The sequence below is a fragment of the Dunckerocampus dactyliophorus genome, chromosome 15 (genome assembly GCF_027744805.1).
Source record: "Dunckerocampus dactyliophorus isolate RoL2022-P2 chromosome 15, RoL_Ddac_1.1, whole genome shotgun sequence".
NCBI lineage: Eukaryota > Metazoa > Chordata > Actinopteri > Syngnathiformes > Syngnathidae > Dunckerocampus > Dunckerocampus dactyliophorus.
Window position 1 is genome coordinate 22,255,860 of NC_072833.1, and position 72,089 is coordinate 22,327,948.

Here is a 72,089-nt window from a genome sequence, read left to right on the forward strand (position 1 = left end):
GCGTACTGGCTTGTTTGTGTTGATGGGCTCACCTTGGTCATTATTAATATTCCCACACGGGAATTTCTACTACCTTGCATTGCACCCCACGAGGCTCCACTCTTTTGCTGTGTGTATGGTGGCGGCCCCGCCCCTGACTTACAAGAGGTCTCACTCTGTCTCACAATATCCCAAACCGTTCTATGAAGCGTGCAGCTGCTTAACCAATGCACAGAGTGAACCCTCGTTCTAACTGTTTGGGGGCAAGAGACGAGGAAAACAGACACACATGCACATGCCAATGTATGGATGCCGACAAAATTGCCTCGTTCATTTATGGTGTGATTAATTAATTAACTTAATTAACAGTTTCTCGAGATTTCTCAACCTGATCAAGTAACAAAGTGCATTGCTTGTTCGGGACAGGTGTGCTATTACTTTTCCAAAGGAAGATCAGTCCAAATTATGTGTTATGGCTAGAGGTGTAACGATACGTGTACCTGTATCGTACCGTTCAATACACATGTGTACCGAACCGTGACCCCTGTATCAATAATACGCAGTTTCATATTTATTTGATCAACTTCTGACGGCGCTCCGTGCTGAAAGCTCAGTGTATCTGCGATCAACTACTCTGGCTTAGGTTGCATTTTTTTCTGGAAAAGTCTGCCCTGGAATGTTCTGAACTCCTGTTTTCATGCCAGTGTCAAGCATATGTAGGTCTCTGGGAGTTAGCATTGAGACAGCGAAGCTTTTGCGCTTCTAATTGAATCACCAGCGCCTCTGCTGGTGGCAGCCAAGTATTGCACTTTTTGTTTTTTCTTTGGAAGTGACTTGTTTTATTATTCATATGATATTTCAGCCAATACATGAATTCTTTTTATTTGTTGCTCTTCACAGATCTGGTTGGAATGACAGTGTGGGCCTAGAACAAGTCACTACTGTAGTGTTTGTTTACAAAGCCAACAAGATAGCATACATTAGCATTCAGTTATCTGTATATAGATGGGTTTGTTTTGTTTTGTTTCAACGAGAACCAAAACTGGCTCTGCTTAAATGTGCAAGTTGTGCTGTTCTATAACAATAAAAAAGTTCTCGTCTAGTTTGGAAAGAAATGAAGCAGGTTCTCATGAGAATTTAGTACGATTTTTGTTTTGTTTTGGGTGGTGGAGGATCACTTGAATTAAGTCATTAAGTAGATATTAAATAAATAAATAAAAATAATCACCAATTAACCTGGCGTGCATGTTTTTTGGAATGTTGGAGGAAGCCGGAGTATGCGGTGAAAGCCCACAACTCTACACCAGGGGTGTCCAAAGTGCGGCCCGGGGACCATTTGCCGCCTTCAGCTGTTTTTTTTTTTTTTATTAGCCCGAAGCAAATTCAAAAAATTTTAACAAAAACAACAACAACAGAAAAAACAGAAAAATGCGCAGTAATTTTACAAGAATAGAGGCAAAATATTAAGAGAAAAAAGTTGTAATCTAACATGAAAAAGTTGTAATTTTACGAGAATAAAATTGTAATATTGTGAGGAAAAATAACGTCAGTTTAGTAGCGTAAAGTTGAAATATTAAAGGCATTTAAAAAGCTGTGCTATTGTGACAAACCAAATTAGGTTGCGCAAGAAGTTATCCTGTAACGAGCATAAAGTCAAAATATTATGATAATAAGGTCAACATTTACAAGAAGAAAGTTAAAATAGTCGGGGGAAAAACTCCCAACAAGACCAGAAATGGAAAAAACTGCTGGAATTCTATGAGAATAAAGTCAAAATAATAAGAGAAAAAAGACCATCCATCCATTTTCCTCTGCTTAGCCGAGTCCGGGTCGCGGGGGCAGCAGTCTCAGGAGGGAAGCCCAGACTTCCCGGTCCCTGGCAACCTGTGAGACATAATCCCTCCAGCGTGTCCTCGGTCTGCCCCGGGGCCCTCTCCCGGCTGAAACACCTCACCAGGGAGGCTTCCAGGAGGCATCCGTACTAGATGCCCGAGCCACCTCAACTGGCTCCTCTCGATGTGAAGGAGCAGCGGCTCTACTCTGAGTTCCTCCCGGACGACCGAGCTCCTCACCCTATCTCTTAGAGTCCAGCTACCCTACGGAGGAAACTCATTTCAGCCGCTTGTATCAGCGATCTCGTTCTTTCGGTCACGACCCAAACCTCATGACCATAGGTGAGGGTGGGAACATAGATCGACCGGTAAATTGAAAGCTTTGCCTTCCGGCTCACCACGACGGTCCGGTACAGCGACCGCATTACAGCAGACGCTGTGCCGATCCGCCTGTCGACCTCACGCTCCAACCTTCCCTCACTCGTGAACAAGACCCCGAGATACTTGAACTCCTCCACCTGGGACAGGACCTCATTCCCAACCAGGAGGGAGCAATCCACCCTTTTCCGACTGAGAACCATGGCCTCAGATTTGGAGGTGCTGAGTCTCATCCCAGAAGCTTCACACTCAGATGGAAACGCTGAAGGTCACAGCCCGATTAGGCCATCAGGACCACATCGTCTGCATATAGCAGAGACGACATCCTAAGGCCCCCGAACTGGACTCACTTGACGCCTTGGCTGCGCCTAGAAACTCTATGAACAGAATCGGTGACAAAATCACTGCTCTACAGTGAGATGACCGAACAGCAGCTGGCACTCTCCATCTCCTGACTGTGAGGACAGAACGCTCACTGAAAAACGAGCTACAATTTTTGAATTTTGTTTTACAATTAATATACCTTTTAAAATTTGTTGGATTTAGTGAACAAAATGTGCTATTTTTGAGGTTTAATTTAATTCAATAATTCATTATAGAATACATTTTTAATTATAGTGTTTCTTTGGTTTAATTTGATATTGAATTTACGGGTAGCATTAATTATTTAAAAAAAAACATTTAGGTATTATTTTGTTTTACTGTCAATACGGCAAAAAACTGAATTTTAGTATTATTTTTAAAATGTAATTTTAATATTAAAAATATTCCTGCTTTGAATTTCAAAGGTCACTGACATGACTTATCAACTTTGCTTAAATGTTATTTATTGTTTGTAATTATGTTCTACATTGTTTTTTGAAAACGAACAGTGAATTATCAAAAATTACATTTCTAGTTCATGGCACCATGCATGACGAACTTGTCGCAGCAAAGTGTCATTTTCCGGACGTGACATCAGTGGAGTAACACCTCTCAGCTAAAGCAGAGTAAACAAACGCTTCTCAAGGTAGCTCGTCGACTTTGTTCGGTATATTTTTCATCAAAATAGTAGTCATACCAAAATGTTGTGTTGCTGCTGGACGTTTACAGTATCTGAGTGCTACTGTAAGTTTGTTTTCTTTTCCAAAAGAGGAAGGTTTAAGACCAAAATGGACACAGCAAGTACAGAGAACTAGAGACAGATGGAAGCCCACCTGGAGTAATTTTTTTTTTTGTTGCAGTGTTCATTTCACTGATGACTGCTTTGAAGGAACACCTTTACAGGAAGCATGTGGCTTGAAAGTACAATTTAAATGCATTTTGAAAAGAGATGCTATTCCGCCGGTGGAATAGTACCGGCTGGTGCACCGGAAAAAAACGGACAAGAGCGAACACTACAGTACGCTAAAGTTGCCACAGAATGGAGTAAGACATGTTTTGTTTACATACTGTATTGTATACTAAACACTATTTTACCATAACGACAAGGCTGCAAAGCATTATACATGTTATATAAACATCTTTTCAATATGTTGGTGAAAATATGAAATAAATCAGGCTATACCGACCCCTTTATGCTCATTTATAAGCTGATTTAAAGCAATAATTAAAGGATAAGCAGTAATCTACACTTACCATTTTGTGTTTTGACCAATCATCTTAAGGCTTAAGTCCATGTTCTGCAAGTTCTCTTTTTCATCTCCAAATGTATCTCCCTTCTTTTCTCCTCGAAAACGACTGACGCATCACTCAAAATCGTCGCTATAATCACTGTAAACATCATCTGTCTCCTACGCCGCTGTTTGTGAAGCTGAGAGGCGTTACTCCGACGACGTCACTTCCGGAAATGACGAGTTTGTCATGGGCGGCACCATGAACTATAAATGTCATTTATCCGAATTTACCGTAACGAACAATATAAAACATGATTACGAAAAAGTACATAACATATTTAAGTGAAGTGACTCTTTAAGGCAAAACATGTGATTTTTTCCCCACTAAATTCTCATGAGAACCACATGACGTTTTCTTTTTTAGATGAATAATTGTCATGAAAGTTCACAGTGTTTAATGACTTGAGCCTTCCTCCGTTGTTGTCATGCAACCCGCTGCAAAAAGCCGACTCTTTGTCGCTTTGGCACAGTACAAGTAGATAGAATACAAGCAGTGCATTATATGATATTATTCATATACTGTAGGACATTGTTCCTGTCAAATAAAGTTGTAAAAAAAAGGAGGAAAGGAAGCACTTAAGTGGCCATAAATGTCAGAAAGTAATGGGAGCTGCTATTGCTGACGCTAGGTGCTTCTTTTGGCACTTTTTTTTTTTAGCCACCAGTCTTTTAAAACTGCGATGTTTCAGTGAACGATATGGCGTCGGTCTTGTCCACGGCGAAGCCCCCGTTGACGTACGACTTCTTCTCGCACTCGTCCTCGTCCTCGTCCAGCGTGGCCTCCAGGGCGAAAGGGTTGGTGACGTCCGACGTCAGGTCCATCTTCTCCAGTTCCCTCTTGGACAGCTTCTGGACGATGCCGGCGCCGTACGCGTCGCCCAGAACGTTGATCATCGTGCGGAAGCGATCCCTGCGACGAAACCGCCAAAGTGTGAACGGTCAGCTTGTTTTTACACTTGACAAAAAAAAAAGTCAGACATCGTCAGCACACACGTCATTCATTGTTTTTAAGGAAAAAGAATGTTAATGTTAGCTTCTTTTTGCACTTGCACGACAATGATGAACATTTTTTTTTTAGAAATAACGTTAATTAATAACTTCTTTTTACACTTGAAAAATGTAAAAAGTGAGATCTTGTCACCAATACGCCTATTGCCGGGGGGGGGGGAGGGGTTCCAGTATAAAGGTTGCCGTCCACTAAAACCGTTGGGTCAGCGGGGGTGAAACGTGCGTGCGCAAGCTTTCGCCGAAAAATTCTGTGCGAAAAAGCTTTTCAGATGCGGGTATCAGCGAGGCCCGATGGTGACACGCCAAACACAGCTCATGCTCACATAAGAAAGAACATAAGATGAACTACAGTCATGGAAAAAATAGCTAGAGCACCCTTGTTTCTTCAGTTTATTGGTCCATTGTAACGCCTGGTACAAGTAAAGGTACTTTTGTTTGGACAAATATGATGACGATAACAAGTACAGCTCATAAGAGTTGAATTTAGCAACTTCCATGCTTTTATTGCTAATAACCAAAATCACTTAAGTTCTAACATGAATAGCAATAGCATTGTACTGCCAAACAATGTAACTCTTATGAGCTATTTTTGTTGTCATTGTGATATTTGTCCAAACAAAGGTACCTTTAGTTGTATCAGGCATTAAAATGAACAAGGAATTGAAGAAACAAGGGTGGTCTGATCATTTTTTCCATGACTGTATAAAGAGGGTGTCCAAAGTGCGGCCCGGGGGCCATTTGCGGCCCACGGCAGTTTTTTTTTTTTATTGGCCCGCGACAAATTCAAAAATATAATTTAAGACGGAAACCAAAAGATAATGAATCATCTCTGTTTTGTGCTATAAGTGACAAAGCCTATTGGTTTTTTTCCCCCATTTTTGTTGTTTTTTTTTTTTTTAATTCTAATAAATGTTTTTCTTGTAAAATTGTGACTTTATTCCCATAATATTAGAACTCTTTCCCCAACCTAATTTTCCAAACATGAGAACATTATTTTGTTGTATATACCGACTTTTAAAAAATAGCGAACCTTTCCTGATAACATTCCGAGTTTATTCTCGTTTCTTTTTATATTTTCACTGAGTTCTCGTGAAATTACACCTGCTTTTTTCAATTTCTGCTCTTGTTTTTGTTTTTTCCAACTACAACAATTTTATTCCCATAATATTATGACTTGATAGTCAGAATATTTTCCCGTAACATTTTTTGTTTTGTTTGTTTTCTTTTTCTTTGACATTTCAACTTTATGCGACTAAAATGGCATTGTTTTTCCTCATAATATTACGACATTATTCACATACTTTTTCTCGTTGAGGTAACAACTTTCTTGTCCTAATTGCTGCTGATTTTTTCATTTTTGCCGCTGTTTGGGTCTGCTGTCCAATGAGCACGCAGAGCACCCTTGCAATGCGCGTTGTGCGCACTGATTTCTGCCGTGGGGCCAAGCTGACGGACGAGTGCGGGATGTTTCCGGGATGCCGAGGACACAGAAGACAGGGTCGGTTGCATCTGCGGCTCAGAGGGCCGCGGATGCAGCCGGAGGGGCCCAGCAGGGGCGGGCTGCGGAAAATGATGAGAGGAGGGGCAAAGAATAGTCAGGTGGTGCTGCTGGAGGTGCGCTGCCACTGGAAGATGTTCTTGCAGCATCAGCATCTTCAGGCGGCAGCAGCAGGGACTTCTGGAGAACCTCAGAAGGTCGGAAAAGCTCACGTTTTTCGCACTTGCACCCACATGCGAGTGGGTAAGGACCCCGCACGTGAGCAGCACGTGTAAGTACGGCCTCCGTACGTACGATAAAGTGGCAATCGCACGGAGATCGTACCTTCCAAGCACATGTAAGCACGTACAACTCACCACATGTGCAACGTACGACTATGGCTTGGCGTGACGCGCGGGCCACGTCCTTACAGAGTATGATGGGTTTTCGAGGCTCACGGTGCGGCAACATTCGCACGGCTGAGCAAAGGCGAAGCAAATAACCTGAAAAAAAAATCGCTGGACCAGATAAGCAGCCTTTCTCAGCGGGAGAAGACAGCGGGTTCCGTCGACTGCTCTCTCACTTCGAGCCCCGCTAAGTGATCTTCATCAGACAACGTACTCTCACATCCAAAGTCTCCTGAAAGAAGGCGTCTCATCGGCTGTAAGTTTTCCAAGTGATGCGTGCGCTCTTGAAAACCTCGGTTAGCATCCGCCCAGGTTAGCGTGTTTTTTGGTTAACGGCGAAAACAATTTTGTCTCATTTTGCGTACAGCGCTGTACGTTAGCGTCTTGTCATGTTATGATTCCACTGTATATTTATCAGCAAACCTCCTTCTTTGTTAGCATCCTATTAGCTAGCGAAACAAAACAGCAGCCGGAAGTTATGTCATCTAAAAAGAACTCCGGTTAGCGCCCTCATTTAAACCTATGGGAAGACATAGAAGACAAGCACTTACAACAGCCAATCAACAGCGACAATGAGTGTGACATCACTGGCGGGTAATCCGACGGCGGTCAAGACGATCACCATGGTAACCAGCCCAGCGTTGGGGACTCCTGCAGCTCCGATGCTCGCCACTGTTGCTGTAATGCTAAAAAAAACAAAGTGGCGACGTAAATGTTTGGGGGGGAAAAAACAAACAAAAAAACGTATCGAAAGTTGTGCGAAACTCAGATGCAGGGGTGGCCCCAACCAGCTGCCCCCGCGCCAACCAAGGGCCACCACAGCCAGCAGCACCCATATACAGTATATTCATGTATAATTATGTTAGCATACTAAACAAGTAACAGAACAAAAAAGAAAGCCATCTGAAAGCTAAATTCGGTAGAAAAAATGTGTGGGCTGTCTGGGCTGAAGGGCTGTTAGCCGAAGAGGTTAGGTTCTTTTTACGCTTTCGCAGTCGTGAAAAGCGAGCACACACGTTGTCGCTGTATTGTAACTATTGACTACTGTTTACCATGAATAATGTTAGTGGTTAGCTTATTAATACACTTGCGTGACAATGAAAAACATGGTGTCGCTTATTGTTATGGTTGCGGTACCGTGTTTTATTGTTGTTAGTATTTACAGAGGTTGACTTCTCTTTACCCTTTCACGTTAATGAAAAACATGAACGTTAGCTTCTTTTTACACTTGTGTGACAGTGAATTATGTTAAATGAGTGAAATATTGTCCACATGCATGGTTAAACCTGTGGTAGCGTGTTTTAATCCACAGGGGTGAGCTTCTTTTTACACTTGTGTCAAAGAACGTTGTTGGTTAGCTTCTTTGTGACAAGAAAAACATTTTAAACCTTGAAATATTGTAACTGTATATGTTAGAATTATTGTTAAAATGGAAGTTTTTGCAGTGTTTTATTGTTGCTATTGAATGTGGAAGAGAATTATCACCAGCTTATATGTCAGAGGTGTCCAAAGCAACAAATTCTAAAAATATCATTTAACAATAAGACTAAAAAAAAAAAAGCAATAAAAATTGTCACGGTGGGAGGTTGCTGCTGTCAGAAGCTTGACCCCCGGTATGCAGAGAAGCGGCGGCGAAGTGCAAAAATAAAAGTAATTTTATTGCACAAGACAACAATAACAAAACCAAAGGTGACAGAGGAAAAGCTCTGGATGAAAAATGGTACAAAAATAATACAAGTAAGTCTAGGTGACAGTACTGGTAAGGCAACACGGTTCGTCAACGATGAGAATGACAACAATGAACCAGCGCCGCGCATCGACGGCGCTGGTCTTTTAACTGTCACTGATTAGTATTGACCGCAGCTGTGTGGCCACCAGGCGTGGAGCGGCAGTTCCTTCCGCCACACCGGAAGCACCGCTTGCCAGAATAATGCCGCAGGACAGGAAGTACACGCTCCAGTCCTGCGAAGCGTGACAGTACGTCCCCACAACGGAAAGGATGCCAGACGTTCTATGAGTCCATGATTTCTAGGGTGGGTGGAGGGAGGACTGGCGGAGGGTCACCGGGCTGTCAGAGGTGAGGAGGAGCCTCGGCGGGCGACGGCTTGCTCTCGTTTGTCGGAGGTGAGGGAGGAGCCTCGGCGGGCGACGGCTTGCTCTCGGCTGTCGGAGGTGATCCAACCTCGGCCCCGCGGGACAGGATTGCGAGCGCCAGAGGTGACCTGACCTCAACCTGGCGAAACCTCGTCCCTGCGATCCGCTCCGGAAGCAGCTGTGCAGCTGAGCGCACACAACCGACCCTAGGCGATGGCTTGCTCTCTGTTGTCGGAAGTGAGGGAGGAGCCTCGGCGGGCGACGGCTTGCTCTCGGCTGTCGGAGGTGATCCAACCCCGGCCCCGTGGGACAGGATTGTGGGCACCAGAGGTGACCTGACCTCAGCCTGGCGAAACGTCGTCCCCGTGGTCCGCTCCGCGAGCAGCTGTGCGACTGAGCGCGCACAGCCGACCATAGCCCCCCCCCTCAAGGGACGGATTCCAGACGTCACCGAGAGGGCCAGAAGGGTGGAGAGGGGGCTGGAGGTGAGCCTTGCATCCGACTACCTGGCTGCGTTGATCGCTGCGGGTTCTCACCTCCCGCAGGCGCTCCATGATCCCACCGAGTGTCCTGTGCTCCCGCAGCAAACGCTCGAAAAAGGCGTCCATCTCCGCAAAGCTGCAGGGAGCTGTCTCTGCGGGGGTCGTTGCTGGCTGGTTCATTCTGTCAGGGTTCGTTGGAGCTGTCGGAAGGTTGACCCCCAGGGTGCAGAGAGAAGGCTTTTAGTAATCTCAAAGCATTATTTACTGTCGCACCGGTTATCATTCACCCTGATCCTAAATTGCAGTTTTTCGTAGAGGCCGACGCATCAGATACGGGAGTGGGAGCTGTCCTGTCCCAGCGATCCCCAGGCGACCGGAGGCTGCACCCCTGCGCCTTCTTCTCGCGTCGCCTCGCACAGGCTGAGAGGAACTACGATGTTGGGAACAGGGAGCTGCTGGCCATCGTTCTTGCGCTGTCAGAGTGGCGTCATTGGCTGGAGGGTGCAGTACTTCCATTTGTAGTTGTCACTGACCATAAGAACCTGTCCTACATTCGCTCCGCCCAAAGACTCAATGCTCGACAAGCCCGAATCTAAGGTCAGAAGTACTACAGTGGGGTCACAGGTCTAAGGTGACCTGCCACCCAGGAATTAGACGGACATTAATGGTACTGGCACAAAGATTCTGGTGGCCTTCCATGGCAGCGGATGTCAAGGAGTTCGTCGCGACCTGCTCTGTCTGTGCTAGGAATAAATCTTCTCATCGTCCCCCGGCCGGCTTGCTTCAACCACTACCCATTCCCGCCCGACCCTGGTCACACATATCAATGGACTTCAGCACTGGACTACCTGCCTCTAGGAGGAACACGACCATCTTAAATATTGTAGACCGGTTTTCCAAAATGGCACACGTCATTGCACTACCTGGACTACCTACATCCCTGGACACAGCACGCCTGCTGGTTAGACACGTTTTCTGCATTCATGGTATACCTCACAACATCGTGTCAGACAGAGGGCCTCAGTTCACCTCCAGAGTATGGAAGGCTTTCTGCAGGATGCTTGGAGCTTCGGTCAGTCTCTCTTCCGGTCATCATCCCCAGACCAATGGCCAGACAGAGCGGGCCAACCAGGACCTGGAGGCAGCCCTACGTTGCGTCTGTCACCGGCACTCATCCTCCTGGGCCCCCCATCTCCCCTGGGTGGAGTACGCACAGAACACGCTCGTCAGCTCAGCCACAGGTATGTCCCCTTTTAAGGTCGCTAACGGATATCAGCCTCCAGTGTTCCCTTCGCAGGAGGCGGAGGTTGCTGTGCCATCTGTGCAAGTGCATCTACGCCGATCCAGGAGGATATGGAGAGAGACAGTTGCCGCTCTTAATCACACAGCAGCATGGAATCGACGGTTGGCTGACCGTCACAGAGTCCCAGCTCCTGCTTACAAGGTTGGCGACGAGGTTTGGTTGTCGTCAAAGGACTTACCGTTAGCGGGGACTAATAGGAAGTTGGCACCCAGATTTGTGGGTCCTTACATCGTGGACTCCATCATCAGCTCCTCCTCCGTGAGACTCAAACTGCCATCCACTCTCCAAGTACATTCAGTGTTTCACGTTTCCTGTCTCAAGCCTGTATCAGCCAGTCACCTGTGCCCGCCGGTCGAGGCACCGCCCCCGGCGCGCTTGATCGATGGTCACCCAGCATACACGGTGAAGGCCATCTTGGACTCGCGAAGGAGGGCCAGGGGGTTCCAGTATCTTGTCGACTGGGAAGGTTATGGTGCTGAGGAGCGTTCCTGGATCTCCCGCTCCCTTATCTTGGATCCGTCCCTCATTAGCGACTTCCACCGTCTCCATCCTGACAAGCCAGGTAAGCCGCCAGGCGGCGCCTTATAAGGGGGGGGCATACTGTCATGTTCTGTGTTCTGCTCTGCTGCCCTCTGCCGTTCATGTGTTGCAGCACATCCCTGAAACCTGACCTGGACTTAATTGAACACACCTGTGGCTCATTACTGCGGGCTTTCTTAAGCAGCTGCCTGACAATCTACCAGTGCCAGATTGTACTACCTGATGACCTGCTTCTTGCTACCTCCTTGTTCGGCTCCCTGCTCCTTACCCTGCTGTCTGGCCTCCTGTTTACCTGTACCTACCTGCCTCATATTTCTGATCTGTTCCTGTAAGGTTTGCCTTCAGTGTTTTTGTTATCTCCTAGTATTTTTCCTAACAGCCTTTTGCTGTTAGTGTTTTTTTGTTGTTGATACCATTGTTGGATTTTCCTTAGTTGTACTTTGTATTTTTGTGGACTCTTTTAGTATATTAAATTTTCCTTTTTTGTACTCGCTCAACTCTCATTTGTCTGCTTTGGGATCCGACACCTCGCCGTGTCCCACGGCAACTCGTGACAAAAAATAATAAAAAATCAATAGTAATTTTCCAAGAATAAAGTCAAAATATTTGAGAAAAAAGGTGTAATCTAATGAGAAAAAATTTTAATTTTATGAGAATACCATCATAATATTATGAGGAACAACAAAACAAAAAAAACACAGAAAATGGAAAAAAAATGGCTGTAATTTTACGAGAATAAAGTTAAAAAAAAAAAAGAAGACTAAAAAGTTGTCTCATGAAACAAAAATTTGCAATTTTACGAGAATAAACTCCTAATTATGAGGAAAAATAATAACATTTTAGTAGCATAGAAATATTTAAAAAAAGGAAATTCTTTTGGGAATGAAGTCAAATTATTACGGGAATAAAGCCGTGATATTATTCATCCTTCATCCATGCATTCATCATTTTCTATGCCGCTTGTCCTCACTAATAATAATCATTTTTTTTAAAAGGTTAGTTCTTTTTATACTTACGTGAAATAAATGCTGTTAAAGTTGGATTTCGTTGCAAAATACATCGTCGCTCATGATTACAATTATGAAATAATGTCAGTATGTCGTTTTGCACTTACCTTAAACAAATAATGTTTAAAAGGTTAGATTTTGTCACAATACTCGTCATCGCTAATGGGAAAAATCATGCCATATGTCAGTGCTTAGCTTCTTTTGACACTTGCGCAATACCTGATGGTAACGATCTGCCCCACGTCCAACGCGTAGTCGTTGAGCTGTGCGATAAAGATGGCGGCGACGGCCTCGTAGAGCGCCGTGCCGTCCATGTTGATGGTGGCGCCCACCGGCAGCACGAAGCGCGTGATGCGCTTGTCCACGCGGTTGTTCTCCTCGGCGCAGCGGAATGTGACAGGCAAGGTGGCGGAGCTGGAACAACATTAAATGAAATTACTTTTCCCCCCCCACCCCAATTGTTATTGGCATGCGATAAAGAAGCTAACCTGGAGGAGATCATGAGCGCGGTGACCAGCGCCTGAGCCATGCCCAAGGTGAAGGTGTACGGGTTCTTCCTCACGATGACGAAGAAGATGAGTGGCAGGCAGACGAGAGCATGGATGGCAAGGCTACGGAAAAAAACAGATACAATTTTATATATGATTATTGAACACATCGTTAATAAGCTGCTATACAATGCAATATAATACAAGATTTAAAGAGACGATAAACAATATTGGAATGAGCATTACTTTTAAGAAAACTACAATGACAACAATGACTGGAAAAAACAGACTTTTTTTTATTTAACTGAACAATGCAGGTACATTTTGAAATGTTCTATAACTAAGCATAAGAAACGAAGCGAAGAAACAAAAACCAAAAGCGATAAAAGTTCCAATAATGAGCTGCTGCTACTCATCATTTATGTTGGTGTGCAGTGGTGGGCGGTGCATGTGCTACCTGGGCCTTCAGTGGGGACTTGACCGGTCAGAATTTTTCTTGGCAGGCACTGTGAGGGCCAGTATTGTAAAAAGAAATAATGATAATAATAATAAGAAGAATATATATTGTCATACGCTGCCGTTTACCCTGACTAGGATTCAAACCACAGTCCCATGTGCCAAGTGCCAACATCATGACCCACGATAAGGCAGTCACTTTAAAAAAGGAAATTTTACATGATCACATACTACATGAAGCGCAGGTAGTAAATGTAAGTTCCTTATTGGCTGAAGTGTAGCATTAATCCAGTTTGTAGTTAACAACGCCGGCTTACTGTTTTTTGTACTTGCCTTTGTCTATTTACGTCACAGCTTTGATATTATATCTATTTAGCTATATATATATATATATATATATATATATATATATATATATATATATATATATATATATCCATCCATCCAGCCATCCATTTTCTATACCGCTTCTTCCTCATTGGCTCATGCTGGAGCCAATCCCAGCTGACTTCGGGCGACAGGCGGGGTATATATATATATCTATATATATATATATATACAGTATAATGGTGATAACAAATACAGCTCATAAGAGTTGAATTTAAGAGCTGATATCTAGCAACTTCCATGCTTTTCTAAAATCACTTAAGTTCTTGCATGAATAGCTATAGCACTGTACTGCCAAAAAATGTAACTCTCGTGAGCTATTTTTGCTGTCATTGTTATATTTGTCCAAACAAAGGTACCTTTACACTAAGTCCCCTACTAACGAACATCTGACATGCGAACATTCGGAGATACGAACACAAGCCGACTGGTCTATTTTTTCATGTGTTTTGCCTTAGAAGTCCATATTTGTACTGCTACATGCTTGACCAGCAGAGGGCACTGTGACACTGCTAATGGGACCAACAGGTAGCGGAAGAGGAGAGACTAAGGCTAAGAGTTTATGAAGAGTTAATAGGCCTGCTTAATTCTACACCACCCACAGAACACTACCTCTTTTAGAAGAGTCTAACGACGACGACCATTTGTCCTTTTTTTCAATAACTTCACCTCCTCCTCCACCACAACGACGTATGCTCGACCACTCCTCTTCAAAGTAAATAACATTTATCATTACGTATTATTATATCATTTTTATTATTGTTTTTTTCATTCATTATACTGGTTTAATATTACTACTGCATCCAAACTCATATTTACATACATACACATATACTGTATATGTATACACCTACATGTAGTACCTATATCTTTGGTAATATTACCTTTTCCCCTACTTAAGAACAATTCCACTTAAGAACGGTCGTCTGGAACCAATTGTGTTCCTTAGTTGAGGACTTAGTGTAGTTGTATCAGGCAATAAAATGAACAAGAAACTAAAGAAACCAGGGTGGTCTAATCATTTTTTCCATGACTTTATATATACATATTAATATTTTAAAAAATGTATACATAAGTTTAAAGACAAATCTTTGTGTTTTTATTAGGGTTGTCAATCGATTAAAACATTTAATCACGATTAATTGCATTTTGTCCATAGTTAACTCATAATTACCCTTTTCGTTTCTTTTCTTTGTCCATTTCTGCTCAATATTTGCTCCCGCTTGTAGCTCCACAGTCACCGCTGCGTTTCCTCAAATTACGGTGTATAAAAAAAAAATAGTGCCGCTAAAGGAAACTTTCGTTAATGCGTTAACTTTGACAGCCTTAGTTTTTATTCATGATTTTTCTGGGTATATGTTTATTTTATTTCCGCAGTGAGCCACGATCCATAGATGGCCCCCGGGCCACACTTTGTACACCCATGCATGTTTCGCCAGGAAGGCGAGGTGCTGCCAGGTGACGGAGGAGTGTGTCTTTGGTCAGAATTTGGGTTGCATTGTGGAAGGGTTTATGCAGCTTTCAGACCAGCATTGCACGGTGGTACTTCTGCTCAATTGGAGGTGGAGTTCCACTGCGGCTTGCTTGCGCCGGATACTTCACCTTGGTTGACTGCTTGTATTTAATTACCGAATAAATGCATGATACAATAAACACTTCCAGTCTTTCACTTTTAATGCGCACTCCTACTCGCTCAATATAGTGACCATGTCGCTAAACTCAACACAGATCTCTTCTACGTGTGACGTGTGTTATGAAGCGGAGTTGGTCGCCACAGGACCATTATTAAGGAAGCAAGACACCCACTTAACCCTTTATCTTCCAGTACATCACCAATACGCCTGCCTTTCATTTCTGCTACTGACTTGGAGCATGAGTAACTAACTCCCACTGGTGATCGCGGTGCTTGTAAAGTTGGAGCTCAGCCAAATGTAAACGAGCGTAAATAGAACCGCTGAGTGATGAAGGGTGCAAACAAGTCCGAACATCTACGTGTCTTCGGTAACTGATGAAATGTAGAATGTTCAACTCTGATGGAAAAAAAGCCACACGTCACTCCACGCTAGTGCTGGGAACACCAAGGTTGGTTGGATAGCAAGGTTTATAGCAGTTAATGTGCGGTTCCAATCCTGCCTTGCGCACTGCCACTTGCATATTACTGTATTATCATTCGCAGCTGCGATGTCATAGTTCACAGTCTGATTGGTTTCTGGCTGCCCTGTTCCCGCGATACAGCTTTACACTAAATGAGAAATATCATCACCCCTGCTATTTGCAAGCAATGTTGTGATGTCGCTGAAAAGATAAAACACTTATAAAGTTATGTTTTATTACCTTTTTAACGTTAACGCTGCAAGAACAAAGGCATACTGTTATGAGAAAATAGCCATGATGTTACGAGAACAAACTAAAAGTATGCGAAAGTAACTTTATTGCGCAGCAGTACGTCTATTCTTATATGTTACCATTTCATTCTTTTTCTGTGCAGAATACTTGTTGAGTCACTTTTTTTTTATTACATTGTAAAAAAAGTACACTACGCATCATTGTGTGCATAGGAAAAGAACTTTTTTTGCATAAGGCTACGGCATCACTGAAAAGACCTTGTTTTTTTGCGCAGTTGCACAATTTAATTCTCCAAAGCCCACAGCACATTCTACAAATATAATTTAACAGGAAAACTAAGAAAAAAAAAAGGGCAAAAAATGGAAAAAACAGCAGTAATTTTACAATAATAAAGTCAACATCTTAAGAGAAAAAAATTGTAATCTAACAAGAAGAAAATCTTAATTTTACGAGGATAACGCTGTAATATTATGAGGAAAAATAATGTCATTTCAATAGCAGAATTTTTTTTTTCAGTTGTAATATTATGAGAAACCAACAAAACAAATAAATTCGAATAAAGTTAATTCTTGGGATATTATGTTGGGGGAAAAAGTTATAATGTTCAGAGAATAAAGTGAAAATAGTGTGGGAATAAAGTCAGAATTATTAAATTTTTTGCAAAAGGGAGGTTGAAATATTTGGGGGGGAAAAACTACAGCAGAAACTAAAAAAATGCTGTAATTTTACTAGAATAAAGTCAAAATATTAAAAGATAATATTATGGGAATAAAGTCATAATATGAGAATAAAATTATCAAGATTATGTAAGAAGAAAGTTGAAAAAAAAAAAAAAAAACAAGAGCAAAAATGGGGGGAAAAAGCAAAGAGTGAAGTTGATACAAATAATAGGCTTTTTCAACTATTTGACAAAGCTGAGATGCAGTTTTTTTTCTTGAAATATATTTAAAGGCTCTGTCACACCTTGACGATTTAGGCAGCGCATGCCTGACGTGATCATTTTGATGGCATACGTTGAACTGACAACGTTTTTTTCAATTTTGGGCGTATACATAGCATATTCATAACGAGTTCGACGTATACATGAAGTATTTGTAATTAATATATAGAACATTTCTATAACTTATACACAACTTATACCAACGAATGCATAGCGTATTGCCGCCGTTCAGAACTTATGCCCAACGCCCGACGCCAGTCTAACTTATGCAAACCGCGTGGCAGCGTATGGCCGACGATCACGTGCCGTAGCCTATAAAAAGGCTGCCACTTGATGACTCAAATCATAACCTCACTAGACATCGCAGTGTCAACATCACCATCATGCCGAAGAAAATTTCGAAGACCGCTGCCAAGAACGCAGGGATCCGTCACCACAGCCTCCCCTCCCACTGTCACTCTGATGGAGATGACGCAGGTTCTAACGCCTCTAAGGCATCGTCAATGGTATCGGAAGCTGCTTCCCCAGTGGCCTCCGTCTCCTCTCAGCCAACCCTCGCCAAGAGAGCCAAGAAGACACAGTTTTGTCTCAAGGTATGTTGACGTATTACAACTTGTGCGTAACTTACAAATAACATGTGTGAACAGGCGTCAACGATCGCATAAGTTATTGCCCGCGTATGCGGGACGTATGAATCATACATTGACATATTGTACGTCGAAAAGTTTTGTGCATGCACAAAATTTTTGGACGACGTAAGCCGGCATGCTTCAGCGTGCTCTTAACTTATACAAAACGTACCCATAAGTTATTCGACGTACGCCAGCGTATTGGCCAAATTTTTTCATACGTTGGCGTAAGCTGGCTAAATCGTCAAGGTGTGACAGGGCCTTAACAAAATAGCAAAGTGGCCCTAGCATCCTTTCTTTTTTCACTATGTGGCCCTCGCTGGAAAAAGTTTAGACACCCCTGTCCCAAAATGACAACTTTCACAGTGCAATGTCGCTGAAAGGACAAAACACCTATGTTATATTTTTTATTGCGTTTTAAAATTGCAAGAGCAAAAAACTTATTACCAGAAAATAGTCACGATGTTAGCCAAAAAATGTAAGTCAAAGTACTTTATTTCGAATGAAGTATGAAGGGTACTTTTTTCGCAGCGTTACAGCCTCCCTGAAAAGACATACAAGAGACTTTATTCTACATTTTTTTCGCAAAATACGACTTAATCCAGTCATTGCCATTTAACTCCCGCAAAATCGGAACTTTTTTTGTAGTTATTCTCCAACTTCTACCACTTTATTTGCGTGTGGCGTCGTCATCTTCCGTTCAAGCGACCCTTGACCTGTCCTGATCGCACACCTTCTGAGATTTACTGCTATGATGTTAGCCTCCATTATCACATTTGCAGCTTGAGCAGTTTTCTGCGGCCCTGCTAGTGCTTCACTGTGTTGCTGCAGGGGAGAATTGGACACATAAATAAATGTCCAACATAAATCCCGTCTTACCCGCTCAGCACCGTCACCATATAAAGACCCATCTTGCGGAAGATCTCCCAGTCTTCCACCTCAATGATCTTAGCGGCAATGAGGAACAGGATTCCTACAGGCATATAGCTGAAATACAAACAAACCATATGGTTAGTACCGTATTTTTATTTCACACTACTGCAAGTCTTTGGTTATTGTAATATACGACTTTATTATTTTACTTTACTGTTGCGATGGTGTTCTCGTAAAATTATGACCTTTTTCATGCACTAGTATGACCTTAACCTTGCCGCCGGATTCTCATAAAATCACATTTTTTCCCGACATTCCATCAGGTTTTTGTGTGTGTGTGTGTAATTTTTCAGCCTTTTTAACATTTAAAACAGAAATGAAATGACCCCCGCTGTCACGTAAAATTGAAAAATTGCAATTTTTTTTGCGCAAAATGAACGTTTTACAGCCGTTACAAATTGCTTATGAGAAAATACACGTCACAAACGGCAATTCCTCAATTTTGCAGAGTGGAAGATGACATATTAAAGGAAATATTGCATTATTATGATATATTATTATATTATCATGACAGTGGTTTATTTGCTCTCAAAAAATGGTGACAATAATATTGTTTAGTGTCAATTTGTGGGACAATAAACATTTCAAAACGCAGGTGCATTGTTTTGTGACTAGCCTACATAAAAACATTTGTTTGTCCAGTTATATTTTTTCATTGTCCTTTTCCTAAAATTAATGTTAAAATCTTGTCTTGTACTCGTGGACCCATTCCCGTGCACTCGGTAGGTGAAGCTAGTCACTTGCCGGCTAGCAGCTAGCCGGTATGGTGTGTTGAGGTGCCACTACGCCAGTAACGTAGTTCTTCGTCCTAACAATGTTAATCACACTAACAATGTCACTGTAGCTTGGTTAATATGCACGTCACATGATATGTAAATGGGTCGTTGTTGGCGCTTTTTTCCCATTGCATGCATCTCAGCTGCGTCTTTTTTTTAATATCTGTTTTTATATCTTTAGAATGCACAGAAAAAACATTTGTGTTCCTGTCTCATATAAGAATTGTGGATGATGGGCAAAATTCCAAAAAAAGTGCAGTTTTCCTTTAATATTGCAGGGAAATGGTTGTAATTTTACAAGAACAAAGTTGTCACTTTGGCAATAACATCAAAATATTTCAAGAATAAATGAAATGGCAAAGATTAGTGCTGTGATGAGACGAGATGATACACACACTCTAAAAAATAATTCAGCCTCTTAGTAAATATCACAGTTATTTAACAGTTAGATTAGCTCAATAAAGTCTTTGGATAATGCAAAAGTGATCTTTTTAAAGTTGAGAACAATAAATATAATGGCTGTAATTTTAACTGTTAATTTTGTCGTAGTTGATATAATTGACAAAATTCCCATGAATAAAAATCAACTAGTAAATAAAAAACAGATTAGGATTCTTACATCTGTTTAACAGTTGGTTAAACTGGTTGGGTAAAGCCCAGTACCCTCGCAAGGGTGTAGAGCTGGGCCAGTGTTCCGCAGCTGGGATGCGTTCCAAAGGGGTAAAGTACTCGTACAAACCAGCGCTGCTTTGTTGTTAAATTCTACCATATTTGACCTTTTGGTTACTTTGATTACGATAAAACAGGCGCAGCAATCACAAAACAAAACACACATGATAACATTACACCTGGATGTTTATTTTTAACAGTGGTTTTAGTGTACAGTGTTACCTCGCTACATCGGGGTTCACCTTTTGCGAATTTGCTGTGTCGAGGATTTTTTTAAGCGTAATTTTGCATTTTTTTAACAGCATATGAACGTGCATTGTGTTCTGCCTCCTTGTGGTGTATTAGAGCGGCCTGTTGGTCCTCTGTTGTGTGTCTGTTATTGTGTTTACTACTGCTACCAGTCGAGGGTGTTGTATACTCGTGAGAGTTAGGTGTCTTCCCCCACCTCATCAGCCTGCTAAATATATTGATATACTGATTGGCTAAGGGAGAACGCGCCCATTGTGTTATGCGTTCTCATTGGCTGTATACCATTGTCAATCAATCTCCGTGTTTCCTGTTTGCCAGCGATCATAGGGCGCCATTATGGAATACCGTAATTGAATCTTCGGTTCATGGAGGACTACGAGGCGGAGTAAAATACTACAACAGCAGCGCTGGTTTGTACGTGTACTTTACCCCTCAGAAACGCATTGTAAAAACCAATGCCTGGCATACAACTATGAGCCTGAATAGGCACAAATAGCAGTATTAAAAAATAGAAACACAAGAACCAGACGCCATGAAAGGTCGGAACAAAAGAAGCCACTTGAAATCAAACGCTGTTGTCTGGAACAACTTAAGCACTTTGTGGAAAATTAAGTCTGAATTTGGTTTAGTCCAAAAAACACATTTGGAAATAACGTGAACTTCTCATCCAGTTCAGAACCACCAACAACAATCCAATTTTGCATTGAAATTACAAAAGGAAAAGGTGCTACCAAGATAAACTCCATATCTAAACAATGCGGTGCAGAGGGCGCAGATTTCCCCATGAGCACGTCCTCGCGACCGTTAATGACGTCACGACGTTTATCGCGATTTACTCAACAGATCAAGTTGATGGGAAAGTCTGAATATTAGTCATTTTGATGACTCATCATTTTCGTGTTTGAAACGAATCCTCACTCACCATCACAAAATACCCAATTATTTAGAGCGGAATTGTAATCTGTTTTTTATTTACTAGTTGATTTTTATTCATGGGAATTTTGTCAATTATATCAATTAGGACAAAATTAACAGTTAAAATTGTATCCATTATATTTATTGTTCTCAACTCACTTTTGCATTATCCAAAGACTTTACTGAGCTAATCTAACTGTTAAATAACTGTGATATTTAATTATTTTGTATTATTTTTTAGAGTGTGTGTATCATCTCGTCTCGTGACACCCCTAATCATTGTCATTTCATTTATTCTCCAAATATTTTGATGTTATTGCCAAAGTGACAACTTCGTTCTTGTAAAATTACAACCATTTCCCTGCAATACAAAGGAAAACTGCACTTTTTTCTTTTTTTTTATCATTTTGCCCATCATCCACAATCCTTATATGAGACAGGAACACATATGGTTTTCTCTTTTCTGTGCGTTCTAAAGATATAAAAAGAGATTAAAAAAAAAGACGCAGCTAAGATTCGCACTACTCTGCCAATAAAGCCTTCTGAAAAAACCTCCAAAAAGCGCCAACAGTGCTCCATTTACATATCATGTGACGTGCATATTAACCAAGCTACAGCGACATTGTTAGTGTGATTAACATTGTTAGGCCGGAGAACTACGTTACTGGCGTAGTGGCACCTCAACGCACGATACCGCCGAGCTGCTAGCCAGCAAGTGACTAGCTTCACCACACACTCGCCTGCAGCGCGTCAGCGCCATGCTCACAATGCCTCGCGACACTACCGAGAAGCTAACCCTACATGTTGGAACTGCCGCCACTGCTGCTGTGTTTTTCCTTTGGAGTTTGGAAAAGTTTCTAAGCTTTCTACAGCAAGTATGTTGCTATGTGAAATCAATGCGCCTACGAAGGAAGTCCTGCTAATGCTTAAAATGACCAAAATACGGCAAATTTCCAGAAGTATTACATGATATCATGAATGTACCTGTTACTACTGTACATGGTTTCAGCATGTATATAAACCATAAACCCTTATTGGAGGTGCTTTAATAACGGGCTTTCTAGGAGGAATTGGTGTGTCCCATTACGTGCATTAATTAGCTGCCTCTTTTTATCAGTTTTAATATCTTTAGAACGCACAGAAAAGAGAAAGACGTGAGTTCATGTCTCACATAAGGATTGTGGATGATGGGTAGTTTCCTAAAAGACTTCATTATATTGTTACATTTTTATTTGCAGAAAAATCAGCACTTTCTTTATTTTTGTAATCCTCCAACATTTACGTTTTTCTTTACAAGAAATTCAATTCGACTTTTCTCGCGACGTTACGATTTTACTGCCGAGTTCAATAACGAGGTAGCCTACCACATGATGATGTGCACCAGTTTCATGGTTGCGTCGTTGAGGGCGTCGAAGAACTCCAGAAGGATGCGTCCCTTTTTGCCCATCTTCCCGATGACGAGGCCGAAAGCCACGCAAAACACAATGAGGCCCAAGACGTTGATTCCGTCCGAGTAAGTCCCGATGATTTTGTAGTCTAGAGTGATGTTCTGCCGAAAACAAGAAAACAATTCAGCCACAACTTACCAGTGAGCAGTTAGCACAGGGGTGGGCAAACTACGGGCCGGGTAGAGTTTGAATCCGGCACGCCAGTTGCTTCCAAGGTATTTCATTTAATGTTTTAACATACAAGAGCCAAACAAACACAAGTCAACAAATGTGTGACACACAACTTAACCTTCCCACTGCACTGTCTGGGACGTAAAAAAGGAGCGAGGGACATTCACATACTCCTTAATAGTCCACTAGCAGCTTAAACTAGTGTGTGTGTATCAAATATAAAGTCTGGCCCCTCGGCCAATTTTGTTAACTCAACGCGGGCCACGAGTCAAAAAGTTTGCCCACTCCCGAGTTAGCGTATATTCGAAAATCCACTTTCATAGACATCATACTCAAATTTTAGATAAACAATAAATCAATATTTAAGGTTACTTTTACCTTCACTGAACACGTGACTGAAAACAGGAAGGTGGTGGCGGTTGATCTTGCTGCCACGTCGTCACGTCTTCAGCGAAGGTAAAAGTAACCTTAAATGTTCATTTATCCCTTTCATTCTAAATAATTATAATTCTAAAACTATAAAAAAACGTGTTTTGTGTTAACATTTTATCAATAGGCGAGCGACGTCACTTCCAGTTCCGTTTTTGTTCGCGAGCTAGTAGAATGCTAACAAAGAAGAACGTTTTGTGATTAAAAAAAAAACAAAAACATTAAGAATACAGTTTGTACTCACGCAGTGTATTAATAACACAACAACATGTGTGGCATATTGTACGCAAACTGGAGAATGCACGCAACCCGGGGCAAAATTATGGCGTAAATGTTGTACGTTAACCGAAAAACATGCTAACCAACGCTAACCAAGGTTCCACTGTACGTTATACTTTTTTCCGCGTTGCATTTTTTTACAACGTTACAATTTATTCTTCTTCTCTCCCAATATTTGCTTGTCGTATAACATTATGATGTTTCTCTTTCAAAATTCCAAACTTTTATATCGTACTATTATATTATACCATGGTCTGAAAAAGTGTATGCTCCTTCCTCATTCCTTTTTTTACATTTTTTGCATGTTTGTCACACTTAAATGTTTCAGATCATCAAACTAAGTTAAATATTAGTCAATGACAACACAACTGAACACAAAATGCAATTTTTTAATGAAACTTATTATTGAGTGAGAAAAAAAATCCCAATTTTTTTTTTCCTTCAATCAACTTTATTAATGCCTTACAAATTACACTAACAATGAAGTCGGTGCAAGTTCAGACCACTGAACTCTATACTACTGGGAGGGGCGTCACGGCTGACCGCATGAAGCCATTGGTCGGCCATCTTGCTTCACCCAAAAAAAGCACACATGCATACACATACGTGTATCTTCATTCACTACATTTATGATGTTTCGGTATAAAAATGAACACGAATTAACAAAAATTCCATTGAAACAGAATAAATTTACTAGACCCAAATCTCAAAATTTCCCTCCAGTTTAAGGTTTTCCCTACCTCTATGGTGTGAAATTACAATGCATAACAACTCAATTTCAGTGTTCACAAGGTATTTGCTATGAAAAGGATCTACGTAGTATCAAAGTTAAATGCTAGCATACCTTTAGAAGATGATCAGGAAAGTCAAATATTGTTGGAACTGCATTTTGTCGTAATCTAACAGTCTGGTCGGTCCTGTCGAAGTTCTCCTCAGTGAAATGACTTGAACAGAGTTGCAATCTGGCTGCAGGAATCCACCTGTCTCTCCGCATATTTACTAGCCATTGCTTTAGAAGTTGAGCATTGCAGTGTGGAAATCTAAAGGAGAATAAGGGCTCATTTACAACTACTTAGATGAAAAGATGCTTACAGATTTAAAGTATCTATTTTTTGTAACTATTTTTATTTAACTTTAATTCCTGCTATTTAATATTACAGACAAAAAAACTGCGCTTAGAAACGCCTGTATTAAACACCAAATATTTTTTTGGTGTTATAAATTATAAATACAACCAGCTTTGCTTCTTCCTACTCCTTTTGGACATGTGGAACTGTCAAAAAATGATTCACGAGATGTATTCCATTGTAACCTTCATGTTCAAATAAACTAAACCAATTATTTGTATTAAAGTGTTAATGTAACGGTAAACAAATTATTAATACAGTATGTCGCAGAACGCGTCAATCGCAGTCGGCTTTCTTGTTTTGGGTGAAACAACATGGCGACTTCTATACTTCCGGTGGCGTCAAGCCTCTATGGTCAATCAACGCGCAGCAATCAATCAGGGCCATTCCACGTATAGAGTTCAGTGGTTCAGACTAACACTTGGTGACGCCTTCTGACGCTTCACGCTCTCATTGGCTGATTTTCGGGGCACCGCCTCCGCTCGCATCTCATTGGCTGATTATCGGGCCACTGCCTACGCTCTCATTTCATTGGCTGATTATGGGGCACCGCCTCCGCTCTCATCTCATTGGCTGAGTCATACAGTGCGTACGTGAGTTTGTGTGAGAGACAGGCTTGTCCCTTCAACCTCCTTCCTCTTCGTAGTCGCCCTGAAACTAACTTAAACAATTAAGTTAAGTTACAAATTAAAATTTTGCACACAGCATTATCGTGTAGTGCGTGTGCGTTTGTCTGTGAGACCAGATGACTCTTAGACTCTTTAAGTCGCGTTTCGACTCAGGCTAGTCCTCCTCCTCCCTGCCTCCACTTGCGCTCCTGATCAAGACATCTCGATTTTGTTTTTCAGTTTTATTCATTTACAGTCATCTTATTTATTACCTTATTTTATATTGGAATGTTACTCTACTATGTTTATGCTAATGTTTTCTTATATTTTCCCACCATATTTGGTGGACTTTGAAAATTTTGAAGGGCCAAAGGGGCGAGTTTGGGAAGATCTTGGAACGGATTAGGCTATTTACATGTATTTTACGCTTCGTAAACGGATTATTTACGTTGTAGGGGCGTCTACTGTTAAGCCAATTCTAAAGGTTTGGGACTCCAGCGAACCATAGCGAGAGCCGTTATTCACAAATGGTGAAAACATGGAACAGTGGTGAACCTTCCCAGGAGTGGCCGGCCAACCAATATTACCCCAAGAGCGCAGTGACGATTCATCCAAGAGGTCACAAAAGACCCCACAACAACATCCATAGAACTGCAGGCCTCACTTGCCTCAGTTAAGGTCCGTGTTCATCTCCTTCTTTTCCTTTCAGCTTTTCCCTTCAGGGGTCGCCACAGCAAATCAATTGCCTCCATCTAACCCTGTCTTCTGCATCCTCTTCTCTCACACCAACTACCAACTACTACTGGAGTTCATGACTCCACCATAAGAAAGACACTGGGCAAAAACGACCTACATGACCAAAACCACTGCTGAACAAAAAGATCATTAAGGCTCCTCTCAATTTTGCCAGAAAACATCTTGATGATCCCCAAGACCTTTGGGGAAATACTCTGGTCTGGTCTGATGAGACAAAAGTTGAACTTTGTGGAAGGTGTGTCCCCCATTACATTTGGCGTAAAAGTAACACCGCATTTCATAAAAAGAACATCAAGAGTAAAATTTGGTGGTGGTAGTGTGATGGTCTGGGGATGTTTTGCTGCTTCAGGACCTGGAAGACTTGCTGTTACTTGTGTGGAACCATGAATTCTGCTCTCTACCAAAAAATCCTGAAGGAGAAAGTCCGTCCATCTGTTGGTAACCTCAAGCTGGGTTCTGTAGCAGGACAATGATCCAAAACACACCACAAAAAATGAAGACTCTGGAGTGGCCTAGTCAAAGTCCTGACCTGAATCCTATTGAGATGCTGTGGCATGACCTTAAAAAGGCGCTTCATGCTGGAAAACCCTCCAATGTGGCCGAATTACAACAATTCTGCAAAGATGAGTGGGACAAAATTCCTCCACAGCGCTGGAAGAGACTCATTGCAAGTTATCACAAACGCTTGATTGCTGTTAAGGGTGGCCCAACCAGTTATTAGGTTTAATAATAAAAGGTTTGATTTAAAAACTGCATTTTGTGTTCAGTTGTGTTGTCATTGACTAATATTTACATTTGTTTGATGATCTGAAACATTTAAGTGTGACAAACATGCAAAAAAAAAGAAATCAGGAAGGGGGCAAACAGTTTTTCACACCACTGTGTACAGTATATTCTATTTTATAGTAATATTTTGACTTCATTCGTGTACAACGTACAACTTGTATCACGCAATACTACGACTTAATTCTTTATTCATTGTAAGTAAAACTTGATTCTGTCTCTGTATTATTCCGGTAAAATCCCAACATGCAACATTTACTACACGGAACAAAATAGCGTGACGGACACACCAACCTCCATGGTGGCCATGGTGTGTGTTGTCACCAGAGGAGGAGTCGGAGTGTTTGCAGTCAAAAACTTTGCTGGCTCCAACTCTTTGCGCTTGGTCTTGTACTGGAATGAAACACGAACATTAGCATTAGCATTAGCATCAGCTGTCAGTGTCTTTAATCACGTCTACGTTTGTATGTACACTTACCTGTTGAAAACACGCCTGCACCAAATTTTCTGGGAACATGTTTCTGTTTATGGGAAATAAAAAAGTTAGCTTCTTTTTACACTTGCACAACCGTTAAAATGTTTAGATGTTATTTCAAGGTTAAGACTATTACTGTTTAAAAAAAAATAAATTTGTAAAAATTAAAAATTAAAAAGAAAGAAAAATTGTGTGGTTGATAAAGGTTCCATGATGGCCAAAGTTTTACCCTGGAACAGATGATTTATTTTTACATTATTTCCTCTGGGGGGGGAAAGTCAGAGGGGGGGATTTTTTTTCATGAATTCATAATTATTTTTTATATTTTCACTTTTACATTTTTACATTTTGTATTACAAAAAGATAATTACTAAGCTACATTATCAGTATAACCCTATACAGTAATTATTTAAATATATCAATTAATTCATTAATCATTTTGATATTTCCACTTGTATATATACTGTATATATATACTGTATATATATATATACATATATATATGTATGTATATATTTATGTATATATATATATATTTTTTTTTTTTTTTTTTTTACAAAAAGTAAATTATGCATCATTATTGGTACAATCATTAATTATCATTTTTATCATTATCAATCATTAATTAAATATCATATTATTTTTTCACTGATATTTTTTATTAGAAAAAGTAAATTATGCTTCCTTACCGGTAATTAATTAATTAAATATATTAGTTCATTCATGAACAATTAATTATTTTTTCAATACTTTCACTGTGAACAAAACTCCAACAAAGGAATAGCAAAATATATGAAAATATTTATCACACTAAATGAATTAATTTAGAAATTATTTAATTAAAAAGTTCATACAATTGAATTTATTGTAATACAGAATAAAATATTTCAGTTTTGACCATTGACACAATTGTAATAAATGTGTTTAAATAAACATGTCTGATTAAGTATTTTATTATAAACACAGAAAATTATTTACAATTTCTTTTGACAGAATTAGTAATTAAAAGATTGACCTGAGGAGGTCCAGGAGCGTGTCGACGGTGGTGACGTTGGGCGTGGTCCCGGCTCGGTCTATGTGCTGGGCTGTTTGAGACACTCCCGGTTTGATAGTCATCACCAGAATAATGCCTGCAGGTATGAAAGCATTTCACTTTTTTGACACTGTTGTGCCTGTTCAAGTATAATAAGTCAAGTGTTGTATGGCGGTGACGGTTTAACCCTGGAACAGACTGATATGCACTGTTTCCAATGTGTCACCTCACCAAGAATGACGGCAATGATGGTCGTTGAGAAGTAATAAATGACCGCTCGTAGTCCTATCTTGCCCGACACCTCAGAGTCCAAGGCTGCTACACCTGTACACAACAACAACGCCAACAATAACAACGGTATGTAATGGAGCATTAGCATACAGCTAAAGCAGCTTACCTGTTATCATGCTGGAGATAATCAACGGGAGGATGACTAGCTTTAGCATCCGCATCAAAATCTCCCCCGGGAAGCCGAAATACTGCTTGTGGAGATGCGACAGGGAGGCATACTCTCTGACCGCCACGCCCAGACTGATCCCTGCAACGTAGTTAGCATTAGCCACATGGTTAGCGTTACATGTGCCGTGCAACCTTGGTTAGCATCCGCCCCGGTTCGCGTGCTTTTCGGTTAGCGACGAAAATGTACGTCCCCATTTTGCCTCGGTTTACGTGTACTCTCTGGTAAGTGTACAATAAGGCGTGCGTCTTGACGTGAAATAATACGCTTTGTGAGTGTCTTTTTTAACATCCTTCCTTGTTCGCATCCTATTAGCCATCTAAAGAAAATTACAACCGGAACAGGACATTACGTCGCCCGTCTGTGATGTCATCAGCGATTGACTACAATGTTAACACAAAACACGTTTCTATAATTCTAGTTTTACATTCATAAAGCAATTCTAAACGCATATGAATGAGGAATAAATGAACTTATGGTTACTTTTACCATCATTACAGACGGAATTTTCTGCATGTAAAACTCTAAAAACGTGTTTTGTGTTAACATTTTTGGCTTTCTGGATTAATCAATTAATTCATTGGATTTACATGATTTCCTATGTGAAAATTTCGGTTTGAGCCGGACCTTCTGGAATGAATTAATGAGCCTCACGAAGGTTCCAAGGTACTGTACTTTGTTGCGATGCCGCCACAGTGACATGCAGTGAAGTTCACTCACTCCTTTGGGGATTTTTTTCATGATAATACAGGTTGCTCGTTAAATAAAATAAGACAATAACAATAATTCACTTTTGTTAAAAAATGTCAAATTGGTTTCAAATACCCATGTATTTATTTTTTTAATAACTGGAAAACACTTGTGGTCTTATCTTTTGTCTGTATATGAAGTACATGCACCCTTGCCTATCCGCCAGGAAAAGTTGTGATACTTTGTTGTAAAAGTCTTATCACCTCCCGGTGAGCTTAGATGTATAATCCTCCATCTTGGCAGTCAGATGAATTCATTCATTCAGCAGAGCATACATATATCTTGCATTAGACTTGTTGTTTTACCTCTATCAAAAAAAAACCCACAAAAAAACGCGGGCTTTACATCTCTATGGATGGACAGCAGTGTCAAGCACCTTCCAGCTCACGCACGCCCCCACCCCTCAGGATGAAGCGAGTACTGCAAGTGCCTCCCATTTGATATTTCTGTGTATTTTATTGTTCGATTCGCAAGATTAATGGCGTCACATTTACATAAAGACATTACCCAGGCTGTAGAAAGTCATGGTGTCTAATAAGTGTTATGGTAACAATGTATTAACGTGCACTCGGGCAGTAGGCGCGCTAGCGGCAGCCTCATCTTAGTTTTCTGCCTTGTATTTCATCAGGAATTGTGCAAATTCAGCAATAAAAAAACTTACATTTGCCACTTTTTTGCATTATTATGTCTTTCTTCTTGTATTGTTACAATTTTTATTTTATCTTTAAACTTGAATCTCGTATTATGACAATATTGTTTTTAGATTTTTTTTGTGCAACACCAGGATTTTATTCTCTTTATGCTTTTAAATTTATTACATTTTCTTAAATAGCTTTTGTGATGTTACAAATTCATTTTTCAAATGTTACAGTTTTATTATCGTAAAATTATTATTTTCTTCTTACATTGTTACAACTTTGTCATAAATATCATTTTACATAATATTTCACATATTTTTTACATGAATTTTCAATTGTTTTTTATCCCAATGCTCCATCTTAATTGTCGTAATACTAACATTTTATTGTCGTCAAATTACAACTTTTTCTGACAATGTTACAATTTCAATCTCTAATTTTTACAGTTTTATTACTGTAAAATTCCGGTCTTTTTTACATTGTTACAATTTTGACATAAATATTATTTTACTGTCTTACAATTTCTACTTTTTTTCATCTTAATTCTCATAATACTAAGATTTTATTCTCGTCAAATTACGACTTTTTCTACAACTTCATTTTCGAATTGTTACAATTTTATTCTTGTAAAATTATGATTTTTTTTTTCTTCCATTGTTGCAACTTTGGTGTAAATATTATGATTTTATACTGATAAAATGTTTGTTTTTATTTTTTTTGTTACAGTGGGAATCTTGTAATAGATTTTAATAGATTTTATTATCGTAAAATTACGACTTTTTTCTGGCAATGTTACAAATTCATTTTTGCAATATTGCAATTTTACACACATAAAATTCAGATTTCTTTTTTTCTGGCAGTATTATGACTTAATTCTTGTATCATTACCATTTTTAAAATCATTAAAATAGATGGGTTTTTTTCCACATGATTTTGCAACTTTAGTCTCGAAATATTGTAATTTTCTCCTGGTCTTTTTTATCTCGTAATGTCACAACTTTATTCTTGTATCATTACCATTTTTAAACAATTTTAACATTGTACAAAACATTGAAATACCACTTTTTTTCTTGCAATATTACAATTTTATTCTTGTACCATTACCATTTTTTTTAAACATTTTTAACATTTTGAAAAACATTAAAATATGACTTTGACATTTGACAACGTTTCGACTTCATTCGCAAAATGTTCCAGTTATTCTCGTAAAACGCTTACTTTGTACCTCGTAATTAGGGCTGCGATCGAGCGGCCACCGATTCGTGTCGGCCGACTTCCGTAAAAATCACGTGATCGGCGTATGCCGATAAACTCATGTCATGACAACGCAAACGTGACGTGAATGTGCGTGTGTTCTGTGTCACGTAGGGTTGCCAACACTCGTATTGAGCCGACACTTTGTTGCAAAACTAGTCAGTAAAACCTCAATAGTTTCGGTTTGCGAGCGTGTTTGATCAGTCCCTTGTCAAACGTATTGCTGTTTGACTTTTCCTCCATCTTTCTTTACACACTTTGCCGAGCTGTCACTCGCCACAAGCTAACTAGCTAGCTATTATCCGCCTCTGCTTCTCGTCTTCGGACCCCAAATGTGACTTTTTACCACAGTGACAAGTGGATACCACGTGGATATCACGTTCATGGGGTACGTACTGACTTTTTCAAGTATCACTGAACAACTTTGCTGTCTTGTTGGCATTCTACTAATTATGTATTATAAAACCAGTGGCAGAGTTACAGGGTCGCCAGGTGTGGCTGTGGCTACCCTCGGTCACTCTCCGGTACACCCCAGTGGCCACGGCTGGGGGACAATTTTGACAAACGCGGCTCTGTGGTGCAGAACATTAGTTCAGCCTGACCGCCGTTTCCGCTTGGACGCACGCATTTCACTGCAGCACACAACTTTCCTTGTGGAGGAGCTGTCAATAAAACTGCGTCTTGCATGAAGTAAGTTTTCTGGGATTACAGTACTTTGGTCGGTTCCGGTCAAGTTTTCGCACCATGTTGCCTTTGACTTAAATTCTGAAGCGTGATTCAGCACATAAATCTGTTAATATTCAAAGCTCTCCATAGCAGCATGAGTGGGCATGTAAACCAAGCAGTCTAGAGTTAAAAAAGGAGTGCCGATCGGCATCCACTTACGCATTATGTCCTGTGCGGGTTCGGCCGCCATGATGGGGAGCAGAATCCAGAAACTATACATTGAAAACATGTCCTCGGCACACTGCTCGGCTGTTAATTGCTCTAATAGACGGTCCAAAGGCAGTGGCGGAGCTACGGAGTGGCCAGTGGCGGCGGTGGCCACCCCTGGTCGTTCTCCGGCCACCCAAATGGCCATCTAAACAATTCAGCTATCAAATTATTACCACTCCTATGTGAGTGAGTACCATCTAGTGGCCCAAACGTGACATGACACAGTGATCATTGAATGATAAACTTGATGATGTGGACAAAAAAAAAAAGGTTGAAATTATCGATTATCGTCGATAATTTATAGCACAATTATCAACCAGCAAAATTTAGGCCTAGCTGACACAAAAGCAAAAAATATTTGTGTCCAAGTGAAAATTATGCTTGAAATGTATCTTTTCATTCAAAGCTGGTTTTCTCCCTTTTCTAGTCGGCAACTGATACTTTCCTGAAACTTACCTGTGTTCTACTGCGGATTGCTGAAGAACGGAAAAAGGTAGCAACACAGTTTTTATTTCTGATGAAAGACAGGAGTCTAATCTTTCTTTATATAGCCATAAAACACAATGTTCTGTGTGCCTTGAAAGATCAGTCAAAATTGTCTAAAATGGCCGCTACTGAAGGGGATGTCTTTTGAAAAATGGCTGAGATTGAATGAGTTAATGAACATAAACACATCGTGATACTATCACAGTGGTCCTAGCTCGCCAGCTGATTTTGAAGCTGACGCTCACAAAGGCTCAAAGCGTATTTGCTTCAACTCTTAATAGTTTTTTTTATTATAACTGCTGAATTCAGACTTGATGCCTTTACATAATGACAAATGAGCACAAAATAGCATAAAGACGATGGCCACACTGTCTGAGTGGAGATGCGCTTGGTGAATAAAGTAGTGTGCAATTGAAATGTTGCCAGTCGTGAATAAAAAACAAATAGTTGACAGCGCTAATAGTGATGAAAGTTGGAGACCCCTGCAACATGGACACTCAGTTTTTCTTTCTCTTTTAACATAAGCGTGACTAAAAATGAAAAACAATTAGCACCAAAACGCTAACAATTACAAGTGTCCCTTAATGCCTCATGGCGATAAAAGTGAAGTTGATCATTGCTTGAATGAGGCTTTATTGTTGTTTGTATGTATTTTTATTGTCGTGATTGTTCAACTTTACCCTTCAATTTGGTGTTAAATGAATACGCACACTTAAACCATAGCCGTCGTGAACGGACTAAAAAAGTGACGCTCAAATTCAACCCATTCAAACGGAAGGATGCAAACATCAGAGTGGAATAAAAGATATGCACTTATCTATTTATCAGTGCTCATGTGAAACTTCATTAAAAGTGACATTTGTGCACATTTTTGAATATTTCAAATTAAATCAGAGAAAAGGTTTACGTTTTTAAGTGTGCAGGAGTAGAGGGTACATGGCTTCATGGCTTGTAAAACGTTTGGGAACCGCTGTAAAATAAGTATTTGGATTATTTTATCCGGTTAATTTTGTTATCTTGAGCTCAGAAATAAACGATTGAACAATATATGTCCCATGTCTTTGTATTAGGTTAGTGTTGGGTTAATTTGAGACTCCAAACTGTCCATGGGTATGAATGTGAGTTGAATGGTTGCCCCGCGATTGGCTGGTGACCAGTCCAGGGTGTACCCCGCCTCTCGCCCAAAAGTCAGCTGGGATAGGCCCCAGCATACCCATGCAACCCTAGGGAGGATAAGCGGCATAGAAGATGGATGGATGGTATTCGTATTACTCCAAATTATCTTATGATTGTCTTATGATTTTTACATGAATTTTTTATGACATTAAGACTTTATCGATACAATCAATACTTTATCTGTATCAATACAATTCATTTGATTCACATTTAAAAACATTAAAATGGGACTTTAGTCTTCACAATTGAAGGTTTTTTCCCCTCGAAAAATAATGTTTTTGCTATCACAATCATCATAATTGTGTCGTTGCCATTTTTTAAAAGACTTTCAACGTTCACTTTGCAACCCTGTCACTTCAGTCTGGTCACGTCACCTCCAGCCTCCAGCATATATCTACGTATGATCGTGCATGCGCTCCTCTAGCTAGCACAGCAACAAACACATACAGTTTATGCTCTCATAGCAATTGACCCGTACGTAATAGCAAATTAGCACAGTAGTACCTAGCATCACGGAGACGACCGTGGCAATCAGGAGCCAGTTCTTCTTCAGTAAGCCCTTCAAATTGACGCGTCGTCGCCGCCGCTCGTTGTTGGCCATCACGTCCATGGTGGTCCGACAGCAACACAAAAGGGCACCCAGCCACACTTCCGCCCCGCTAATACAAATCAAAAGATAAAGGCTGCGGTCGCAGTGTCACCAGCAGATGAGTCTTGAGACGCTACTGAGAATGCCGTGAAGGAGGGGTGTGCGTGTGCGCGCGCGTGCGTTTGTGTGTCTGTGAAGGGAAGGGAGGGAGGGAATGACGGAACGCGCCCTGCCACCTCTCCCCTCACAAGGTGTCCTTTGTGAGGCTAGAGAATAAATACATTTAATTCTCTATAAAGTCTGTGTGTGTGTGTGTGGGGGGGGGGGTATTAATTCATTAAAATATCAATTATTGTATGATGTTTTTCGACATTCATTAATTTATTATTTATTTCGCAACTTCCGCACTGCATACAAATAAATGAATACATAGTGATAATATAAAATACATTTAATTTAAAAAAAATGAAATAAATACAAACAAAAAAATAATAATAAAATAAATAATAACAATTTAATTAAAAAATATATATAAGTAGAGAACCACTTGGAGAGTGCAGACCTCCGCCGTGATTCACACCAAAATAATAATCCTACGTTTTTTGGATCAGTCGTTGATATTTTGTAGAACCTGTTAGAAACTTATCCTGTATTCCCCCCCCAAGTGCTCTGACCATTTTTTGTGGCGTTACATACATCCTATCTTGCAATGTTAAAGAACGGTTTAAAAAAAAAAATCCTGGATCCAGACGGTCAGCCGGATCACCCCCAAAACGTAATCACTTCTTCCATATCCCATTTCCGACAATTCCTGAAAATTTTCAAGTTATTTTGAATACAAACAAACAGGCAAAGAGATAAACACCGGCAAAAACTTAATATAAATCCCTCGTGAAGCAAATCATGAAATAAATAAGTCAGTAGATTGGTAAGATAGATACAGTACATACAGTAGATAACGTGCATCTGGCATTTATTACCAGAAACGTGTCTTTTTCACCCAAATTCTGAAGTTTAACAAGAACAAAAAATTAAAAGCCGGCAAAAATGGAAAAAAAAAATAGCCGTAATTTTACAGGAATTAAGTCAAAATGTCAGGGAAGGGTTCGGGGCTGTGGGCTGAACTCCAAAATGGAGACACCTCAGTGTGGGTAAAAGATGAGAGTTGATTGATGCTCAAGAGTTCATGAATAGGGGAGGGGGGAATCCTCGGAGGGCAGTGCAGGGACGGCAGGGCGGCGAATACAGCAGCAGGGCCAGGCAGGGAAGAAGATGCATCCCACTGCAGAAAGTGCGCAAAAAAACAGGCGGTCAAAATGAGTGGCAAGAACACGAAGAAACAATCGTACTTTAACATTGAAGAGAGCCGGTGTTACCACTAGAATTGTTAACCTGCCGACGTTTCCTCCTCTCGATGGGCCTTGAAGGGATGCCATCAAGGATGATGCAAAGGTGATTCCACGTCAGAGCCATCAAATGTGTTCTACAACAGGGTGCTGCCATAAAGGAATGAAAGGTAGTCAAGGGGCGGAGGGAAAGGAGGGATCTGGGAAATCCTGACACAAAATAGTGAGAGAAAAATGCTGTATTTTTATGAGAATAACATCATAATATCATGAGGAAACATTTTTGTATCATATTGTTGATATATTAAAGTAAAAATATGTTTTTTATTTTCTTAAAGTCGCCCAAAGTCAGCTGGGATAGGCTCCAGCATACCCCCGCGACCCTAATGAGGAGAAGCGGCATAGAAAATGGATGGATGGATGGATGGATGGATGGATGGATGGATGGATGGTAATAGTATGAGAAAGAAAACAACACTTTTTTTATTTGTTGAGGATAAAGTTGTAATGTTACGAGCATAAAGTGGAAATATATTAGGGGAATAACGTCATATTTACGAGAAGAAAATTTACAAGAAGAAAGCTAGTTGGAAATTTAAAAAAGAAAAAAATCTGCTGTTATTTTACAATAATGAAGCCAAAATATTAAGAGACAAAAGTCACAATTTTATAAGAATAATAAGTAAAAATCATAATATTATGAGGAAATATAATGTAATTTTATTTGTAGCCCAGTGTTGAAATATTAATGAAAAAATATCTTATTCTTTTAAAAAGTCAAACAAAACAAAATAAAGTTGTAATTTTGGAAAATTAGGTTGGGAAAAAGTCATCATTTCATGGGCATATAGTCATAATATTACAAAAAGAAAATTTAGGAAGATTATTGGGGGGGGCAAAAAAAAGGCAAAGACCCAAGTTGATACTAATAGGCTTTTTCACCTTCAGTCATGGAAAAAATGATTAGACCACCCTTGTTTCTTCAGTTTCTTGTTCATTTTAATGCCTGATACAACTAAAGGTGCCTTTGTTAGGACAAATATAACAATGACAACACATTTTGGCAGTACAATGTCGCTGTATCTTAGTTAATGTGCAGGTCACGTTATATATAAATGCAGCGTTGTTGCCGATTTTGGAGGTTTTTTCAAAAAGGTTTATAGGTGGAATAAGTGCATCCCATTTCGTGCATTCTTAGCTGTGCCTTTTTAGCTGTTTGTATATCTTTAGAGTGCACAGAAAAGACAAAGACGTGTTCATGTCGCACATAAGGATTGTGAATGATGGGCAAAATAAATTTAAAAAAAGTTTCCCTTTAATGATAGTTGTTACAGTGGCTTTGTTTTATCATTGAAATACTATACATTAATACAGATGTTTTGTTCTATTTCTTTTCTTCTGTTATTGGCTGAGCTGTCCTAGTGATTTTGTATTGTAGGGAAGGATGTCATATAAGCCCGTTAGGCTTCTTTTCCTTTATGTTACATAATATTTTCATAGTTAGAGCATGGAAAATCTTGCTTTATTACATCAATATGAATAATAATACTGACGCTGTTCTAAAGCGGCATTTATTTTATTTCATACGGGAGTTTCCTGTGTTTATTTTGAAGGTTTAAGCAGACATTGACCTTTGCTAGCCAACCTGACTGTAGCTTATCACCAGAATACCGAAAGGTGCTATCCCTCCTTGGCTCCAAATTGCTATTTTTTTTCCACCCTCCAGAAAATAAGAACACACCACCGGCTAGCAGTGCAACCAATATCGGTTTCAGATAACAGATTGAACAAAAAAAAATGTCAGTATTCTTCCCAATTACGAGTTAAACAGAATAAGAGTTGTCGCTCGAGCCCGAAAAGGGAGAGTGGCGCTCATGGCTGTCACTCACGACTCGTGCACAGGCGCATGCCGCGAGTGCGCGCGCACGTACACATACACACAATCTCAGAGAAGCTATTAACAATTAGCAATCATGGCCAAAGACGCCAGCTGAAAGGATAAACCATTAACTTCTACTTCCGTAGTACGCCATGCGGGGGTTTGGCCGCCATGACGAGAAGCAGGATCCACAAACAGTGCGTGAAGATGTCCTTGGCACACCGTTTAATGATAAATAGATCGTCCAAATGGTCTGTATAACTTGTAGTCATTGAATTTTCTTTTCATGAACGGGAATTTAAAAAGAAAAACGATTGGTTTATGCAAATTTTTATTTTAATATGCAAAAAATGAAATTGAAATAAAAATTTTAAAACAATAACATCTAAATAATGGATTCGATTTTTATTGTATATTCCATATAATAAAAAATGAAATTACCTGTCAACAGAAAGGAAAAATTTGACCAAAAACAGATGTTTTTTCAAATTCGGACACAGGAAGTTGCCATTTCAAAGCAAGATGGTGAACTGACCTGTGACCTGTATGTACTGTAGTACCTAGGGAAAAAGCAGACACACTGTTCCCTCGTTTATTGCAAGGGCGGGTTCCCAAAATAGCCCGCACTAAGTGAAATCCGTGAAGTTGCCAACTTTATTTGTTTACAATTATTAGATATGTTTTAAGGCTCTAAAACCCCTCCCAATACACTTTCTCAAATGTCTCTCTTGTTTAAACACTCTTAAAGTTAACATTTTGAATTTTAATGATCAATTAAAAGGTTGGACACAAAGAAATTATTAAGTGACTCACACATATTCACTGACTGTGCCTCGTCCTGGCGCTGTTCGCCTGTAGCGTTTTTGTATCCTTATTAAAGCATATTGCTCCTGCCGTCGTCCCCCTCCTCGTCCTACTCCTTTAGTTTAGCTTTAGGTTAGCTTCTTCTTCTATTGCTTATTGACGGTTAGCAAGCAGCTTGCGCGGTTAACTAGTTTGCTAGCGACTACTGACCACAACAGGAACCGGAGATTGATTGACAGTGGTCTACAGGCAATCAGGGCGCAGAAAGCAATCGTCGGGTTCTCCCTTGGCCAATAAGGACTGTTGTGGCTCTATATTTAGCCGGCTATCGTCTACTGTAGGTTCTTAATGCCAGACACAACTGTTGCCCTCTGTTCAATTTATGACGAGGAAAGCCTTCTCTGCTGGCCTACACACTATCAGAAGCACTGACAATTCTAGTACAATGGTACTTGGTTAACGTCCGCCCCGGATTGCGCGTTTTTTGGTTAACAACCAAAATTTTTGCTAAAATTTTGTCTGGACTCGCGTTCGCCCGCTTGTTTAGTGTCCAAAATACCATTGGGTTTGTTTAGATAGATAAACAAGCCCAGTTGTATTTGGGGTTTGTTTGTCTGTCTATCTGATCTGTCTAAACAAGCGCCATCCGCCAAACAAACGGCGCCATCTTGGAGCACGCGGGCAAGACGAAATCTCGTGATATTTGCATGCAATCTCGCAATGCACAATAGAGAGATACACGATGTAACAAACACACGGACTGCACAAAAGAGAAAGGCGATGGAATGTACCGAGACAAGGGTAAGACTCCTGCATTTTACGGTTTTAAAGATTCTGATTTTTTTGGATGTGACACCCCCATCAGCAGTTTAATACATCAACAGGGGGCGGAGCGGCCATCTTGTTTACCTGTGTGTTCCACAGCGATGCGAGCGTCTTCATCACATACACACGAACGGGGAGGCGACAGTGCGCAGGGACACGGCGGGAGGCAAATACAACGCCGAACCATTTGGGAGGTGTGATTTTTGCAAATGTATTACTCTTTTGAACGCATATTGTTTTGAGAGGCCAAACTTTACGTGAATGGCCCCAGCAACTCAGCGGAACTGCGTTCCTCGTCACGGGAATCCGACCAGCATTGTCACTGTTGATGTACTACACTGCCGATGGGGATGTCATACAACTTCATGTGAAAAAATCAGAACTATTCCTTTAAGAGAAGACCGTAGTCATTCCAGAGGTACAGTATGTAAACGTGACGGGAGTGGCTCCGTCATCGGCCGCGATGCACACTACTGCGGTTCCTGGTGTAACAGTTTATCAACACGGTGGCGCCGACGGGCGCGGTGTTTCTGCCCGTCTCGTTTTATACCCATAACACTAATTTCTGGTTCCAACAACAACACATAAGCATTCAAACTTACCGTAGCATGTTCGCTGAGTCATCCTGAGTCAAACATAGCACACGTCATCAGGCATCCTCGCCGGCACACTTCCGCAACATCACTGCCACCAGCGATTGTTTTTTTTTCTATTCTATTTTCAATTTCTATATTAACTCATTCAATCCCAGCCATTTTTCAAAGGACAACCCCTTCAGTGGCGGCTATTTTTGATGATTTTGACTGATCTTTCAAGGCACAGAGAATATTGTGTTCTATGGCTATATACCTCTCGTTTTTCATCAGAAAGATTTCTACCTTTTTCCGTTCTTCAGTAATCAGCAGTAGAACATACCGGTAGGTAAGTTTCAGGAAAATATCAGTTGCCAGCTAGAAAAGAGAGAAAACAGGAACCGAGATTGATTGACAGTGGTCTACAGCCAATCAGGACGCAGAAAGCAATGGGCGGGTTCTCCCTTGGCCCGGATAGCACGTTTTTTGGTTAACAACCAAACTTTTCGCTAAAATTTTGTCTGGACTCGCGTTCGCCCGCTTGTTTAGTGTCCAAAATACCATTGGGTTTGTTTAGATAGTTTGTTAGTTTGTTTGTTTTTTGGTTAACAACCAAAATGTTTGCTAAAATTTTGTCTGGACTCGCGTTCGCCCGCTACTTTGTGAAAAGATACATTTCAAGCATAACTTTGACACAAATATTTTCTGCTTTTGTGACAGCTCAAATATCTAAACAACTATACCACAACATAAACAACACCAAAAAGTTTTTCCTTTTTTTTTTTGATATCAAAATAATTTATTTACACCATGAACTATTTACAATTTGGAACTGAACTACGGTATGTGAGTGCATGTGTGTGCGCGTGCATGCCTGAGTTAAAATTTCCCTACAATGTGTGCTGAGTGAAACTGTAGATTGACAATACTGTGGTTTTTCTGTTGTGAACATTCTGAAAACATGCTTTTACATTTTTGGTGGAACATTATTTTCGTTTCAGGTGCTGTTGCAAGGGAGACTCTTACCCTCCTTGCCGTTGTTCCACAGAAATAAATGTGCAGACCCTGACTTTGTGTGTGTTCTTCAAACCTGATGCCATTACAAGTCTGCTACAAATGCGGAACATGCGCAATCTAACAGCTGCCTTGATGCAAGGGATTGCTATCACTGCGCAATACGTACCCGGAACGCAATCCGTCACTTCCTCCTTTTAGCTAATTTTTTCTTCCTCTCATAAGCGCTGCTGAGCTCTTATCAAATGCACGTCTGCCACCTAGTGGCCGCTTTTATGGCATTAATTGCTCTCAGGCCTGATGCATTTGTGAGGAGTTGCATCATGACCTTGTTTAGCCTCTCAAAAAAATGTAAAAGATGTATAAATACGTTGTTGGGATCGGGCGTTCAGTTTTATAAAAATGTATAACGTCTTTGGTATTGAAGAAGTTCAATGGTGAGGTACATGTTTATTGGTTCCAGAATGTTGATATATTATTTATATTTGATGCAAATTGTGGCTGCAGCAAAATAACGTGTTTATTTTGTGTAATTGTGTTAATTGATGGTTTTGTGGGGGGATTTTTCCAACAAAAATAGGTCAAAGTGATGTTAAATGTTCAGTTGTCCATTTGTAATTATTTTAGCGTCATTTTGTGCATGTAAAACTATAATTGTTGTCTCTAAAATATGTTTCGTGTGAACACTTTTGGGTGTCTGGAATGGGTGGATTGGATTGACATAATTTGTTTTGGTTTTGGAACAGATTAATGACGCTAACCAAGACACCACCGTATTTGTTTCATTGTATGAATTCATTCCCCATTGCTGCATTGCTTAAACTGTATTGCCGCTTAAGATTTTTTTGTCCAATCTGATTTCAGCTTCTATGTGTTACCATGTCAGTGTAATCTGCCCAGGGCCTTCAGAGTGAGGAGTGCTGGCTTAAACACTATTAGCAATGGAGCAATGGAGTGATTCACCTCACAAGGCCAGCAAGCAAGCGTACAAGAACATCAGCACTTTTCCATTCTCTGATTAGTTGATGTCTGGACGCCTATTCCCCAACACTCGAAGTTACCAGTGTGCTTGAAAGCATCATCACATGCACTTAATTGATCCTGTTCAGACATGATGAAAGGAGACAGACACGGTGTTGTTCATCGTTCTGTGTGTGTTATCCTGGAAGTCTTCCAGAGCAGTACTTACGAGTGATGTGTTGTGCTGTGATGTATTTTATTTCATTTTGATGTCATGTTATTAGACAATGACTGATTCTGCACTGCTCCAGATGATGTTGCAGTGTAGAGGTTTGGAGTTTGGATATGCTGTATTGGAGGATAAAGGGTTAACTGGGTGTGTTGCTTTAGTAATAACGGTATTCATCCTCGATACTGTAATGCCAGGCATTGTTATCTTATCTTTTTGTGTATTAGTCATGGTTTGTGTAACTGTGACGTGATAGCGGTGGTAGTAAGAGGTGGATTGGGTCCGCTGAAAGCCCAGGTACCAAATACACCACCCACCACTGTTTGTCTCAACATAAATAAATTAATATTAGGATTTTTATTACAATGAATACATTTTCTCAGTACCAGACACATTGAGGTCATTCAATTTCATTTGACTGTTATTTTTTTTTAATAAATTCAGATTTGGCACCAAATAAAAGTATAAAAAAATACACAAAAATGAAGCTTGTATCATGATGGTTTGGGCCATGAAATTCATCAAAAATAAAATAACATTTAATTAAATTAAACTAAACGAGTCAGACTAAGGTAGCAGAAGTCATTAATTAGCTACTCATAATTCATACTTCATTGTCAGAGTCGCCATCTTGTTCCTCTGCCTGATTGGCTCCTCCTCCTCCTCCTTCTTCTTCTTCTCCTTCCTGCTTGATGGCCATTGCTCCTTTCCTGGGGGGCAACACGGAGAAGAAGGCTTCCTTCCAGTTGCCTTTCTCCAAAAACGCCAGGATGATCTCAAAAACTGACAAAAACACACACACACACACACACAAATAATGTTGCATATCATTTGCATATGCTATCTTAAAAAAAAAAAATCATCTGAAATTTTGGGGCCGTTTACAATAAAAACGGACCAAACTTGGAATATGCTGAATGAAAACAAGGCTTAATGGATCTGGGGGGTTTTTTTTAGATACCTTCCAGTCAGGTTACAGAGCCTTCCATAGCACTGAGTCTGCACTTTTAAAGGTTTTTAATGACCAATTTTTAATGACTGATTCTGGTGGTTCAGCCATTTTAGTGCTTTTAGACCTGACTGCTGCTTTCGACAAAGTGGACCATACTATTCTTTTATCTCGCTTGGAAAACTGTGGGGGTGTCAGGGGGACTGTCCTTGAGTGGTTTAAATCTTACCTGTCAGGGAGATGCCTGACTGTGGGACTTGGGGACTCCACCTTGTCCACCCCCCCCCCACCCCCACCCCCCCTTGAATGTGGTGTCCCCCTCTGTGTCTTTTATTCTTTTTTTTTTTTTTTTTAGTTTTAATTAGTTTTATTTAGCCAAGTTTTTATTTTTATTTTTGTCCATTTTTTGTATTTGTTTCTTTTATTGTTTTATTTCTTGTTTTAAATATTTTCTAAATATGTTAAATAAATATTTGATTTATTAGTTTTTACTGTAAAAACTTGTACTTTTATTTCTTATTATTTATGGTGTTACTAGTTTGTGTAAATAAAGTGAATTGGATTGGATTGGATAATTAGCCCTTGGCCGTAATTTCCAGTGTATAAACTGCAACTTAACACTGAAAAGGTGCACCTCAGAAATAAACAAACATGTACCAGTGCGAGTTCAAAATACAGTCAAACCTGTCTTAGCGGCCACGTGCCTATAGCGGCCACTGAAAAAAATCCCCCGCAGAAAATTTACATGTTATAGACCCTGTGTATAGCGGTCACCTGTCTAACGCGGCCTGTGGCCACCCATTTTGTATGCCTTGGTCAATATCTGACCGCACATAGTGGCCAAAATGCCGACTCAAGCAGAAGCTTCATGCACGAAAAAGTTTTGTTCTTTAAGCAATGAAGCTGTCGTGTGTAGACTTTAATTACTGACTTTAATTACTAGTTCGACATAAAAAAAGCTGTCTTCTTACTTTGCAATGCCGCCCTGAAAAGATTCAATGACGGCCAAAACGGTAATCTTCCCACTTTGCAATGCCGTGAATAGATTGTAAAATAGCCAAAACACCTGAATAAAACATCTAAAATATCACTTAATTGCCGACTAATTAGAGATTAGAAGCCCATTCAATAAGAAAGGAGCGATGGTATTGTTAGTTTACTACGATCTTCGCACCTCCTCCACACTCAATTGTTCACGCACACACCCATTCATGACTGCTCCACGTGTATCCTGTACATATATCCTCGGGCTCGTTCACTAAAATTTTTATTTCTTGCTTTTAAAATCGTGTTTTAAAAAAAATCAAAGATGGAAATTTGTGACGTTCTGAAGGACAGGATCGAGCGTCCCCTGTCCTGCACTTTTATTTGGCGGGCTGTGCCTTCTCCGGGGAGGAAAAGGCAGCCGCTTCATGCCTGGTGGCCGCGCAGCTGCGGTCAATTAACATTTGTGGCGGATGAAAGGCCAGCGCCGTCGAATGTGTGGCGCTGGTTCATTGTTGTTATTGATATTACTAGTTTCCTCACCGGAGCTCTTACCTGGATTTACCTACCTGTTTACAGTATGTGTCAACAGAACGTTTTCCCCTATGTCTCTTGGTTTTGCTCCAGTCTTTTTGTGAATAGTTGTTAATACACTGTATGTGTGTGCACAAATTCAAAATGGCCACCAACGTGTCTATAGCAGCCACTTTTGCCGTTTCCCTTCAGTGGCCACTATAGACAGGTTTGACCGTAATAATAAAAACATTTGAAAGTTTTCCCATAATGCATTTCATCTGAGCAAACATTTCATTGGAGCAGTGGTCCCCAACCCCCGGGCCGCGGCCCGATACCGGGCAGTAGGTCATTTGGTACCGGGCCGCACAGAAAAAAAATAATTTCCATTTTAATTTTTTTAATGTTTTATTTTGAAAAGTGGCTGGATTCTCTGTTACATCCGTGTCACTTGACGCATGTCCATTGTGCGTGGACTACTACTGTATTTTTACCATTTTTCTTTCACCTCATATTTGGTGTCAAATGCTCATACTATGTGGGAATGCATAAAGGTAAATTTTGAGTTTTGATGACTTATTGAGTGGTAATGTTCACATTTGTCTCAAGTTAATTCATGCTAGCGCACTGCCTTGTACTCCACATGTCAAACAGCGTAATAATCTCTCTGGAAAAACTTGGCTGGAACTTGAACTGGTGGATGGAGGGTCGGCATTCATTTTGTGCTCTTAATTTGATGTTATTCATGTCTTAGTTTTACACAATTCATCATAAATAAGATAAATTAGATCGCTATAATGTACGAACCCCCCCCCCCCTCCGGTCCGCGGGAGGACCTTGTTCCTTGTGGGAACACAAGCCGGTCCGTGAGTCAAAAAAGGTTAGGGACCACTGCATTGGAGGACAAGCGGCATAGAAAATTGGATGAATGGTGCTGCAATACTGCCTCTGTCCACCAGAGAGAGCCAGACATCATTGCAATGAATGAATGCATTCCACTGAATGTTGCTCAGTTGCAATGCATTGTGGGAGGGCTTTAAAAGAGTTGTTTTTTTTCTTTTTAAATTCAGATTGGTGCACGTTTGTATATTAAGTTGCTGTGTGATTAGTATGGTGTTCTTCGTTAAATGACACCATGTGTCTGACTGTTATATTGTTATACATGCTCAAAAAAATTAGAGGAACACTTGGAAAACACATCAGATCTAAACTGGGGGAAAAATGATCTTGAATATCTTTCCTGATAATAAGTGGGTGATGTATTAGTAACAAAATGATGCCACATCATTTGATAGAAATGAAAATGATCACCCTATAGAGGGGGAAATCAAAGACACCCCAAAAATGAAAGTGAAAAAATGATGCAGCACACTGGTCCATCTGGCTAAAATGTCATTGTAGCAACTCAAAATGATTCTCAGTAGTTTGTGTGGCCCCCACGTGCTTGTACGCATGCCTGACAACGTGGGGGCATGCTCCTAATGAGACTACGGATGGTGTCCTGGGGGATCTCCTCCCAGATCTGGACCAGGGCATCAATGAGCTCCTGGACAGTCTGAGGAGCAACCTGGCGGCGCCGGATGGACCTAAACATAATGTCCCAGAGGTGTTCTATTGGGTTTAGGTCAGGTAAAGATTGCGACTCAATTCTTGTACATTTTTTCTTTTGTAATATTAGGACATTAGTTTTTACTGTGGATTACTTAGGTAAAAGTAACCTTAAATGTTAATTTATCCCTTTCATCTACCATTCATATGTATTTATATGCATTTCCAATTGTTTTCCACATGTCAAACTATAAAAATGTTTTGTGTTACCATTTTTGGATTTCTGGAACAGATTAATTGGATTTACATTACTTCTTATGGGAGAAATTTATTTGGTTAGCGTCCGTTTTGGTTGAAGTCGGACCTTCTGGAACGAATTACTGAGTTCCACTATACTTTGTGATGCGTGTTTATGAATAATGTTACGGTACGTAGCGCTGAGTTCCACTATACTTTGTGATGCGTGTTTATGAATAATGTTACGGTACGTAGCGCTGCTGTGTGTTCCGTTTAACTATCTTATCGAATTATTCATCAACAGAGTCTTGTGCTGTTATGCTATTTACGTAGCTGTCTTCTCTGCTAGCCTCACCGTGGTTTACCGCCAGAACTTTCCGACTGTTCATCTGGACGAAGCTGCTCAAAGGAAGCTGGGCGTGATCGATACCTAGCGCCTTCGCCCTCTCAAAAGTGATGCCCTGGAAACAAAAGAAAAAAAACAACTCTAAATTCTCATGATTTTAAGTGTTTTTTGGTTTTTTTGTATTTTCAACTATAGACCTTATGGTGGTTGTGGTCCACCAGTCCGCCGATGATGTAGGCCTTCTTGGGGTCCAGCTCAGCTAGCATGTTGGGAGAGTCCGACGTCAGGTAGACCAGTTCTTCCTTCGCTAGGACATTGCTATAGTGTTCGGATTTAACAGTAATATCCTGCATAGGGAAACCTTATAAGGACACAATTGGACCAGAAGGCAAGAAACGTCAGTGTTCACCTTCCAGTTGATCCAGCCTTTGTCCTTTTCATCCATGCTCTGTTTGAGTTGTCCTCCCAGGCTCGTTAGATAAAACTGGGGAAAAAAAAAAAAGTAAAAACACGCTAACATTAGCCTGTCGTTCGCCCTACAGTCCAGCTGCCCGTAGTCTCCTCTCTGATAAAAATGATAGTCCAGTGGAACCTTGGTTAGCGTCATAAATTTGATCCAGAAGGTCCAACTCTAATCAAAGCAGATGCTAATCGAATACGTTTTTCCTATAAGCAATCATGTAAATCCGATTGAGCCGTTCCAGAAAGCCACAAATACAAACACAAAACACCTTTTTATAGGTTTACAATCATAGTTTGACATGTGAAAAACAATTTGAAATGCATATAAATGATGACTGAAAGGGATAAATGAACATTTGAGGTTACTTTTACCTCCATTGAAGACGTGATTCTTGACTTGAGTGAAAACAGGAAGGTGGTGGTGCTTGATCTCGCTGCCACATCGTGTCTTTGGGAGCAGTCACGTCTTCAGTGAAGCTAAAAGTAACCTTTCATGCCAAAGTTTTTTTTAATTGTTATATTACAACTTAATTTTTATAATATTACAATGTTGTTATACTATTAATAAGTATTATATTATTATGTATACATTTATTTGTGCAGTAAATGTGCAAAATAAAAAAATAATTCAATTCCGTTGGTACACACCAACCTGGACTGGACGTGTGGCTCTTCGGTTCTCTGCATAGCACCTCTGGATCTGTTTGTGTAGCTTGTGGACATCCTGACATGGACAAGAGGGGAACATTTGGGAAATTGGGCATGTTCCTTGATATTGATGAATACATGAAACACTGAATGAGCAGGTGATAGTGGAATTTTTGTAATTCATGCTAGCACACACATCAAACAGCGATGTATAATCTTCTATCAGAAAAACAAACTCCATGCTGGAGTTGGTGGGTCTGTATTCATTTAATGCTTTTAATTTGATGTTGGTCCTGTCATAGTTTTATATGATACATAATAAAAAGGTAAATTAGATCGCTGTAATGTGCGCGCTGCTCCTATTTACATACATTCTCGTCTTCAGTCACGGTAAGCTACGGCGCAACAATCCTTTTGCCGGAAGCCCAGGATCTCGTGTTGTTTAAGAGACGAAATATAAACTGGTTGCTGGTCTTGCGATACGCGGTGCATGTCTCTACAACCCATTCATCTAAGGATTTATGACCGATTCTTATACCTGTAGATCCAGGAGGCTGCTACCGATGCAGCCGTACCTCTCGCTTGCCAAACCAGATATCCGGTGGCGTTGTTTTATCGCTCACAAGCCTACTAATGACATATGTGGGGTGCAACGTGTGGTGCATGACACACATACCCCTTTTCTTCTACTGGTGCAGATTTAGTTCAGAGCTGGAGTTGAACCAGTGTTGGCCGTGAACAGGCTCTACACCAGATTCATTTTCAGTTGGCCTGGAGAGTCGTGTCATTACGTCACATGCGTTATGCCTCCGACCAGGAAATGACAAAAGGGAAAATCAGCGCGAGTCATGCAATTTAAATAATGTTTATTTTGTCAAAACGTCCGGATGAAAAGCAATGACTGAAGATTACTCATAAAATGTGAGTGTGGATTAAAGGAATAAACCTAAATGTTTATATTTATAGTGTGTTTGTGGTGGAAACGCACTCCTTCATAAAAAATAGTGATTTAATATTAAGAAATGTGCTGAACTTCACTGCATTGTTTGACAGATGTGGTCAGTGATAGAAAATATTTTCAGACATTTGAGGAATAGGACGGTAAAACTAAATTAAAGTCTGCTCTGGCTCTTATGATTACAAAAAAATGAGTCAACTGAGTTGAAACAGACGTAACAGTCTGGTATTTACTTGAGCTAACACCTCCCCCACTTCGGTTTAGCACTCAAACCAGCAAGCTTTTGGATCCAGATTTGAACCAAAAAATACAGCTCCAGTTCAGCACCCCTGTGGAACCATGATAATGGAGAACCAAAGCTCTGAAAACCTACTCTGAACCAGTCACAGTGGAAAAGCGGTAACATAGGAGTCCCCAAGTGCGACGTACAAAAAAAGAAAAAGAAAAAAAAAAAAGACATTTTGCCCAAACCTGACACCAGCAAAACACACAAAAGACACAAGTTGGCCGTACGGACGGCGCATGAAGACGTACGAAGTGTATACGTTTGTCTTGCAACCTGAAAAAAACGTAAGCGCCCGTAGAGTTTGACTGACATGACAAAGGACCTCTGCGGTCAGTCCACAGCTCAGGAATCGCGTTTCTTGCGTTTTTTTGCACATAGACCGGCCATAGGAGCCTGTAGGACTGGTTGCAACGTAGGCTTTAATTGGTTTCACAAAGACCAAGCCAGTATGAGCAGACATGGATTCTAGATCAAGATCTAGATCAAGACAGGTGAAATAAGAAAAAAGGCAACACCGCCACAGACATAAAACAAACAGAGAAAGCGTGGCGGTCTGCAATACTTCGCACGTAAATAAATCGTAAATAATGCACAAATACACACTCACTGCTCCATTCAAACTAGGCCTGTCACGATAATCAAGAAATCAATTAACTGCACGATAAATAAAAACAAACTTAATCATCTTGCTTGCATTGATATATTGACAGGCACATGCGTGTTTGATTTCTTCCCTTCTCTCTACCAAACAGTTCATCGTAACGAGAAGGAATGTCGTGGCGGAATGTCATCACCAACACTAACCCCCGAACTAAACACGTTAATACGGAAACTCCTCTTATGGAGGGTGAATGGAAGCTAGCTGGGTTAGCTTAGTTTAGCAGAGCATGCGAGTGTGGCTGTGTGTGTGTGAGACTTAGGCTGTACGAGTGTGTTTACACCCGAAGACGTTTTCAGTGAAATCAGCTGAGAGGCAGGTTTATTCTTGCTCCCGGCTTGTCTCAACCATCAACACACACAACACACTTCTGGCCTTCAAAATAACAGCGCCACATCCTTGGCTAACTGTGCAAACAAAATAAGGGTGTCATAAAAAATATTTTACATTACAGTTGGAATTGCATTGGTAACTGTGCCTTCCTTAACCGCAAGAGTGGGCATTATCATTTGCTGAGGATTTTGTAGAAATTGCAGTGGTTGGCATCCCATTAGAAAAGTTAGCTAAGCTACATCCGCTTCTGAATTACTGGGCAAAGATTGTTCAATGATTTATTGCATCAAGGAAGGGTATACAGTATGCAATCAGTTGGTGTCTGCTTTGACACACAATGTGAAATTCAGAATATCTCTGCTTAATTGCAACGACGATAACAAAAGTGACACCGATTCAAAATCTGAAATATTGTGATTGATTATGATTTTTAGTTAAGTGCGTTTTATTTTCACTGGGTTATTTTGTGGTTTTGGTTAATTTATAATGTTTAATTTATTTGATTTAAAAGCTGACATTCCAATTACAATGTTAATCATCAAACACATTTGAATATTAGTCAATGACAACACAACTGAATACCAATTTTTTTTTTTTTTTTACTTTTTATAATTAAGGGAGAAAAAAATCCAAAGCTACATGGTCCTGTGTGAAAAAGTGATTGAATTAAACCGAATAACTGGTTGGGCCCCCCTTAGCAGCAACAACTGCAATCAAGCGTTTGTGATAACTTGCAATGAGTCTCTTACAGCGCTGGGGAGGAATTTTGTCCCACTCATCTTTGCAGAATTGTTGTCATTCAGCCACATTGGAGGCTTTTCCAGCATGAAGTGCCTTTTTAAGGTCATGCCACAGCATCTCAATAAGATTCAGTTCAGGACTTTGACTAAGCCACTCCAAAGTCTTCATTTTGTTTTTTTCAGCAACAAAAAGGCCCCAGATTATCACACTACCACCACCATATTTTACTGTTGGTATGATGTTGTTTTTCTGATATTTTCTGTTACTTTTACACAAGATGTAATGGGACACACATCTTCCAAAACGTTCAAATTTTGTCATGTCAGACAAAAGGTCTTGGAGATCATCAAGATGTTTTCTGGCAAAATTGAGACAAGCCCTAATGTTCTTTTTGTTCAGCAGTGGTTTTGGTCTTGGAACTTTGCCATGCAGGCCGTTTCTGTCATGAACACTGACCTTAACCGAGGCAAGTGAGGTCTGCAGTTATTTGAATGTTGTTGTGGCGTCTTTTGTGACCTCTTGGATGAGTCATCGCTGCGCTCTTGGGGTCATTTTGAATAGATAGCCACTCCTGGGAAGGTTCACCACTGTTCCATGTTTTCGGCATTTGTGGATAATGGCTCTCACTGTGGTTTGCTGGAGTCCCAAAGCTTTAGAAACGGCTTTATAACCTTTTCCAGGCTCATTGATATCAATTTCTTTCTTTTCTTTTGAGGATCTTTTGGTCTACTTCACTTTCTCAGGCAGGTCCTATTTAAGTGATTTGTTGATTTAGAACAGGTGTGGCAGTAATCAAGCCTGGGTGTGGCTAGAGAAATTGAACCCAAGTGTGATAAAGCATTGGGGGGGGATCACTTTTTCCAAACAGAGTCATGTAGGTTTGGATTTTCCTTCTCATTTAAGAATAACAAGTTTGATTTAAAACTGCATTTTGTGTTCAGTTGTGTTGTCATTGACCAATATTTAAATTTGATGATCTAAAACATTTAAGTGTGACAAACGTGGGAAAAAAATCAGGAAAGAGGCAAACACTTTTTCACACCACTGTATTATTATTACATGAATTAAAAATGGTCTCAAAATAATGTTGACCATCATATTGTTTATCAGCAGTAATTTGTACGACAATAATTGTCCAGCAAAATGAGTTATCATTAAAGGCCTAGCTGAAAGCATAACAACTACAATCCAAATAGTTCATTCATGTTATGTTTGTTTCTTGTTTAACTTTGGAGGAACAGTGGTGTGCAGGAACACCTATGAAGTCTTTTTTGCTTTATTAGCACATCGCCCTTCCTCGCTCGTCGCTTCAACAACAGCGTATGTACTTACGGTTTCCCCATAAGTGGCAAGCCTTCTTGATAATGTAGTACACATCCACATTTACAACACAACACAATTTACATCTCCGAAAACGTAGTCATACTCTGCGCTAGGTAATCATCCAAATACCTTAATTAGCATGAGGTCGTCAAAACTGCAGTCCACGACCAGCCTCAGCGAGCCGGGGATGACATCTCTACGAGGTCGTTTCCTGGCCCTGTGGTCTTCATCGTTGTCGTCCTTCTTATGATGATGATCGTGCTGTGTTTGTCTCTGCAGGCGACGCTGATGCTTCCTTTCTTTACGCTTCTGTCTGCAACATGGCAAAGCCCATATTCCACTGCTTGTAATATTATGGTCAAATTACACTTTTTGTCTTGTACTAGTACCACTTTAATTCTAAATACGGAGGTACCTTGGTTAACGTTTGCCCCAGTTAGTGCGTTTTTCAGTTAACATCCAAAATCTTTGCAAAAATTTTGCCATGGCCTGCGTTAGCTCGCTTGGTTAGTGCACAATTGGGGCGCGTAACAAACTGTTAAACTGTTGTATCTGTGCTTGCTTTGTTTGGATCACGCCTCATGACCAAATCTCGCGATACTTTGTTCACCCTTAGCTACCGCAGCCTGTAAGGCTGTCACTGCGTAATCCGTACCAGAAACGCAATCGGTTCTACGCATGTGCAGAACGCGTCTACATCCGGTTGGCCCATTTTTCCGCAGTGACGTTAGGCAAGCCGATTTGTTCTACTACACATGTGAAATCTACGTCATCCGTCCATCTAGTTTACGGCAGTTACAGCTCGTAAACGTCAGCCAACAAGATTTCTACAACGCATGTGCAAAATATGTCACAACCCCCACTCCCAAAAAACGCTAAGATTGGCGAAATTACTACATAGTCTATTTTTTTTCTTACTGTATATCCATGGTCCAAGTGGATAAATTAGAAGATGTCTTTTCTTGGCTCCATAAATTGTTTTACATTATTTTTCACTCCTGAAAAAAGACAGACAAAAGCATTTGCTAGCAATATATGTTTAAAAAAAAATAGCTGAATCCTCTTGATGAATCCATCTTTGCACTCTGCTTATGGTTGTTTGCATTCAAATATCATATAAATAGATTTTATGTTTTGTTTTATATAGTTTATTGTATTTGTAATTATTCAGGAATATTATACGTAACCGGATATGACGTTTACGTCTGCGGCGCATCTGCGCATGCGCTATGTGCATTGCGTACGTTTTTATGTAGCTCAGTCTTTGTGAATAAAGACGACAGAAACATGCGCATGCTAACAGTCACCAATAAAATAACCTCCTTATACAAATATCAAGTAAAATGATTCACTATTTATGTTCATACATTAAAAAAAAAAAAAAAAAAACTACCACAGCACGTAATGTCACAGAAGCGCTGTCGTTAAAATTTGCGAAAGCAGGAAGTGATGTAGATCTCATGCATGTGAAGAACCGATCGCGTTTATGGTACGGATTGTGTAGTGGCAAGGCACATGCATACAGCAAATGCAATGAAAAAGGCCAAATCAATGGACCTCGTGTTTTTTTTTTGTGAGTGCGACAAACTCTAAATACGCAACTATGAGTCCAAATGAAGGTGTAGGTGACAGCAACATTCCAAAAAGAGTGAATAACACTATCGAATTCAAGAAAGAATAACTGAGGATGGCGTGCATGTTGCTGCTCTCTGCAGGATGTACTAGAAGCCCTCATCAACAATAAGTACCGTCCTGAAGAATAACAACGTAATCAAATGAGCTAATGTTGCGAAAGGAGCGAGCCGCCGCTAACCTGTTGTAAGCGCCCCGGCTGCTGGATCTAACACAGAAAACTGCTGCAACGAGTGTTCTGTTGACGAATTTAAAGCAAGCAGAAGCTGGTTTGAAAATGTAAAAAAAAAGAACAGGCAATAGGTAGGCCTTTCACAATAATCAATAAATCGATTATCGGTTTCTGAGGCGAATGCCACAACCAACAGCCCCGGTGTGGGAATATTTCGGTTTTAAACAGAATGAACAAAGGTGAAAAAGGTTCTCAACTGGGGGAAAAAAAAACTACCGATACAGGTGCTCGGGCAGCAGAGCCTTCGTCCCGACAGTCGACGCTGAGGCGTTTGGTCGGCAAATTTAAATAAAATGGTGTGCGCTCACAGACAGTGTCACTCGCTACATTGCAAAAGAAATGCAACCATTCAATACAGTTATATGGCATACATTTTAAACAACATACTGTAGCTTCGCTGGAAGCACTTCCTGTTGCCAGGCGTGCTTTGGCGACTGTTGTGGTAAATGGCTGCTAAGTTACATGTTTAGAGCTCACATAGTTGTTGGTTCCTGTTCTGCATTATTCCTTGGTAGTGTCTTGTCTGTTGTTATCCACCTATTGCATTGCTGCGTGATGTTTTAGCTCTTTCTTTTATGACATCCTATTAGTCAGACTGGTATGTGATGTGGTGACCTCCCGCGATTTCACTGGGGTTGATAAGTTTATTGTGAGCTCTGTTGTTACTCTGCTTGCAAAATAAACAGTTACCTCTTCCTCGCCGACTCATGAGTGCCACAATACGTACAGGCAACTTCTGTGTCTTACTAATGTGGCTCACACCGGTACACTATACTGGAGTACCGTCCAGTGGTTCGAATGTGAATTACACCTCTCATGACAAAGATTAAAAATTCTTAAAAAATGTTGTCGATAACATCGATTATCGTCGATAATTTGTAGCACAATTATTGACCAGCAAAATGTGTAATCCTGTCCATTCATTTGTCATTTGTAATTATTTTTGCATCACTGTCCATAAAATATGCTTTGTGTCAAATTGTGGGTGTCTGAAACGAATTCATTGGATTTACATTATTTTCTATTTGCTTTGGTTAGAGTCCATTTTGGTTTGAGTCGGACCTTCTAGAACAGATTAACGAGGCTACCCGAGGCACCGCTGTATATAATATCTATTTCATCTTACATAATGGCGTATTTCATCTTGTACTGTAGTTGTTTATGTGTGTTACATGATCCTTTAAAATAACTTCTTTTTAAACAATATTACAACTTTTATTTCATTATTTTTTTTGTTACATTACACCTTCAGTCTAGGTACAATAAGACTAAATCAACACTTTTTTTCCCACGAATATTACAACTTTACTTTTGTAAAACTAATTTTTTTTTTACTTAGTCTTCTATCTTATTCTACATTACAATTTCAATTATTGTAAAACTGTTTTTAATGGTACTATTAAAACTTTTTTTCTCATAAAATCACCATTATACGCTTTTTTTCATAATACAACATTATTGTAGGAAAATTGTAAAAAAAAATTAAAATCACAGTATTTTATCGTAAAATTACAAACTTGCCATTCCCCCCCCCCCCCTTAATTGCTGAAATGTGCCGCTAGGTGTGCTTTAATCTATTAATTAATTAGTAAGTAAACTATGAAAACATGACAATTAAAGACAAGTGTTATCTTACTTTCTCAGCTCCCGCTCGTCCTCCCATTTCTGCTGCTTTAGAAGCTTCTTCTGCTGCCTTTTGGACAAACTTGGCACCTTTTCTTTGTTATTGATGTCCTCTGTGTCATTATTTGTTATTTTTAGTTTGGTGTCATGTCTCTTCACAGTGTTGTCATCTTCCATTTAGCCAACTCCCCAACAAATATCCACAAACGACGAACTAGTAAGGTAATAAACGACTTGACGTCGTTAGTATCTAACCTAACAACATAAAACACACACTTTAAGGTAAATAGTTAAGTAAATTGCGTCGATTTAAGTATATAAATCAAGCGTAAGTAATCAACTTCTAGCTGAATTTCCGCAAGGCGAGTCGCCTGTTTGACGTCATTTAACCGCGACTGACGCGTTCAAATGCTGCCATGGTTTCCCAGAGGTTCCGTTTCACTGTTATTTATCTTCTAATTTAAAAAATGTAATGTATTTTCGCCGTATTTAATCATTAATTTCCACTCTAGAGCACATTTATTAGACAATCATTTCACTTCCGGAAGGGATTTAGCCATAAAACTCAAAGGGAACACTGAAGCAGCATCAGGTGAGCCCATTGAGCTGTACCATACGAAATCATACGTGAAAGAAAATGACACATAAAATAAATAAATATATAAAGCTATCTTATAACATGTCAAATTAAATGTTGGAAAAACAGAGTGAGTTTAATAGAACAATATAACATACCCTACCGATCTGTTAGTGTTGTAACGGCGATATTCTAAATTGTGATGTTCCTGAACGCACCTCGCTGTTAATGTTATTGGTGGATTGGCTGATTGTGTTCTGTGCTGGAATCGAGCAACCCTATTGCGGTTACGGCTGGCATAAAACTGTAGAAAGAGTGTCAGGAGGCGATACATCCTATATTGTAATATATATTACTACATATTATGTTTCTGCGAGTTTATTTTTCTTGTAATATTAAATAAAATATCCAAATGTAACATTACGCATGATAAATTATTATTATTGTTTTAATATCACAACTTTATTCTCATAAGATTACCCTTTTTTCTGTAATATTACTTTATTCTAGTAGAATTAATTTTTTCTTGTATACAGTGTTGAATTCTTTCCTCTAAAATGACTTTATTCTTATAAAAAATGATTATTTTTCTTGCAGTATTTAAATAATTGTTTAAAAATTAAATGTTTTGTCATAATAATGACTTAAATGTAGTGGAAATTACCTGATTTTTCTTGTAATATTTTGACTCAATTCAAGAAAAGTTACATGTTTTTTCTTAGAATGTTACAACTGTATTCTTAAAAAAGAATTTTTTTTTTTACAAATTACAAAAGTAAAACGTGTTTTTTCTCAGAATATTTTGACTGAACTACCATAAAATTATTTTTTTGTCTCACAATATATGACTTTAATTCAATTAAAATTAAATACCTTTGTCTTTATATTACAACATGTATTTTATGTGTTATATAATTAATTAATAATTACTTTTTCAAAAATAATGTCTTTTAAAAAATATTTTTTGGGACTATTGCAACCTTAAAGGTCATAATAAATGTGTTTTTCTTATAATATTATGGCATTACGCTACAAAATTTACATGCAATTTCCTGTATAATTACAACTTAACCCCTATAAAAACACAGAAGAGACACAGAGAAAACAGGAAGGAAACAGGCAGTCGTGTAAAAGGGTTTGTGTTTATTAAAATACTCTATTAAAGCCAAATCTAAAGTGGCATGTACAAATACATCCCCTATCCGTCTCTCAAAAACCTTCATTGTTTTCACATTCACTTACCTTTAAAAATGCCAACACTGTAATTATACCTTCTTTTTTTACACGTTGTTTTACCTCCCTGATAATCACAATATTCTAATATACTAACAGAAAGACAGCAGCCTCGTGCAGTGCTTCCAACCTCAAACACATTCATACAAAAACGCATGAAAAAGTCGACTTACTTAATGATAAATGCGCCAAAAACAGGTTCAAATAAAGATTAAATTAACCCTGATTTGTTTGCAGCAACACCCTTCGTATTAAGTTGTTGTTTTACAATAATATGATAGAAAACAAAGCAAAATAAAATCCTCGTATCTATACATTATACACATGTTGCTATACAGGTAAGACTTCAATGTGACACAAATGGACAGCACGCAGGCAGCAGCAATCACGTCTTTTCCGACCTGTAGAAAAAAACACACAAGAAAAACAGCTGAAGATCCTGTAAAATCCTTCTCATCATTTCAGAAAAATACGGGAAAGAAAGATACTGATACTTGGTCGGGTTAGCCAGCTGGCTTATTGGGGCGACACTTTCATTTTAAGCTAATGCTAATTCATGACAAGCGTTGGGCATCCTATCTCGAGCATCGGTGGGAACCGGCACTAACAATAATCATTCAAATGTTTTTATTTCAATTCCTATTTCGATGCCCACGGGAAAAAATAGCCGCCAAAAAGTTTGGCTGTATGTCATGAAAAACAGCGATCTACCCAAGGGTTTCAGGATGCTAGTTGATGTTTAAGTTTGGTGTTGTTTGAGCTCTTTGCTCAATCCGTTCCATAATTTGATTCCTCATACTGAAAGGTTGTGGGTTTGTAGCGTCGTTCTCGCATATAAGAGTTTCAGGTTTAGTTTTTCCCTAAGATGATATTTCTCCTCTCTTGTGGGAAAGTATTGTATGACATTTTTGGGTAGCAGGTTATTGTTAGCTTTATGCATTATTTTAGTGGTGCTAAATCAGTGGATTTTAATATTTGTGATTTTAAAAATAAGGGATTTGCAAGTTCTCTATACACTGGGTTCTCTACTTAGGAACATCCGACTTGCGAACATTCGGAGATACGAACGCAAGCTGACTGGTCTATATTTTCATGTGTTTTGTCGAAAATTGCGATATTTTGTCATTTGAATTTGTTCGAAAATGGCGCTCGACAGTGCTACCGTATCATCTACGAGGAGAAGAAAAGGAAGACCATACAAACTTCCATTGAAAGCTTCTTCAAACATAGATCTGCTATTCCTGCACGGTCGTCACTAAGTGACTCGCCACCAATGCCTACACCTTCGTCTGCACCTTCATCGCCAATTCCTTCCACCTCAGTAGTTTCCCCTGAACTACCTCTTTTAGAAGAGTCTAACAACGACGATGATTTGTACTTTTTTCAATATCTCCTCCTCCTCCACCACTACCACCAACGACGTATGCTCGACAATTCCTCTTCAAAGGTAAATAACATTTTTCATTACGTATTATTATATCATTTTTATTACTATTGGGGTTTTTTTCATTAATTATCCTCGTTTAATATTACTACTACATCCAAAGTCATATTTACATACATACACATATACTGTATATGTATACACCTACATGTAGTACCTATATCATTGGTAATATTACCTTTTCTCCGACTTAAGAACAAATCGACTTGCGAACGGTCGTCTGGAACCAATTGTGTTCGTAAATTGGGAACCTAGTGTACGTGGAATTATGGATTATCCTCACTGATCTTTTTTGCAGCACATTTAGCGAGTAAAGATTGCTTTTATAGTTATTACCCCATATCCACACAATAAGTTAGATATGCTAATACCAGAGAACAGTAAAGAGTGTGGAGTGATTTTTGATCAAGAACAAATTTATTTTTGATGTGAGATTTCCAGCTTATTTTTTCATCTACTATGATCCCCAGAAATGTATTTTCATTCACCCTTTCAATGTCCACTCTGTCTATTTGTATTTGGTCGTACGTGTCCTTTGTGCTATTACCAAATGGCATTATTTTAGTTTTACTTAAGTTCAAGGATAATCTGTTTTTATCAAACCATCTTTTTAATATGGCCATTTCATCCTTTACTTTTTTAATTAGCTCTTGTGTGCTTTCCCCAGAACAAAAGGCCAGTGGTATCATCTGCAAATGATACCAACTTTAAGTCTTTAAGTAAAGTTGGTAGAAAAAGCACACAAAGTTGATAAAAAGTTCATATCATTAAACAATTCTTAGAGAAGTTCAGACATTTCATCCAAAAAGAACTGTGGTTAGCGCCCTCATTTAAATAAACCATGCAAACGTTTATGACGCTGCATCTTTAAAGCATCGGACTCGAGAATCGTTCAGAACCGGAATCGTTCAAATTGAAACGATGCCCAACCCGATTCACAACACATCCTAACAATCACAAATAGCAGCTGGCTGCCCTTGAAGAGTTAACGTTAAGCAAATGCAGTGTATTATGCAGCTTCGACATTGCACGCTACTTTATACGTGTATGCAATCAGTAACAATTTTTTAATGTGTGTGTGTCCTATTTATAAAAAAGGCTGCTGACCTCGCCTGCCGCCACCCTTCTAGGCGGCGTCTTGACATTCAGCAGCAGCTGAAGTCGTCGTCCATGTAAACAAACACTTTGGCATTACGTGACCTTTCACTCCCAGCCTGCACACACTACATTTTAACAATTGTGCTGCTTTAATGCACACTGAAGGCACATAGAAATACTACACAAGAGACCATGTTGTGTCATATGTTTATGTACTGCAAACATGTACAGTATAGTGTGCCTGATTTGCATCCGGTATGAGCTTGTCCTTGTCCTCTCACAATTGTGTCACTGCAGTCCATGAAAAAATCTACTTGAATAGCTTCCTTCTTTCCTGCTTACCTACCTACCTACCTACTTTCATACCTACAGTAGTCAAGACGTAGTGTAGATAAAAAGCTACTCTCTAGGTCACGAGTGGACAAAAGTGCAGCCCGGGGGCTTTTTGTGACCCGTGGCTGTTTTTTTTTTATTAGCTCGCGGCACATTCTAAAAATATAATTCAACAAGAAAACTAAAAGAAACAACAACAGCAAAAATTGTAAAAAATTCTCTATTTAACAAAGAAGAAAGTTGTGCATTAACAAGAAAAACGGCATAGTTTTACAAAAACAATGTAATATTATGAGGAAAAATAATGTCATTTTAGTAGCATGAAGTTGAAATATTAAAGAAAAAAGACTTTAAAAAAAAGTTGTAATATTATGAGAAACAAAGAAAAGAACTATTGAAAAATGAGATTGCAGGAAAAGCTATAATGTTACGAGCATAAAGTGAAAATATTATGGGAATAAAGTCTTAAGAGAAAACATTTACAAGAAGAAAGTTTAAATATTTGGAAAATTTTTAAAAACAGCCGCAGAAATGGGAAAAAACAGCAGGAATTTAAAAATAAAAAGGCATATTCTAACGAGAAAATTGCAATTTTTTTGAAAATAAACTTATAAAATTAATTAATTAATTAAAACTTAATAAAATTATGTCATTTTAGTCGCATAGAGTTGAAATATTAAAGAAAAAATATGTTATTTTTTAAAGTGGCAATGTTATGAAAAACAAAATAAAGTTGTAATTTTTGGAAAATTGGAAAAACTTTTGGAGGGCACTATACAGTGGTATGAAGAAGTGTTCGTCCCCTTCCTGTTTTCTTTTTTTTTGTGTATGTTTGTCACACTTAAATGTTTCAGATCATCAAACAAATTTAAATATTAGTCAATGACAACACAACTGAACACAATATGCAGTTTTTAAATGAAACTTTTTATGATTAAGGGGGAAAAAAAACAATCCTACATGGCCAAGTGCAAAAAAGCGATTGCCCCCCTGATAAAACATAACTTGAGATTAATTGAGCTCTATCAGTCTGGAAAAGGTTATAAAGCCATTTCTAAAGCTTTGGGACTCCAGCGAACCACAGTGAGAGCCATTATCCACAAATGGTGAAAACATAGAATAGTGGTGAACCTTCCCAGGAGTGACCGGCCAACCCAATTACACCAAGAGCGCAGAGACAACTCATCCAAGAGGTCACAAAAGACCCCACAACAACATCCTAAGAACTGCAGGCCTCACTTGCCTCAGTTATGGTCAGTGTTCATGACTCCACCATAGGAAAGCAAAAACAGCTCGCATGGCAGAGTTCCAAGACCAAAATCACTGCTGAACAAAAGAACATTAAGGCTCGTCTTAATTTTGCCAAAAAACATTTTGATGATCCCCAAGACCTTTGGGAAAATACTCAGTGGTTTGACGAGACAAAAATCGAACTTTTTGGAAGGTGTGTGTCCCATTACATTTGGCATAAGAGTAACGCCGCATTTCAGAAAAAGAACATCATACCAACAGTAAAATGTGGTGGTGGTAGTGTGATGGTCTGGGGATGTTTTGCTGCTTCAGGACCTGGAAGACTTGCTGTGATAAATGGAACCATGAATTCTGCTGTCTACCAAAAAAACCTGAAGAAGAATGTCCAGCCATCTGTTGGTGACTTCAAGCTGAAACCAACTTGGGTTCTGCAGCAGGACAATGATCCAAAACACACCAGCAAGTCCACCTCTGAATGACTGAAGAAAAACAAAATGAAGACTTTGGAGTGGCCTAGTCAAAGTCCTGACCTGAATCCTATTGAGATGCTGTGGCATGACCTTAAAAAGGCGCTTCATGCTGGAAAACCCTCCAATGTGGCTGAATTACAACAATTCTGCAAAGATGAGTGGGCCGAAATTCCTCCCCAGCGCTGTAAGAGACTCATTGCAAGTTATCACAAACGCTTGATTGCAGTTGTTGCTGCTAAGGGTGGCCCAACCAGTTATTAGCTTTGGGGGCAATCACTTTTTCACACAGGACCATGTAGGTTTGGATTTTTTTCTGCCTTAATAAAAAAAGGTTTCATTTAAAAACTGCATTTTGTGTTCAGTTGTGTTGTCATCGACTAATATTTGAATTTGTTTGGTGATCTGAAACATTTAAACGTGACAAACAAGCAAAAAAATAAGAAACCAAGAAATCGTCACAACATTACATAGTGCCCTCCAAAAGTATTGGACCAGTGAGGTCAATTCTGTTATTTTTGCTGTAGACTGAAAAACATTTGGCTTTCACATCCGAAAGATCAATATGAGAGCAGAGAGCAACATTCCAGCTTTTATTTCCAAGTATTTACATCTGGAGCGGATACACAGCTTAGAAGACAGCACCTTTTTCATGTGAGCAAAAAGTACTGGAACATGTGACTGACAGGTGTGTTTTGTTGCCTCCGTGTGTCCCACTATGTTGCTTATTCAATCAATAAATAGCACTGAATGTCCACGCCAGGAGTGTCCAAACACTTTTCCAGCAAGGGCCGCATAGTGAAAAATGAAAGGATGCAACTTTGCCACTTGGATATTTCGCAAAGCAATAAGTTCTATATACTTCAAGAAAAAACTTCATCTCAAAACTGCAGAACTTTGCTCTTTCTTCCCATTTTTGCTGTTTTTTTTTTTTTATTTTCCAAATACGTGAATTCTCTCCTTGTAACATTTTGAGTTCATTCTCATAATATTTTGACCGTGATTCTTGTTATAATATAACTTTCCCGACCTAATTTTGCAAAAATTACAACTTTATTTTGTTTTGTTTGTTACTCATAATATTGCAACTTTGAAAAAATATTTTTTTTCTTGAATATTTCAACTCTGTGTTACTAAAATGACATTCTCTTTATTCATAATACAGTGTTCCCTCGTTGATCGTGGGGGACAGGTTATAAATAGCAATAAGTGAAATCCACAAAGTAGCCAACTTTATTTGTTTTTCAATTATTAGATATGTTTTGAGGCTGTAAAACCCCTCAAACTACACTTTTTACACTTTTCTCAGACAGGCATAAAAATGTTCTCACATTTCTCTCTAAAGCTCAAATTTCGTTTGAATTTTAATGATCACTCTACTAGGTTGGACACAAGAAATTATTAAGTGGCACGTATTCACTCCTGTGACCGTGCCTCGTCCTGGCACCGTTCAGCTGTAGCGATTTTGTATCCTTGTGGCAACATATTGTAGTCCAATAACAGCGACTTACCCCCACTTGGTCTCCTAAGTCCAGTTCTGGTCAGATTGCCGTGATGAAGAACGTAGTTCCGCTTAGTTGCCGGGGACAATTAAGTAAAGAGTTTGGCCTCTGAAAACAATATGCGTTCAAAAGATGAATACACTTGCATCACAAAGATGACTTCTCAAAAAGGTTGTATCTGCGCACTGTCACCTGTCCGTTCATGCGTATGTGACGAAAACACTTGCATCTTCTTCCGCTGTGGAACACATACGTAAACAAGATGGCCGCGGCGCTCCGTCGCGGAAGTAGATGCCAGCGTCTTCGTCACATACAAATGAACGCACTGGCGACAGTGCTTAGGAGACCAAGTGGGGGTAAGTCGCTGTTATTGGACTACATACAATGCTGATGGGGATGTCACACAACTTCATGTCAAAAAAAATCCGAACTATCCCTTTAATACCAAATTGAAGGGGAAAGTTTACTAATCATGATGGAGCAGTATCTGAAGTACAAAAATACATACAGCCAAGGATAAAACCTCATTTTAGGGTGGAATCCCCACACACAGTGACAGGTTTTCACCACTGTGCCGTGCGGGAATTGGAACGCCAATATAAACGAAATCTTCAAGATTAAACACTCTTGAAGGGCAAAATAATCATCAAACTTACTTACTTACTTCTTTTCTGCGCTGTGAGCAGTTTTTCATTTTATTCACGTACCCCCTCTTACAATTGGCATAGCCTAGGGGTATGCATACCCCACTTTGGGAACCTCTGCTGGTAGCAGTAATAAATACAATAACAGACACATACAACAGAGCACCGATAGATCGCTCCAATACACCACAAGGATGCTGAACACAATGCACGTTCATACGCTGTAAAAAAAAAAAAAAAAAAAGCAAAATTGCACTTTAAAAAATGAAACAGCGAATGTAGCGAGGGAACACTGTATTACGAATTTATTTTTGGGAAATTGTGGCTTATTGTCTTGTTATAATATGACCCTATTTTAAAGTTTCCAAATAGTTCAACTTTCTTCTTGTAAATTTTCTTCTTATAATTATGATTTTATTCCCGTATTTTGACTTTATGCTCGTAATATTACAACTTTTTCCCCCACCCAATTATCCTAACATGACAACTTTATTCTCCATTTTTTTTGTTTCTCATAATATTAAGATTTTTTTTTTAATGTCTTTTTTTATTGCAATATTGCAACTCAATGCTACTACAATGACCTTTTTTAAGTTTATTCTCGTAAAATTGCAACTTCTTTCTGGTTAGAAGATGATGGGTTTTTTTCTTAACATTTTGACTTTATTTTCATAAAATTTCTGCTGTTTTTAATTTCTTCTGTTATTCTTTTTTTGCCAGCTATTTCAACGTCCTTCTCGAAAATGTTCTTCTCTTACTTTATTCCCATAATATTTTGACTTTATTCCCATAACATTCGTTTTTTCCGCAACCGGCTGTCCAAAAATTGGAACTTTATCTGTTTTGTTGTATTTTTTCGTTCATAGCGGCTCTTCCTACCATTGTGAAGCAGAATTCACCAAGCGTTGGATTGTTCACCCACTAATAAGGAAGGTGAGCTGGGCTTTGGCCGTCGTGAGACAGGTTAGTTTTACCCTACTGATGATGTATTGTTGCAATAGTAATCCTGCTATCCTGCTTATCTTTTTTTTATTAATTTAAAATACAGGGTTTCCTCTACATGTAATTGATCGTGGCGGTGCCCCACTACAAAATAAAAGCCGCCACACCTGAAAAATCATTTTTTTTTAACTTAAAAATAAATTTGAAGTAATATATCGTAAGAATGTATATATATGCTATATAGATACACATATAGATTATTATTTACGGACATTTTGACCACAATAGTTTGAAAATTATTTAAAATATCATAAAAATGTTTTACTGCGCTTTATTTTGATAAGCATGCACCGGAATCGCTTGTCACGTTTCGATAACGTTCCACGTTCTGGCATCTTTGTCTACATGCCTGGCCGGCGGCATCGAGCTAGCTGGAGCTACAAGTGGCTAATCTGTTCTTGGGATACATCAATCATCGATCATCATTACATCTTACTTTTTTAAAGTGTCACTTAACATTATTGCTCTCTTGTTATCATTGGAATACTTATGGTTTGTCTTCAAAACACTCGTGTGTCGAAGTTGGGCACCTGAAAACGTAGCGTGTACAGCTTTAGACAGTGACGCTATCACAGGGGTCTCCAACAGGTAGCACGTAAGCCAGCAGTAGCTCACCAGCTGAGGTTGAGTAGTTCACCAGATAATATTTGCTTCACCTCTTAGTAGCTTAGAAGTGTTCTATTGAAACGTGACGCCTGTATTTAATGACAAACGAGCACACTGAGTGGAGATGCGCTTACAAAGCAATATATAAAGCAATATATAAAGTGCCATTTAAATGTCGGCAGGGCTCTCAGCAACTTTGCCATTAAATTAACAGTTTTGCTATGTTCTCGGTTCATGTTCTGCTAGTTGTTGAAGAGTTAAATAAGTTAATAAATAAATAGGTCATTAAAAAAAAATTACAGACGCAGCAGCACAACACAGTGGCAGCAGTCCGCCCTCCCATGCAGCCCACCACCACAGCTTCAAAAAATCCAATAGAGGAAAGCCTGAAATAGCATAATTTTTCTGTAATATTTCCACTTTATGCTACTAAAATTATGGTATTGTTCCTCATAATATTGCAACGCTATTCTTGTAAAATTACACCTTTTTTCTTGTTAGATCACAAATTTTCGTCTTAATATTTCGACTTTATGCCTGCATAACTACTGCTGGGGGTTTTTTTGTTTCCATTTTTGCTGTTTTTTAAGTTTTCTTGTTAAATTACATTTTGAGAATGTGCCATGGGCAAATAAAAAAATAGCCACGGGATGCACAGATCAAGAAAAACATCAGAAGTTGATGACAGAAACATTGTGAGAGCTGTAAAGAAAGACCCTAAAACAGGGGTGTCCGAAGGGGTCCATTTGCGGCCTGTGGGACATTGTAAAAATACAATTTAACAAGAAAAGTTAAAAACAAAACAAATAAACAGCAAAACTGAAAAAAACCAGCAATCATTTTACAAGAACAAAGCAAAAAAAAAAGTTGCAATCTAACAAAAAAAAATTAATTTTACAAGAATAATAGTGAAATATTATGAGGAAAAATAATGACAATGTTTAGTAGCTTAAAGTTGAAATAAGAAAGAAAAAAAATAATTGAAGTCATATAAGAAACAACAAAACAATGAATATAGTTGTCATTTTGGGGAAATTAAGTTGCGGAAAAAAGTTATGTTAAAAAAATAACGTCAAGATATTATGGGAATAACGTCATAATTACGAGAAGAACATTTACAAGAAGAAAGTTGAAATAGTTGGAAGAACAGCAGCAGAAACAAAACAAAACAAAAAAAAACAGCTGTAATTTAACAAGAATTAATTTGTCTTCTAACGAGAAGAAAAGTTGCAATTTTACGAGAATAAATTGAACATAATGAGGAAAAATAATGTCATTTTAGTAGCGTAGAGTTGAAATATTAAAGAAAAAACATCTTATTTTTTTAAGTCATAATATGAGAAACAAAACAAAATAAAGTTGCAATTTTTGGAAAATTTGTTTCAGGAAAAAGTCAAACTATTTTGTGAATAAAGTCATAATATTAGTAAAAAAAAATTATGAAGATTATTTAAGAAGAAAAAAAAAAAGTGTGTGGGGGGGGGAAATAAATAGTGAAGTTGATACAAATAATTGGGCCGCACGGTGGTCTAGTGGTTAGCACGTTGGCCAATGCAGTAACAGCCTGGAGATCGGGAAGACCTGAGTTTGATTCTCCCTTGTGGAGTCTGCATGTTCTCCCCGTGTGTGCGTGGGTTTCCTCCGGGTACTCCGGCTTCCTCTCACATTCCAAAAACATGCAGGCGAGGCTAATTGGAGACTCTAAATTGTCCATAGGTATGAATGTGAGTGTGAATGGTTGTTTGTCTATATGTGCCCTGCCATTGGCTGGCGACCAGTCCAGGGTGTACCCCGCCTGTCGCCCGAAGTCAGCTGGGATAGGCTCCAGCATGCCTCCGAGACCCTAATGAGGAGAAGCGGTATAGAAAATGGATGGATACAAATAATAGGCTTTTTCACAAATGAAATATATAAAGTATACCGTAACTTCTTAGCATATCTACATGTGTTGCTTTACAAAAATATCAAAGTGGACCTTGCATCCTTTCATTTTGCACTATGTGGCCCTCGCTGGAAAGAGTTTGGACAACCCTGCTCTCGGGTCTCAGATTCGTCTTTTGATGTCAAACCCAAATGGCTTCAGTCTACAGCAAAAATGAAGCAATTGACCTCACGGGCACCGTATGTCCTTCCTACATACTGTATCTAGCTGCTATGTTACTCTGCTACCAACTCGCATGGCTACTTACCTACCTACATACCTGCCCAGTTGCCAAACAGTCCAGCTAGCTACCCAGCTAGCTACCTACCTATTTAGGCACTTACCTGCCTACCTTGTTCCAACCTACCCCCTTAGCTAACCATCTACAGTACTTAACCTCCCCACCAACCTATGTACTTACTTACCTACCTACCCATTTCTCAACCTATTTTTCGACATAGTAGCTCCTTACAGCTTTGTACTTTCCAAATGACATACCTACAGTATCTTCGTCCTGACATACCTATTTAAAGGAAAACTGCACTTTTTAAAAAATTTCGCCACGAACATACGCGTCTTTCTCTTTTTTGGGGAAGGAACACTACACCTAGCGTTAACTTTTCCAAACTCAAAAACAAAAACACAGCAGCAGTGGCGGCAGCTCCAATATGTAGCGTTACCTTTCGGTAGTGGCCTGATGGGGGTTGACATGGTGCGAGCGAGTGTGTGGTGAGGCTAGTAGCTAGCCTGTGTGGTGCGGCGAGGTGTCACTACGCCAGTAATCTACTTCTTCGTAACAATGTTAATGACAATGTCGCTGTAGCTTGGTCATCTTATGTAAATGGAGCGTAGTTGGCGGTTTTTGGACGTTTTTTTCAGAAGGCTTTATAGGCAGACTTGGTGTTTCCCTTTACGTGCAATCGTAGCGGCGTCTTTTTTAGCTGTTTTTACATATGTTATTATATGTCTTTAGAACGCACTTAAAAGAGAAAGACGTGTGTTCATGTCTCACATAAGGATTGTGGATGATGGGCAAAATATTTTTAAAAAGTGCAGTTTTCCTTTAAGGACCTACCCATTTACCTAACTCTTTACATGTACCTATCTTACTTACCTATCTACCTACCTACTTAGGTACCAAACTATCTACTTACTTACCTAGCTACCACTTTTCCTATGTACCTACGTCCATACCTAGCAACTACTACCCAGCAATCTACTTACCTACTTAATTAGGAACCAATCTACCTAACTACCTACCTAGATAGCTTTCCACTTATTTTGGTACCTACGTACCTACAGTATTTCCCCATGTGCTTAGATTGTAACTACTGGCTACATAACTACATAGCTTCCTATTTTAGGCACTTACCTTCCTAGCAACGAGCTAGCTGCCAAATTACCTACCTTCTGAGCTATCTAGCTACCTAACTATTTAGGCCCCTACGTAGCTACAGTACCTATCTACCTACTTCCAAATATACAACTAATATATAGTACTTACGTACCTTTGGAACCTACCTACCTACCTAGATACATTCTCACCTATTGAGATGTACAACTACATACCTATTACCTATTTACTATTGTTTACTACTACCTATTTACCTATGTGCTTACCTATGTAGCACTAGCTACTTACTTACCTCATCTATTTACATACCTACCACTACACACTTAACTCAACCTACCTATGGAGTTACAGTACCTGCCAAAGTTAACTTATTACACTTGTAAGAGTTAAGAAAACGTACACACAGGAAATGAGTGCTATCCACCTGGTGTTCACCTGTGCTCCACCACAAAGCTCATGGTGGTCCCATCGAAAGAGGGCGGTGCAATAATCCTCGGCCCCTGCTGCGACGTGATGCTAATGAGCGGATGCTGCTGCGTTCTGTTGACGCCAACAAAATGGGGAGCCTCTGAAGGGGGTTGGGGTGCCTTTGCGGTGCTCATGTAGAAGGGGGTCTCCATGTACATGCCCTCGGATTGCTGGGGCTGGGGCACCACTTTCTCTGCCTCGGCCTGCACCAGCATCTGCGGCATCTGCACTAGCGTCCGGGTCGGAATCAAGGGGGGTGATGTCATGAAACCGGGGTAAATCATGTAGGTGGGCCCATACGCCGCCCCAGAGCCAATGGCCAAGGGGGAGATGGGCATAGGGGTCATTGGAGGTTGGGGTAAGGGTACATCCACGTATTGGCCTGTTTCGGGGTCTAAGAGACGCCTTGTTGGGGGTTGGATGGGGGTGTCAACTAGGTAGTAGCTCCCACTGGTAGGATCCAGGAGCATCTTCCTCTGGGTGGGTGGAAAAGGGTCTAGGGTGGGTGCTGGGGAGAAACAGTACACCTGATTTGCTAACATTGAGGGATAAACGGCCGCGGACGGGACATCAGGTGAGGGCGGCCTCATCGTCGGCATCCTCGAGGGCGGCTCTGGTCCGGTTGAGGCTTGTCGGGGCTTGAGTGGAATGGTTAGGTAGTTATCGGACGCGGCTAACTTGGGGGTGAAAAGTTTAGCAGTGGGGGCAACAGTAGCAGGCGCCGCCCTGAGGCTTGAAGAACTGCCCGCAGGAGTTGGCGACTTGGGTCGGGCATCAGAGTCCGAATCCCGTCTCGTTTCCTCCTCGTTAGCTAGCAACGAAAGAACATGGCTTTCCGTTAGCGGCTGTGGCAGGGAAGGTGGCTCGCCCTTGCGTTTCCACTCGTTATTGTCAAAAACGTAAAGCTGCTCCATAGTCTTCACCGCCGCTTGGAGCTTCTCCAGTGCCACCTGGTTGGACTTTTTCAATTCTGGCTTCTTCTTCTCTATTCGGAAAGTCATCTCCTCCTGGCCGTTGTTTACAGCCGGCTTTTTTGCGCCCCCCTCTGGGGAGGATTTGCTGTCATTTGTGTTGACCGACTGGCATTTGATCACCATTGGAGACACTGGAGACCCAGATACAGGGTTGGTTGTGGCTGAAGTGGATTTATCATCCACCGAGACGAAATGATAGGAGCTTTTAACCAACTTGCGTACATCCCGCACTTGGTGTATGGGCGTCTGTAGTTTCCCTTTGTTATCTCGGATGTCACGGACCATAAAATGCGGAACTTTATCCGAGGTGGACTCACCCTTGGACGTGAAAACAGGTCCCCGTCCCTGGAGGTTGATTTTAATTTCTGGAGATTTCTCTCTTGCCACACTTTGGATGTTTGGCACAAACAAATGGGACATTTTTATCATCTTGCTCTCCGAGTCCTGATCTGGAGCAGGAGCAGGAGGGGGTGGCGTGGGTGTCGTTGGCGCCCCCTCTGGGACTTTACGATTCTCTTGTAACTCAATCTCTTCATTCCTCCAGCATCGGAAGGCGCTATTTTGGCTGCGGAGCAAAGCTGCACCCTTCGATGCTTCCTCCGCAGCAGCAGCGGTGCCATCCAGCTTGGGGGCTCCCTGGCGTTTGGGCTCCCTCACCTCCCCCCTTTCCATCCGTCGTTCCCGCTCGAACTGTATCTTCTTGGAAAGCACGTTTTGAATCAAACTGGATGCAAAGACCGCTTTCTTGTGGGTTCCCTCCATGCTTTGGGATTTCACAGTGGCCCTCTGCCCCTCCTTGCCACTGCCGCCCTGCGAGCCAGTAACCTCATCTGCAGAAGATGATCCTGCCGCCTCTCCTCCTGGTGCAAAGTTAGACATCCCGGAGTTGACGTTGCAGCGGAAATTCAGAGTCTCCCTAAGCCGGATCACCCCGCCTTGACCCAAATTACCCATGATTTTCCGGTCCCCATCGGGCGGCTGGCTCACGATCCACCTGTTGGACTCCTCGCTTGAGGTGCTGAAGCTGATCGCTTCCAGGTATGGGTACGCCAGGCTCTTGAACGCTTTCGCCGTCAGGCTCCTTACCTCCTTATCGGCGTCGTCCAGCTCGCTAGAAGCGCAACTGGAATACTCTCCGCTTTCCTTCCCTGCCGGAATGATGCCCTTCACCCTATCACGCGCCCCCACCACCGGGGGATCTCCGGCGCCTTTGGCAGGGTGATTTTCTCGGTCATTTATAGCGCCTCTGGAAGTGCTTTTGATTGACAGGTGAACCTGGGCTGAGCCTTGAGGATCACTTTCACAGCTGCTGACCGCCTCCTTCCTCACAACGGCACCCTGGAAATGGACAAAAGAGAACACCTGGTGGGCGTCCTCGATGTCCGCGTCCAGCCAGGATGCCTCGGAAGCGCCGTCAGACGACTCGGAGAGCAGAATCTCATGCGTGGTGATGAAATGATCCTCATCCTCCTCATCATCCAGGTCAAACTCCATGTCAGGGAACCACATTTCCTTGCCCTCGATCTCCGAATCATCCAATCCATCTGATATTTGCAGGAGATTGGTCACCTCTCGCAGTGCGGGCACCTCCATCTTCATAATGGGTGTACGTATAGTACCTAAGTATACAACAGGGTGGTCTGCGGAGGAGTGAGACCCCCGCTGATGACATTTCATGGAAGGTCCACAGAAGAAGGATTAAAAAAAACATGATGGAAGGGGTCATGCGGGGTGGCAGAGAGATCATTATTATTATTAATAACTACAG

The 72,089-nt window shown here is 40.0% G+C and overlaps 3 protein-coding genes across 3 annotated transcripts; all 3 read right to left on the reverse strand.

Annotated features, from left to right (window-relative positions):
* Nucleotides 1-794: 794 nt before the first annotated feature.
* On the reverse strand, nt 795-34,529 carry slc1a1 (solute carrier family 1 member 1). The gene is made up of 12 exons (XM_054799803.1): nt 34,261-34,529; nt 28,457-28,597; nt 28,291-28,383; nt 28,042-28,156; nt 27,030-27,072; nt 26,846-26,944; nt 22,315-22,499; nt 18,288-18,395; nt 12,651-12,773; nt 12,382-12,576; nt 7,288-7,422; nt 795-4,754 (listed from the first exon to the last, which is right to left on the reverse strand). Exons 1-12 carry the CDS (start codon nt 34,364-34,366, stop codon nt 4,514-4,516), a joined length of 1,584 nt encoding a protein of 527 aa, XP_054655778.1. The 5' UTR covers nt 34,367-34,529; the 3' UTR covers nt 795-4,513.
* Nucleotides 34,530-39,841: 5,312 nt separating this feature from the next.
* trmt10a (tRNA methyltransferase 10A) lies at nt 39,842-55,834 on the reverse strand. The gene is made up of 7 exons (XM_054799805.1): nt 55,461-55,834; nt 52,090-52,273; nt 47,666-47,737; nt 46,961-47,035; nt 46,749-46,898; nt 46,561-46,666; nt 39,842-42,757 (listed from the first exon to the last, which is right to left on the reverse strand). Exons 1-7 carry the CDS (start codon nt 55,622-55,624, stop codon nt 42,579-42,581), a joined length of 930 nt encoding a protein of 309 aa, XP_054655780.1. The 5' UTR covers nt 55,625-55,834; the 3' UTR covers nt 39,842-42,578.
* A 13,475-nt stretch (nt 55,835-69,309) lies between these two features.
* Nucleotides 69,310-71,920, reverse strand: LOC129195022 (uncharacterized protein C4orf54-like). Its single transcript, XM_054800714.1, has one exon. It carries the CDS (start codon nt 71,918-71,920, stop codon nt 69,311-69,313), a length of 2,610 nt encoding a protein of 869 aa, XP_054656689.1. The 3' UTR covers nt 69,310.
* Nucleotides 71,921-72,089: the final 169 nt, after the last annotated feature.

Bases quoted from the DNA above. Each gene is read 5' to 3' on its own strand.
- slc1a1 (XM_054799803.1), bottom strand. From the start codon at position 34,366: ATGGACGTGATGGCCAACAACGAGCGGCGGCGACGACGCGTCAATTTG. The intron at 28,384-28,456 runs GTAAGCTGCTTT...TGTTGTGTACAG, and splicing joins TATCTCCAGCATGATAACAG to GTGTAGCAGCCTTGGACTCT. The intron at 28,157-28,290 runs GTGAGGTGACAC...TCATACCTGCAG, and splicing joins CATCATTGCCGTCATTCTTG to GCATTATTCTGGTGATGACT.
- trmt10a (XM_054799805.1), bottom strand. From the start codon at position 55,624: ATGGAAGATGACAACACTGTGAAGAGACATGACACCAAACTAAAAATA. The intron at 47,036-47,665 runs GTTGGTGTGTAC...TTTTTTCCCCAG, and splicing joins GAGCCACACGTCCAGTCCAG to TTTTATCTAACGAGCCTGGG. The intron at 46,899-46,960 runs GTGAACACTGAC...TTCCCTATGCAG, and splicing joins AAGGCTGGATCAACTGGAAG to GATATTACTGTTAAATCCGA.
- LOC129195022 (XM_054800714.1), bottom strand. From the start codon at position 71,920: ATGAAGATGGAGGTGCCCGCACTGCGAGAGGTGACCAATCTCCTGCAA.